At 48.4% G+C, this 52,508-nt stretch overlaps 2 protein-coding genes across 3 annotated transcripts; one reads left to right on the top strand and one right to left on the bottom strand.

Moving 5' to 3' along the window:
• Positions 1–7,448: 7,448 nt before the first annotated feature.
• Positions 7,449–28,135, top strand: LOC119978953 (MAPK regulated corepressor interacting protein 2-like). Its single transcript, XM_038820902.1, has 6 exons — positions 7,449–7,517; positions 9,245–9,369; positions 12,577–12,636; positions 13,259–13,386; positions 23,723–23,833; positions 24,910–28,135. The coding sequence occupies exons 1-6, from the start codon at positions 7,449–7,451 to the stop codon at positions 24,978–24,980; spliced, it is 564 nt and encodes a 187-aa protein (XP_038676830.1). The 3' UTR covers positions 24,981–28,135.
• Positions 28,136–34,742: 6,607 nt separating this feature from the next.
• On the bottom strand, positions 34,743–47,545 carry c15h8orf33 (chromosome 15 C8orf33 homolog). 2 transcript variants are annotated; one of them, XM_038820280.1, is made up of 7 exons: positions 47,473–47,545; positions 42,368–42,452; positions 40,866–40,956; positions 39,372–39,970; positions 37,197–37,287; positions 35,930–36,076; positions 34,743–35,682 (listed from the first exon to the last, which is right to left on the bottom strand). In XM_038820280.1, exons 2-7 carry the CDS (start codon positions 42,374–42,376, stop codon positions 35,513–35,515), a joined length of 1,107 nt encoding a protein of 368 aa, XP_038676208.1. In that variant the 5' UTR covers positions 42,377–42,452; positions 47,473–47,545; the 3' UTR covers positions 34,743–35,512. The 2 variants fall into 2 exon arrangements, with proteins under 2 accessions (XP_038676208.1, XP_038676209.1); XM_038820281.1 differs by lacking the exon at positions 47,473–47,545 and adding an exon at positions 47,397–47,419.
• Positions 47,546–52,508: the final 4,963 nt, after the last annotated feature.

Here is a 52,508-nt window from a genome sequence, read left to right on the forward strand (position 1 = left end):
AGTGTGTGTAACTGGGCAGTGAGCTCAGTGTGTAACTGGGCAGTGAGCTCAGTGTGTAACTGGGCAGTGAGCTCAGTGTGTAACTGGGCAGTGAGCTCAGTGTGTAACTGGGCAGTGAGCTCAGTGTGTGTAACTGGGCAGTGAGCTCAGTGTGTAACTGGGCAGTGAGCTCAGTGTGTAACTGGGCAGTGAGCTCAGTGTGTAACTGGGCAGTGAGCTCAGTGTGTAACTGGGCAGTGAGCTCAGTGTGTAACTGGGCAGTGAGCTCAGTGTGTAACTGGGCAGTGAGCTCAGTGTGTAACTGGGCAGTGAGCTCAGTGTGTAACTGGGCAGTGAGCTCAGTGTGTAACTGGGCAGTGAGCTCAGTGTGTAACTGGGCAGTGAGCTCAGTGTGTAACTGGGCAGTGAGCTCAGTGTGTAACTGGGCAGTGAGCTCAGTGTGTAACTGGGCAGTGAGCTCAGTGTGTAACTGGGCAGTGAGCTCAGTGTGTAACTGGGCAGTGAGCTCAGTGTGTAACTGGGCAGTGAGCTCAGTGTGTAACTGGGCAGTGAGCTCAGTGTGTAACTGGGCAGTGAGCTCAGTGTGTAACTGGGCAGTGAGCTCAGTGTGTAACTGGGCAGTGAGCTCAGTGTGTAACTGGGCAGTGAGCTCAGTGTGTAACTGGGCAGTGAGCTCAGTGTGTAACTGGGCAGTGAGCTCAGTGTGTAACTGGGCAGTGAGCTCAGTGTGTAACTGGGCAGTGAGCTCAGTGTGTAACTGGGCAGTGAGCTCAGTGTGTAACTGGGCAGTGAGCTCAGTGTGTGTGTAACTGGGCAGTGAGCTCAGTGTGTAACTGGGCAGTGAGCTCAGTGTGTAACTGGGCAGTGAGCTCAGTGTGTAACTGGGCAGTGAGCTCAGTGTGTAACTGGGCAGTGAGCTCAGTGTGTAACTGGGCAGTGAGCTCAGTGTGTAACTGGGCAGTGAGCTCAGTGTGTAACTGGGCAGTGAGCTCAGTGTGTAACTGGGCAGTGAGCTCAGTGTGTAACTGGGCAGTGAGCTCAGTGTGTAACTGGGCAGTGAGCTCAGTGTGTAACTGGGCAGTGAGCTCAGTGTGTAACTGGGCAGTGAGCTCAGTGTGTAACTGGGCAGTGAGCTCAGTGTGTAACTGGGCAGTGAGCTCAGTGTGTAACTGGGCAGTGAGCTCAGTGGTGTAACTGGGCAGTGAGCTCAGTGTGTAACTGGGCAGTGAGCTCAGTGTGTAACTGGGCAGTGAGCTCAGTGTGTAACTGGGCAGTGAGCTCAGTGTGTAACTGGGCAGTGAGCTCAGTGTGTGTAACTGGGCAGTGAGCTCAGTGTGTAACTGGGCAGTGAGCTCAGTGTGTAACTGGGCAGTGAGCTCAGTGTGTAACTGGGCAGTGAGCTCAGTGTGGGTAACTGGGCAGTGAGCTCAGTGTGTAACTGGGCAGTGAGCTCAGTGGGTAACTGGGCAGTGAGCTCAGTGTGTAACTGGGCAGTGAGCTCAGTGTGTAACTGGGCAGTGAGCTCAGTGTGTAACTGGGCAGTGAGCTCAGTGTGTAACTGGGCAGTGAGCTCAGTGTGTAACTGGGCAGTGAGCCTCAGTGTGTAACTGGGCAGTGAGCTCAGTGTGTAACTGGGCAGTGAGCTCAGTGTGTAACTGGGCAGTGAGCTCAGTGTGTATGGCTCAGTGTGTAACTGGGCAGTGAGCTCAGTGTGTAACTGGGCAGTGAGCTCAGTGTGTAACTGGGCAGTGAGCTCAGTGTGTAACTGGGCAGTGAGCTCAGTGTGTAACTGGGCAGTGAGCTCAGTGTGTAACTGGGCAGTGAGCTCAGTGTGTAACTGGGCAGTGAGCTCAGTGTGTGTAACTGGGCAGTGAGCTCAGTGTGTAACTGGGCAGTGAGCTCAGTGTGTAACTGGGCAGTGAGCTCAGTGTGTGTGTAACTGGGCAGTGAGCTCAGTGTGTAACTGGGCAGTGAGCTCAGTGTGTGTGTAACTGGGCAGTGAGCTCAGTGTGTAACTGGGCAGTGAGCTCAGTGTGTAACTGGGCAGTGAGCTCAGTGTGTGTGTAACTGGGCAGTGAGCTCAGTGTGTAACTGGGCAGTGAGCTCAGTGGGTAACTGGGCGGTGAGCTCAGTGTGTAACTGGGCAGTGAGCTCAGTGTGTAACTGGGCAGTGAGCTCAGTGTGTAACTGGGCAGTGAGCTCAGTGTGTAACTGGGCAGTGAGCTCAGTGTGTAACTGGGCAGTGAGCTCAGTGGGTAACTGGGCAGTGAGCTCAGTGTGTAACTGGGCAGTGAGCTCAGTGTGTAACTGGGCAGTGAGCTCAGTGTGTAACTGGGCAGTGAGCTCAGTGTGTAACTGGGCAGTGAGCTCAGTGTGTAACTGGGCAGTGAGCTCAGTGTGTAACTGGGCAGTGAGCTCAGTGTTGTAACTGGGCAGTGAGCTCAGTGTGTGTAACTGGGCAGTGAGCTCAGTGTGTAACTGGGCAGTGAGCTCAGTGTGTAACTGGGCAGTGAGCTCAGTGTGTAACTGGGCAGTGAGCTCAGTGTGTAACTGGGCAGTGAGCTCAGTGTGTAACTGGGCAGTGAGCTCAGTGTGTAACTGGGCAGTGAGCTCAGTGTGTAACTGGGCAGTGAGCTCAGTGTGTAACTGGGCAGTGAGCTCAGTGTGTAACTGGGCAGTGAGCTCAGTGTGTAACTGGGCAGTGAGCTCAGTGTGTAACTGGGCAGTGAGCTCAGTGTGTAACTGGGCAGTGAGCTCAGTGTGTAACTGGGCAGTGAGCTCAGTGTGTAACTGGGCAGTGAGCTCAGTGTGTAACTGGGCAGTGAGCTCAGTGTGTAACTGGGCAGTGAGCTCAGTGTGTAACTGGGCAGTGAGCTCAGTGTGTAACTGGGCAGTGAGCTCAGTGTGTAACTGGGCAGTGAGCTCAGTGTGTGTGTAACTGGGCAGTGAGCTCAGTGTGTAACTGGGCAGTGAGCTCAGTGTGTAACTGAGCAGTGAGCTCAGTGTGTGTGTAACTGAGCAGTGAGCTCAGTGTGTGTGTAACTGAGCAGTGAGCTCAGTGTGTGTGTAACTGAGCAGTGTGTGTGTGTGTAACTGAGCAGTGTGTGTGTGTGTAACTGAGCAGTGTGTGTGTGTGTAACTGAGCAGTGTGTGTGTGTGTAACTGAGCAGTGTGTGTGTGTGTAACTGAACAGTGTGTGTGTGTGTAACTGAACAGTGTGTGTGTGTGTGTGTAACTGAACAGTGTGTGTGTGTAACTGAGCAGTGTGTGTGTGTAACTGAACAGTGTGTGTGTGTGTAACTGAGCAGTGTGTGTGTGTAAACTGAAACAGTGTGTGTGTGTGTAACTGAACAGTGTGTGTGTGTGTGTGTAACTGAGCAGAGTGTGTGTAATATGCTGCAACTCCATCTTTAACCCACTTTCTATAATGTCTGGCAATGTGCATTGTATTGTGCGTAATATGGAATAACATACTCACTCTCTGGGGCGTACATGCTCAGTTTCTGGGTCGTATATGCCCAGTGTCTTGGTCGTACATGCTCACTCTCTGAGTCGTACATGCTCACTCTGAGTCGTACATGCACTGTGACTGGGTCGCACATTCTCAGTGTCTGGGCCATACGTGCGCATGTCTGGGCCATACATGCTGCTCATGTCGTACGTGCTCAATGTCTGGGTCGTCATAGTCATGTCTGGGTCGGACAGCGCAGTGTCTGGGTCGACATGCGCAGTGTCTGGGTCGGACATGCGCAGTGTCTGGGTCTACATGTGAGTGTCTGGGTCGTACATAAATACAAAGAAATACAGCACAGAACAGGCCCTTCGGCCCACGATGTTTGCCGACGTTTTGTTCTAGGTTAATCATAGATTATCATAGAACTTTGGACACTAAGGGCAATTTATCATGGCCAATCCACCCAACCTGCACATCTTTGGACTGTGGGAGGAAACCTAACAAGTATCTCCTTGAGCTTACCAGTCTGTTTCACACTGTCCTCTCCAACAATATGGCCCCTCTCGTTTGTAAGTACTGAAGAAAAGTACTCGTTCAAGACCTACCCTATCTCTTCAGACTCAATACACAATCTCCTGCTACTGTCCTTGAACGGACCTACCCTCGCTCTAGTCATTCTCATATTTCTCACATATGTGTAAAAGGCCTTGGGGTTTTCCTTGATCCTACCTGCCAAAGATTTTTCATGCCATCTCTTAGCTCTCCTAATCCCTTTCTTCAGTTCCCTCCTGGCTATCTTGTATCCCTCCAGCGCCTGTCTGAACCTTGTTTCCTCAGCCTTACATAAGACACTCAACCTATCTTGTCAACCATGGTTCCCTCACTTGACCATCTCTTCCCTGCCTGACATGGACATACATATCAAAGACACGTAGTACCAGTTCCTTGAACAAGTTCTACATTTCACTTGTGTCCTCCCCTGACAGCCTATGTTCCCAACTTATGCAATTCAATTCCTGTCTGACTGCATTGTATTTACCCTTCCCCCAATTAAACCTTGCTCTGTTGCACGCACCTATCCCTCTCCATTACTAAAGTAAAAGTCACAGAATTGTGGTCACTACCTCCAAAATGCTCCCCACTAACTAAACCACCTGCCCTGGTTCGTTACCAAGTACCAAATCCAATATGGCCTCCCTTTTGGAAGGACAATCTACATACTGTGTTAGAAAAGCTTCCTGGACACACTGCACAAACACTACCCCATCCAAACTATTTGATCTAAAGAGTTTCCACTCAATATTTGGGAAGTTGAAGTCACCCATGACTACTACCCTGTGACTTCTGCACCTTTCCAAAATCTGTTCCCCAATCTGTTCTTCCACATCTCTGCTGCTATTGGAGGGGACTATAGAAAACTACACCTTATTCCTGATGCTTCTTGCGTTGAAGTATACACACGTCAACCCATCTCCTTGCCTGCAAGTACTCTCCTTTGTCAGTGTTACCTTCCCCACTGCGTCACTACACGCTATGGCGTCCTGAATATCGGCTTCCTTAGTTGCTGGACGACAAATCCGGTTCCCATTCCCCTGCCAAATTAGTTTAAACCCTCCCGAAGAGTACTCGAAAACCTCCCTCCCAGGATATTGGTGCCCCTCTGGTTCAGATGCAACCCGTCCTGCTTGTACAGGTCCCACCTTCCCCAGAATGCGCTCCAATTATCCAAATACCTGAAGCCCTCACTCCTACACCATTCCTGCAGCCACACGTTCAACTGCACTCTCTCCCTATTCCTAGCCTCGCTATCACGTGGCACCGGCAACAAACCAGAGATGACAACTCTGTCTGTCCTGGCCTTTAACTTCCAGCCTAACTCCCTAAAGTTGTTTATTACCTCCACACCCCTTTTCCTACCTACGTCGTTGGTACCAATATGCAACTCGACTTCTGGCTGCTCACCAGACACCAGACATGTCCAGTGTCTGGGTCGTACATGCGGAGTGTCTGGGTCGTACATGCGGAGTGTCTGGGTCGTACATGCGGAGTGCCTGGGTCGTACATGCGGAGTGCCTGGGTCGTACATGCGGAGTGCCTGGGTCGTACATGCGGAGTGCCTGGGTCGTACATGCGGAGTGCCTGGGTCGTACATGCGGAGTGCCTGGGTCGTACATGCGGAGTGCCTGGGTCGTACATGCGGAGTGCCTGGGTCGTACATGCGGAGTGCCTGGGTCGTACATGCGGAGTGCCTGGGTCGTACATGCGGAGTGCCTGGGTCGTACATGCGGAGTGCCTGGGTCGTACATGCGGAGTGCCTGGGTCGTACATGCGGAGTGCCTGGGTCGTACATGCGGAGTGCCTGGGTCGTACATGCGGAGTGCCTGGGTCGTACATGCGGAGTGCCTGGGTCGTACATGCGGAGTGCCTGGGTCGTACATGCGGAGTGCCTGGGTCGTACATGCGGAGTGCCTGGGTCGTACATGCGGAGTGCCTGGGTCGTACATGCGGAGTGCCTGGGTCGTACATGCGGAGTGCCTGGGTCGTACATGCCCAGTGCCTGGGTCGTACATGCCCAGTGCCTGGGTCGTACATGCCCAGTGCCTGGGTCGTACATGCCCAGTGCCTGGGTCGTACATGCCCAGTGCCTGGGTCGTACATGCCCAGTGCCTGGGTCGTACATGCCCAGTGCCTGGGTCGTACATGCCCAGTGCCTGGGTCGTACATGCCCAGTGCCTGGGTCGTACATGCCCAGTGCCTGGGTCGCACATGCCCAGTGCCTGGGTCGCACATGCCCAGTGCCTGGGCCGTACATGCTCCTTGTCGGGGCCGTACATGCTCCTTGTCTGGGTTGTAAAATGTGAACGGTTTAATCTTCACAATTGCTGTTGCTCACGGGCAAACCTTTGCTTGCCGGAGAATGGGAGATTGCTCCATGTTAATTCATGCAGTACCCTTCCAAGTGAGGGAGTGAGTAGAGGCGAGAGAGCTATGCCTAGCTGAAGATTTTTTTTTTTTTGTCAGCCAAACATGGTTCTAAAGAAATGGATAATTTGGAAAGATTTGAAAACATCAGAATACACACAAGGTTCCATTATAATATTTATTTATTTATTTTAAATTTAGATTACCCAATTATTTTTTTTTCCAATTAAGTCCCAATTTAGCATGGCCAATCCACCTACCCTGCACATCTTTGAGTTGTGTGGGTGAAACCCACACAGACATGTGGCGAATGTGCAAACTCCACACGGACAGTGACCCAGAGCCGAGATTCGTACCTGGGTCCTCAGCGCCATAACCACTGTGCCACCGTGCAGCCCTACTATTATAATATTTAAGGTACTTCCCGATCTTATTTTTTACACTGAGTCCTTATGATTGAGGTGTTGGTGCAGCAAGTGGTAAAGAATAACTTGCGTTCATGCTGCTGATTTCTCACTGTTCCTATGTCGGGACAGGGACAACTGTGGTCGCCCCGTGTTCTTTTCCTTTTACACTCATGCTGGTTATGTTGTACTTCCCAAGGTTAACCAAATTCAAAATTCAGATGCTGATTGGCTGTCTGCTGCCAACTGTGCTGTGTTCCTACAAAGGCCCCTGTCGGCCTGCCTCAGACTCGGGACCTTGGTCCAGGCAGCTGCAGCTCACATTCCTGACATTGTAAAGTGTGGAGCTCTCTGCCTGCTGCTCGCCCATACGGCTGCCTCTGGTCTGACTTCAAGTCAGGCAGCCAGGCTGCTGTTGGTCTGCCGGGCTCAAAGTTTGGACTTCACTGATCCGTGCACACTGAGCAGGAAAATAGTCAGCATCTGATTTTCTATAAAATTAATTAGAAATTACCACCCCAATCAAAACACAGAGGGAATGGGGTACACGGGGACTGTTTTGCTTTTAAGAAATATACGCATCGAGAAGTCACTAATGAAACAAGAGTGCACGAGTTACACGGTGGGTCAGTGTATAACTGAAACACAGCTCAATGGTTTAGGGAGGTATGACTAATGCACTTCATCTGAAAGACAAACCAACTGTTCCCTTTAAGATGCTGACAGCTGAGGCCTTGGTCTGATGCTGAGTTCAGCCAGGCGTGTGTGGTGACTCAGACCACAGCTACCCCCTCACCTTCAGCATGCTCTCCTTAACGGGCGGGCACATCCTCTTCTTGCTGGGGAAGTATCTGTTTTACCCTCTTAATCCCGAGGATAGTTTTAAAAGGGAATTTGACATTGCCCTGCCACTAAAATATCTTGAGACTAGTAGAGAGGTTAAGTGAGAAGAGTTTAGTTCACAGTGGTGTCAGTATTCAGGTCACTTCATTCCCTTTGCCAGCAGTGTGAGATGGGGGGCCTTTTAGCTAAGATCAAACTTCAGACCGAGTGCAAGACGAGTTGCAATGTTTTTGCTTGTCAGCTTTGATCGTGTGGAGACCTTGGGCTGGATTCTCCGTTCGCCGACGCCAAAATCTCCTGTGACCAGCCGGAGAATTCAAGTTTCCGACATAATCGGGGGCCGCTTTTGCAATGTTCCGCCCCCTCCAAAGCGGCGTACTTGGAGAATACGGCGTGCCGCGTATCGATGGCCTCAGGACATTGCCTGAGGCCCGCCCCCTGATGCTCCGCCTCCAACCGGCCTGGTTCCCGACGGCGTGGGTCTCTCGTCATCTGACCCGTCGGGAACTCGACGTGACGGCTGCGGACACAGTCGTGGGAGGGACGATCCGTGGGCTGGGGCACTGCGGGCTGGGGGCACTGCGGGGGGGGGGGGGGGGGGGGGTGTGTGGTCTGGGGCCGCGCGAGCTTGCTAAAGCCGGGGGGGGGGGGGGGGGGGGGGGGCCGGGACTATTTTGTTGGCCGGGTCCGCGAGTGGCGGCCGCCATATAGCACGGCTGTGCGCATGCGTGGCCACGGAACCGGCAATCCTCCTGGGTTTATCGGCAGCTAGAGCTGGGTGCTGCTATCCTGCTAGCCTCCAGCAAACGGGGAATTGGTGGCTATTTTGCACCATGTTTTCTGGAGTAAAACGCCACCATTCCCACTCCGGGAATAGCCCCAGAATCCCCCAGAAGAGACATAGCCCCAGAATCGGAGAATCCAGCCCCATGAATTGAGTTTGATTTGAATTGCTTTTGTTTCGAGCAAGCAATGAAATAGATTAAGTTGTGTTCATAAGTTGGGGGGGGGGGGGGGGGGGGGGGGGGGGGGGTGCAGTGCACACATTAGTAATTTGGGTATTCCCGAAGCCTCAGGCACTTCTCTTCTCAGACACTGAAATGTGTGAGACAGGGGTAGAATCTGACCCAATAGTTGTGAAGTTAAGAATCGAAAGAGCCCAGTAAAAAGTCATAATAATAAACATTACTTCTAATGATTCCAGAACTAGGAAGCATCTGACAGAAACGTGGCTGCCCCCCGGGAGTGTTTGATGGGAGTGCGAAGAGCTTTACTCTGTTTCTAACCTCCTGTGTCTGCTTTGGCAGTGTTTCTTGGGAACACGCAGAGTATTTCCTCTGAATAATTGTTTTGCGCATCATGTCTCTTGTTAAAAAGGGCAATTTAAAAAAATAATTATTGACTGCTAGTGCATATTGCTCAAAAGCGGATTCCGAGTTGAGGAACCAAAATTAACAGTCATTTGGACAACTGTGGATTAGTGAAATAAAATCAGCTTAGATTTGTTAAAACCCAGCGAGGGGAAGAAAAACCAGGGAAACAAGAATACTGATCCGAACTGTTTTTCCTATTGAGAGGCAAATTGTGTTTAACTAACTTGATTTGAATTTTTAAAATTTAGGTAACAGAGAGGGTTGATTTGGTGAACAGGAACTTCCAAAAAGCATGTGATGAAGTTCCACACAACAGGCTTGTTGCCAATATTGAAGCCCATGGAATAAAAGGGACAGTGCAGGCAGCATGGAAGTTGGTTGAGTGACTGGAAACAGTGTCCTGGTGAACGGTTGTTTCTCAGATGGAGGAAGTTACATAAGGGGAGGTATTAGGATACATTTTGCGACATGCACCAATGACTTAAATTTAGGTGTAGAGAGCACAATTTCAACATTTGCAAATGATGCAAAACTTGGAAGTGCAGTGAACTGTGAGGAGGATGCTCGTTGACTTCAAGAGGACATTATTCGGCTGGTTGAATGAGTGGACACCTGGGTAGCTGAAGTCTGATGCAGAGAAGAGCAAAACAATACATTTTGGTGGAAAGAAAGAATGAGGCAATATAAACTAAAAGGCACATTCTAAAGAAAGGAATGAAAGAACAAAGAAACACGGGGGAATATGTTTAATAATCGTTGAAGGTGACAGAGCGGACGAGAAAATAGTAATAAAAAGGGCATTGCATTTTTAATTTGAATAGATACAGACATAGAATACAAAAGCAAAGAAGTCAAGTTGAACCTTTATAAAGCACTGTTTCAGCTACAACTAGAGTATTGCATCCAATACTGGGCACCATATTTTCGGAAAGATTCAGGACTTCCCAAATGATTTTCCAATGTGATCCCATTTTCATGCTTGGCTCCAGATGTTAACAAAACAGCTTTGCTGCACAGTGTTCTTTGAGAGGTGTACAGTTTAATTATCCCCCCCCCCCTTACAGTTACATAGAACATAGAACAATACAGCACAGAACAGGCCCTTCGGCCCTCGATGTTGTGCCGAGCAATGATCACCCTACTTAAACCCACGTAACCCGTATACCCGTAACCCAACAATCCCCCCATTAACCTTACACTACGGGCAATTTAGCATGGCCAATCCACCTAACCCGCACATCTTTGGACTGTGGGAGGAAACCGGAGCACCCGGAGGAAACCCACGCACACACTTCTGCCATATCAATGTAAAATCTGTAGCTTGGTTAACCAGAGTTAAGTCAAAGTGTCAGAGACTTATTACTGAATCATCGAAGGATCCCATTCAGCCCATGTTTAAATCCTTTCATTCAGGAACTTAATATTCTGTAGTTTATTACTTTATGACCCTATACAATAGTGATAGTGCCGCGCTCTTTGAACTGCTGGCTTCCGCTTTGATTTTTGTTTTATGTCAGGGTCTTCTTTCACAATGGTCCATGATCTCTCCAGTTTGATACTATTTTGAGTTCCACTACAACACAACAATATTAGAACTGGTGGGATAAAGGTGACAAACTGACCAGAACCAGCCCATTCTAAATTGCAGGTGGCATCAATCAAGAGGATCAGCCGAGTAATGCCGGCTGCAGCTGGAATTTTCAACAACAGGAATGGCCTTCATACCAGTAAATATAGGAAGGTCGCGGAGGGGGGACAGAGAGCCCTCCATAAATCTGGAGTAACAATCTAATTGCTGAGTGTCAGCTGGTATTTGGCTGTTCCTATTGCCTGTCAGCATATTGCTGCCTCGGTGCCACTATTCCAGCCGTTTCACTCAATCACCTCTGCTCCTTGACTTTGTGATTAATCAGTAATTCTTCGCTTGGCACTGGTAGCTTTCTTATTTCTTTTAAAATGTCATTGCATCTGCTGCCAAATGCTTGTGGAAAATGATTAATTCATAAGAGTGTAGGAATTCAGAGGCCAAGTTTAGCTTTACCCGCCGTCTTTAGCAGAATATTTTGATTTACTAACTTGAATCTTCAGCTGTTACAAAGCGTAATGTGCCAGTTTGGGACAAGACGTGGTCCCATCTAACGTTCCCAGGACAGGATCAGCGTGGGGTTAGATACAGAGTAAAATTCCCTCTACACTGTCCCGTCAAACATTCACAGGACAGGTACAGTACAGATTTAGATGGAGTAAAACTCCCTCTCAACTGACCCCATCCAACACACCCAGGGCAGGTTCAACACGGGTTTTAAATACAGAGTAAAGCTCAGTCTACACAGTCCCCTGCAAATACTCTCAGGGAAGGTTCAGCGTGGGTTTAGATACAGAGCAGAGCTCCCTCTACATTGTTTCTCCTCCCATGGCCAGTGCACTGACTGGTTGGCTAAGTGTTTGTGTCGTTTGCTCACTCTGATTTGCTGGCTCAGTTTACTCCTCAATTCACCCGTGTCTCATTTGGTGACTGATTAGTTGCTTGGTGGTGTTGATACTTAATAGCCCCATTTTGTTTTCAGATCAATGTGACTGCTGGTGGATCTTTAGCCAGAGCAGCGTGTGATTAGGGACATTTCTGGGAAATTGGATAACTGAGTCTTTGGGGGTGGCTGGATATGTAAACATATATTTTTATCTGGGTCCAGCAGCATGTGGGGTTGGAGTATGTGTTTATGCAAAGGCTCTGTAAACAGCTGTGACAAATAACTGAACTGTCAAGTTCAACTGATTTATTCAGATCACCTTGAAGAGCCGTGTCCTAGGCCCAGTGTGTGTGTGTAGTTCAATCCCTCTGCTTTCCGAGGGGCTGCTGCTAGAATTTTTCATTAAACAATCAGTAGTTTGGGTAATTGGGCAATGAGAGTGTGCATTTGCCCCACTCCTCAGTGTTTGTCAGGTCTAAAGATGTGGAGATTAGGTTACGGAGTTTAGGGGCGTAGGTGTGGTGTGCTCTTTGAGGGTCAGTGCAGACTTGATGGGCTGAATGGCCTCCTTCACTATTCTTCTCTCGGTACGCGTTGACTCCGAGGCCCAGCTTTTCTGACAGGTAGCCTTCTGCCTCCTGATGGATTCCCTACTTGTAGCCTGAATGATTAACTAGTGGTCGAGGGTTGCTGGTGGCTTACTCCCTCTGATATCACAACTGTACTGGCCCGTTCAAAGTCCAATAAGATATGACAGTGAATGGGATCAAAAGGAGGCTTGACATCGGGTGGGCTTCTCCAGCTGTGTTGATTTGACGTCTCTCCCTGGGCTTGGGCAGGTTTTTCTATTCACGGGTACACTTTAATGCTGAGCCTGTGCGAGCAGCTGGAAATCAATGAAAATGTCCTTTCTCGGCAGCGCGGTGGTACAGTGGTTAGCATTGCTAACCGAGGTCCCAGGTTCGATCCCGGCTCTGGGTCACTGCCTGTGCGGAGTCTCCACGTTCTCCTTGTGTCTGCGTGGGTTTCCTCCGGGTGCTCCGGTTTCCTCCCACAAGACCCGAAAGTCGTGCTATTAGGTAATTTGGACATTCTGAATTCTCCCTCAGTGTACCCGAGCAGGTGCCGGTGACTGGGGCGTTTTACAGTAAAGTCATTGCAGTGTTAATGTAAGCCTTCTCGTGACAATAAAGATTATTATTATTATTGAGGGGCAATTTAGCAAGGCCAATTCACCTACCTTGCACATCTTTGAGGGATGGTGTGACAGCCTCACAGACACGGGGAGAATGTGCAAACTCCACACACAGTGACCCGGGGCCAGGATCGTACCTGGGTTGTCGACGCCGTGAAGCAGCAGTGCTAACCACTGCACCACCGTGCCGCCCCTTTACTTGGCAAATCTAAAATCCTCGTTAATTTGAGAAATTTGGCAGACTCTCTAATCTGCCCTCCAATTACTGCCTCATTTCTAGTCTCTCTATCTCCCCAGGGCAACCTCCATATTCCTGGAGCACTCCATAGTGTTCACTCCTTGTCCAGCTCTCCCGTTACCTCCAGTATGAATTCCTTCAGCCTGCTACATGGAATCTGCCTGGGTCACGATTAGAGATGTTGCTCTACTAGCCTGGATCATTCCCTCTGGCCTCTGATGAAGTTGATTACTCTGTCCTCCATTCCTCCCTGTCTGTGACACATTGCTATGGCAATGCTCTCTAAACCTGGTGTGGAGGCCCAGTATTTGCCCGATCTCACACACATTTGGTACAGTCTTGTCTTCCTTTTTTTCAGTTCTCCAGCACCGAAGCTGGTGTTTAACCGAGTGAATGGGAAGCGCTGTCCGACATCTGGAATTACTGACACTTGGGAAGAGGAGCACACGCCGGCTCATGAGGAGAATGTTCGGTTTGTTTACGAAGGTAAGAGAGGTCGATCCAAGCCGGCACCAAGGGCCTCAAATGCTGAGCAGATGAGAGGACATTTCTGTCTCTCCCTCTCTAACACTGCCTCACCTCTCATCTCCAACAATATCCCACCCACCCTCACCCCTCCGCCTCTCCCACCCTCACTCCTCCCACCCTCATCCTTCCACCTCTCCCACCCTCACCTCTCCACCTATCCACCCTCACCCCTCCCAGCCTCACCCTTCCGCCTCTCCCACCCTCACCCCTCCCGCCCTCACCCACCCTCACCCCTCCCGCCCTCACCCACCCTCACCCCTCCCACCCTCACCCACCCTCACCCCTCCCACCCTCACCTACCCTCACCCCTCCGCCTCTCCCACCCTCACCCCTCCGCCTCCCCCACCCTCACCACTCCGCCTCTCCCACCCTCACCCCTCCGCCTCTCCCACCCTCACCCCTCCGCCTCTCCCACCCTCACCCCTCCGCCTCTCCCACCCTCACCCCTCCGCCTCTCCCACCCTCACCCCTCCGCCTCTCCCACCCTCACCCCTCCGCCTCTCCCACCCCCACCTCCCGCCTCTCCCACCCCCACCTCCCGCCTCTCCCACCCCCACCTCCCGCCTCTCCCACCCCCACCTCCCGCCTCTCCCACCCCCACCCCTCCGCCTCTCCCACCCTCACCCCTCCGCCTCTCCCCCCTCACCCCCTCCGCCTCTCCCACCCGCACCCCTCCGCCTCTCCCACCCTCACCCCTCCGCCTCTCCCACCCTCACCCTCGCCCTCCAGCACCCTCACTCCCTCCGCCTCTCCCACCCTCACCCCCCCCTCTCCACCCTCACCCTCCGCCTCTCCCACCCTCACCCCTCCGCCTCTCCCACCCTCACCCCTCCGCCTCTCCCACCCTCACCCCTCCGCCTCTCCCCCCTCACCCCTCCGCCTCTCCCACCCTCACCCCTCCGCCTCTCCCACCCTCACCCCTCCCACCCTCACCTACCCTCACCCCTCCGCCTCTCCCACCCTCCACCGCCTCTCCCACCCTCACCCCTAAACCTCACCCACCCTCACCCCTCCCACCCTCTCCCACCCTCACCTCTCCACCTATCCACCTTCTCCCCTCCACCCCTCCCACTCTCACCCACCCTCACCCCTCCCACCCTTACCCCTCCGCCTCTCCCACCCTCACCCCTCCGCCTCTCCCACCCTCACCCCTCCGCCTCTCCCACCCTCACCCCTCTGCCTCTCCCACCCTCACCCCTCCCACCTTCACTTACCCTCACCCCTCCCACCCTCACTTACCCTCACCCCTCCCACCCTCACTTACCCTCACCCCTCCGCCTCTCCCACCCTCACCCCTCCCACCCTCACCCCTCCGCCTCACCCACCCTCACCGCCTCTCCCACCCTCGCCCCTAAACCTCTCCCACCCTCACCCCTCCCACCCTCAACCCTCACCCCTCTCACCCTCACCCCTCCCACCCTCACCTACCCTCACCCCTTGGCCTCTCCCACCCTCACCCCTCCTGTTCCCTCTGTCTGTCTCTCTCTCTGTGCTCATGTGTGTCTGTCTCTGCCGCCCATCTACAAACCCCTACAAAATGCTGAGGAGTATTTGAGTGGTGCTCGCAGCCACCTCTGATCAGCCTGTCAGTCCTGCAGAAAGCAAATCTGCAGACTGCTTTATTCCGACAGAAATGCTGGAAATACTCCGGTTTAAACCTGCACCAGGCTGTTTCCCCTCAGCCCGCCACCTTTGTGCTCATCTCTGCTGAAGTGTGGGCCCTGGATGGATTAGCGTTGCACACACACCAGGACCCCCCACCCCCGCCAGCTGCCAGCACATTCTCTCTCACACACACACACACACACACACACACACACACACACACACACACACATGTTGGTTTTGAATGTGAAGGCTCCAGTACTTGAGGAAAGAGAACCATTTAGAACGTCAGCCCCTCTGGTAACTAAGAAGGAAAGTAGTCTGACCAGCAGGTTAGTGGGCTTAGAGTTGAGAGAACACTAGGTGGGTCTCATGAATGAGATATTCCACTCCCAATCCTGTACCGACGGGCAGCACGGTGGCGCAGTGGGTTAGCCCTGCTGCCTCACGGCGCCAAGGTCCCAGGTTCGATCCCGGCTCTGGGTCACTGTCCGTGTGGAGTTTGCACATTCTCCCCGTGTTTGCGTGGGTTTCGCCCTCACAACCCAAAGATGTGCAAGGTAGATGGATTGGCCACACTAAATTGCCCCTTAATTGGGAAAAAAAATGATTGGGTACTCTAAATTTAAAAAAAAAAAATCCTGTACTGAGAATTGTGACCGCTCCTCTGACTGGTACTGGTTCTGTCAGGGAGCTGAGAATATCCGTTTGTCCCTTGAATGCTTGTTAATTCACAAGGACCGGCTGTTCAATGATTTTCAGTGAGATTCTGTGCAGGGTGTACATGAGTCTGTCCCTCTACTGATGTCTAATGTGGTTGTTTCTCTGGGCAGACGCCAGTTCTGTCTAGTTGAATGTGTTTTTGAGGTTGTATTGGAGGGTGGATCTTGTGTTCCAGTGATATGTGAGAGAGTGTAAGCATTTTGCCCTTTCTGACTTTCAAAGTTGTTTTATACTTGTGGTTGTTATAGTATTTTAATCATTAACCACTTTGACTGTGTCTTATCAGTTAGAGCTGATTTATTGTAAAAGTTTTGCCAGTTGTTTTATCCGTTTAATCTTCACAGACCTTTCAACTCTCCCTCATTTCACAAGATGAAGGTCATTCAGTCCGTCGTGATTTACATGTCTGTTTTCATTCCTGTGCACTTTCCTGCATTAAATCCAACTTGCCATTGTTAAGTTGCTTGCATATTCTGTCCAACTCGCTCTGTGATTTGAGTTGTCTCTGCCGATTCAACTCCCTACACTAGTTAGGCATCATTAGCAAACTCGATCACATTACTTGGGTTCAGACACTCAATTCAATGTATGGAAAGTAAAAACAACAGTGGTTCCAAAATGAGTACCCCATTTGGTACATCTCCCCACTCCGATGTAATTGCTTTATTTTTTTAGAGTACCCAATTCTTTTTCTTTCCAATTAAGGGGCAATTTAGCATGGCCAATCCGCCTACCCTGCACATCTTTTTGGGTTGTGAGGGTGAGACCCACTCGGACATGGGGAGAATATGCAAACTTCACACGGATAATAACCCGGGCCGGGATCGAACCCGGGTTTTTGGTGCTGTGAGGCAGCGGTGCTAACCACTGCGCCACCCTCCGATGTAACTACTTTACGAGTACTTGCTGTTTCTTACCATTCAACCAGTTTCTCATCATTCCCATTGTTCAATCTGAATCCTCCACAAGTTTGAGTTTAATGAATCACCTTTCATATGGAATTTATGAAAATTCTTTTGGAAATCGAGATGCATCATATCATGGGTTTACAACATGGGGTTGTCACTTCCTCGAAGAAACCAAGAGCAAGGTCAGACATGTTTATTTCCCCCATATAAATTCTGCGTTGACTGCTCTTAATTTAGATTATTGTTGTACAGATAATCTATAAACCTGACGATTGGTTCCAATATTTTACATGGAGTGGAAGTCCGAGTGATGGGTCTGAAGTTGATCAAGTTCAATAAGTGAGAGGGAAGTCCTTGACCTTCAGCAGCACCTGATCCTCCTCCCTGCCCCAGCCCATACTACCTCATCTAAGAAAATGTCCCAGTGTGTTGCAGTCAGTGTTGGCAAGTCTGAAGGTTAGCTGCTGTTTGAACATTGATGCTAAAGGGTCAGGCCTCACTTCAGGCTGCAGTATATGCACAGGGTTAAGGTCCAGTTATTACCAGCTATTCTCTGCAACATGGCTCCGGCTAATATTTGCACCAAGGCCAAAACACGTACAGGCATAGGTCTTAGCAGCAACAACTTGTATTTATAAAGTGCCTTTAACGTAGTAAAATGTCCCATTTAACAGGCGCATTATAAAACAAGATTTAACACTGGAAGGAACAAAGGGAGGTGGGTTGCAGTACTGATTAAGGAAGGACATTGTAGAGTCGGAAAGGGAGGATGTCCTTGAGGGGCAAGGATAACATTTATTCGCTTATTTGAAGAGCAAAAATGGTATAATTAAACTACTGGGGATATTCAAGGATCTCTACATATTGAGAGATATAGAGGAGCACATTTGCAGAGAAATCGCTATAAAGTGGTGATATTAGGGACTTTACCAAAATATTGATTGGAATTGTTTGAGGAAAGGGTACCGAGGAATTTCTGAAATGTGTTCAGGAGAACTTCCTTGACTAGTATAGTCTCAGTCCAACTGCATAGGATCTGGTGCTGGCCAATGAAGTGGGCCCAGTGTCTGTGCGGGGGAACACTTCGGTAAGAGTGATCATCGTACAATAATGTTTAGACAAGTAATGCAAAAGAGCAAGGAACATGCTCAAATAGAATGTTTAAATTAGCAGAGGAGATGTTTCGGGTACAGGAAGTTTCCATCTCAACAAGGGTGCGAGGTAGGGAGATAAAATATATGATGTCTGTTGGATGAATTCTTCAAGTGAGAACCAGGTTTTGGATTGGATTGGATTATTATCAAGCGTACCGAGGTTCTGCGTGTAGCTCAAACAGATCATTCTGTACATGAAAAGAAAATACATAATTGGGCAAACATAAAATACACAATGTAAATACATAAACACAGGCATCGGGTAAAGCATACAGGAGTATAGTACTATTCAGTAGAGAAGATGTGTGAAGAGATCACATCAGTCCATAAGAGGGTTGTTTAGGAGTTTGGTAACACCGGGAAAGAAGTTGTTTTTTAATCTGTTAGTGCGTGTTCTCAGACTTTTGATCTCCTGCCCAATGGGAAAAATTGGAAGAGTGAGTAAATATGTCCTCACGCATGATGCAGGGGTCTCAAGCAACAGGTCTTAGATGCACATCCATGATGTAAAGAAAACTGTTTCTAATTAGTACCCTGCACAAACTATTAAAATTAAGGACTACGTCTAGACCTAGTCTATTTATATACTTATTTGTTTACTTACTGTTATGCGAGCTCTGATTGAATATTTTAAATTTCCTAACACCTAATTTTAATGAATACTGTAGATTAGAAAGTGAAAAGGGAAATATACTTACTACCTTATTATTAACCTATTTAGAATAATATAATAATAATCGCTTATTGTCACAAGTATGCTTCAATGAAGTTACTGTGAAAAGCCCCTAGTCGCCACATTCTGGCACCTGTTTGGGGAGGCCGGTATGGGAATTGAACCCGCGCTGCTAGCCTCATTCTGCATTACAAGCCAGCTGTTTAGCCCACTGTGCTAAACCAGCCCCTATCTATTAGTGCGTGTTTTTGACATTACCCTAAAATTATTTGCGAACATGGCCATTGGGCTCTGAACCCACAGACCTGGTGTTCCTGCTCTCTTTTCATTCCCACTAGTCCATCGCTGTCACTGCTGCCACCACTTTTATCTGCTGGTTAAAGTTTTAGTAACGAAAATAATCAAGAGGCTCTTGGAGAAGTTTTATTAATTAAGGGTGGCCAGTGCAGGTTTGTAAAAGACGGATTTGTCAAGCACAATCTTTTTTTTTTTAAAGTATTTTTATTCCAGAAATTTTCCAATATTTTTTACAATTTGCAACAACCCCACAAATCCCCTAACCCACCAAGCCCCCCCATCTCCCCTTCCCTCAGCAATCAATGGTAACCAACCCCCAAAAATGCAAAATAAGCAAAACCCTAACAATTGTAGAACCCATCCCTCGCCCCCCACCCCCTCCACCCGAGAGCAAATTTCACCCTTTCCAGGGCCAAGAACTCTACGCCAAGGCACAGGGTGGCGAAGCTGGCCTCCACCCCAACAAGACCCGCCTGCGAGCAATCAGCGAGTCAAAGGCTAAGACATCTGCCCCCGCTCCCGTCTGCAACACTGGCCGGTCTGACACCCCGAATATGGCTTCCAGTGAACCAGGCTCCACATCCACATGTGGAACCCCTGAGACACTGACCTCCAAAACCTTTCCAGCTTTGGGCAGGCCCAAAATATATGGTTTGCAGGGCTTCATAAATAGAGGTGTTGAGTATAAAAGCAGGTAAGTTGTGCTGGTTAGGCCACAATGTTCTGGACACCGCACTTTAGGATGAATGTGAGAATCCTTGAGAGCATGAAGAAGAGATTTACCAGAATGGTTCAGGGATGAGAGATATTTAGCTATAAAGGTAGGTTGAAGAAGCTGGGTTTATTCTCCTTTGAGCAAGGAGGTTGAAGGAAGGTTTGAGAAGAGGTGTACAAGTTTGTAACAGGTCTGGATAAGGTAGACAAAGAAAAAACTGTTCCCATTAGCCTATGGTACAAGAACTAAAGGGTCAGCGATTTGGGGTTCTGAGGAAGAACATTGTATGGAATGAGCGGTAGTGAGCTAGAACTTGCTGCACACCAGGGTGTTGGGAGCAGAGATTATCAATGATTTCAAAAGTAAATTGAATGGACACTTGAAAGAAATGAACTTGCATGGTTACCGGAATAGAATGGTGGAATGGGAATGACTGACTAGCTGTACGGAGAGCTGATGGGCCGAAAAGCCGCCTCCTATGCCGTATATGCCGCTTGAGCCACACACAGATATTAGGACAGGTAACAAAAAGCTTGATCAGAGAGGATGGTTTTGAAGAGCGTGTCAAAAGAGATAGAGTCCGAGGGGTTTAGGAAAGCAATTCCAAGGCCTTAGGGCTGTTGTTTAGTTGTTGCTTTTTCTCCTCCTTTAAATCACTTTTTAAAACCGGACACTTTGACCAGATTTTCATCAACTGCCCAAGATCATCTTATGTGGCTTGGTGTCAATTTTTGTTTGATTATCCTCCTAAGAAGCACCTTGGGACATTGTTAGTAGGTGCTATATAAATGGAAGGTTTTGCTGCTGTTGTATGTGGATGGGGTCCCATCAGAAAACTCTGTGTGAATCCAGCCACCCCATTGAAGCATCCTATGCAGTTAACAGAATGGCTATCCATTTAGTTTAGAATGCAGTGTTTTTGTCGATGAACTTTTGTTTCACCTTTAAAAAGGATTTAAAATGCTACAGCAGTGATTCAATTTACTTTGTTAATCAGCCTCAAGCCAGTGAAGATGTTGGGCTGGTTTCACCTAGTGGAGGATTTTTTGAAATTTAGAGTACCCAACTTTTCTAATTAAGGGGCAATTTAGCGTGGCCAATCCACCCACCCTGCACGTCTTTGGGTTGTGGGCGCGAAACCCACGCAGACACGGGAGAATGTGCAAACTCCACACAGACAGTGACCCAGAGCCATGAGGCTGTAGTGGAGTTTTATTGCTAAAGGAAATAAACATATTTTTAACGTTCAATGCGTGATGAGAGAGAGAGCTCAGGAAGCAGTGTCGAGATGTATTGTGAAGAACAATCTTATTTGTATTGACTGTAAATTTCTAATTTGTATTGAGCTGTGTTAATTTACCTGTTCAACGTTACATAATTTTGTCAGTTGGTTTTCATCCTGATGTGTTGATGCTGTGGGATATGATATATTCCAGTAAACCAGAGGACAGAGACAAGGTTACTCTGTTGGATTCCTAGGTTTCAATAATTGGATATTGGGCACATTTGTAGGGGATGTGAGGCCTACTTATGTGAGTGGTCAGTGACGCTGGACTCGAGGTGAACATCGGGGCGGGACTCTCCAATCCCGCGGCAAATGTCCACTCCATCGTAAATGCCGTCGCGTTTTATGACGGCATCCACGGGCCGCTCCCACGACTAATTCTGGCCCCTACAGGGGGCCAACACGGCGCTGGAGCGGTTCGCGCGCTCCAGCTGCAGATCCCGGCGCGAACTGTACGCTGCGGGATCCGTGCATGCGCAGATGTGCCGACGCCAACGAGGACATGCGCAGTGGCGCCAGCGCCAATGCGTACATGCACAGTGGCCTCCTTCAACGCACTGGCCCCGACGCAACATCGCGCAGGACTACAGGGGCCGGTGTGTAGGAAAGGAGCCCCCAGCCACAGAGGCCGGCCTGCCGATTGGTGGGCCCCTGATTGTGGGCCAGGCCCTCCCTCACAGGCCGCCACCCGGCCCTTACATGCCAAAGTCCCGCCGACCCAGAGCAGGTTAGAACAGCACCGGCTCTTTTCTTACGGCCGCTCGGTCTATCCAGGCCAGAGAATCGGCTGGCCAGTAGCGTAGAGTGGCCTGCGGCCGGCGGCACGCAAACCACGCTGGCGTCAATGGCGCTGATTCTCCGCGTGCCGACGTTGGGGCGGCGTGGCCTGTTTGCGGGGATTGTCCGGCCCGGCCCAAGGCTGAGAGAATCCCGCCCTTGATTTAAGAAGAAAAATAGTTACAGTCAAGCAACTGAACTAGAGCAACTGTATCATTAATTACAGACTCTCAGTTTAATTATTAAACCTTGAGCAATAAATAATTTTATTTGGAGGTTTAATAGGTCACTAGTAATCACTGGTAATCCCGAAGCTTTACTGGTAGAGGAAATTTGTGTGTTTTTGTTTTGGTTCTCTGCTTACTGTTTTGTACTGGAAAATTGACTTAGATTATAGTCTATCTATCCTGAGGGCTCATATCCTGATAGCCCATTGATGGGGGGGGGGGGGGGGGGGGGGGGTCCATGTATTTGGAAACATCTCTGGTTATTGCAACCAGAGCAGCAAATTCCGAACAGACTATGACACAGGAACAGGAAGAGGTCAATTAACCTCTCGAGCCTCTCTGCCATTTGGTGAGATACTTGATCATACTTTACGTGGCCATCTTTGCCTCATACCTTTTTAATACCTTTGTTAAATGTGTGATTGATAGATTTTTGTTATTCGTTTACAGTTGATTGTGCGCCCACTGCCATTTGAAGAACAGAGTTCCAAACTTCTGTAACCCTTTGTGTGTAGAGGTGTTTCCAAATTTGACTCTTGAATGATCTGGCTCTAATTCTTAGACCTATGCACCCTGGTCTTGGACTCCCAAACCAGAATTTGTTTCTATCCGGCCTAACCGTTCCCCTTCACTAATTTGAAAACTTGGGCCAAATTACCTCTTAACTTTCTAAATTCCAAGGAATATAACTCCACATTGTATAAAATCTCATCATAATTTAACCCATACAATCTGGTAAACAGGTGATGCACAACCCTTGGACGTCTGTCTCTCAGAGATCCCGGTGTCATGTGAGAGTACCTTTAAGAAATGGATGTTTAAGCAATGTACCTTTAAGAAATAGAGCAGCTCATATTACTGAAGTGATGTCAGAGGGTGGGGGGAGCTGAGCTGAGCTCACTTCTGCTTTTTGGGAGTTTTAGTTTCAGTTTTGAGAAAAGGAGTTTGGGTGTGTCTGTGTTTGCAGTAAGCTTGGTCTGCTGTGATCTCTGCCAGGAAAGACTATCTCTGAATCGTTTGGGTGATTTAAATTCATAATAGTAAAGTATTTAACCTGATGTGTTTCTGTTTAAAGGTGTTAAGTCTTTTAGAGGTTTGAAGGAACATTTTGAGGGATTATCTTGTGTTGTATTATTTTCGGGGTTATCTTTGAAGTAAGGGGTGTTAAGGGATCCAATGTTTATTTAAAAAGGCTAAGTTGAATTCATGGAATAAACATTGTTTTGTGTTTAAAAACACACGTGTCCATAATTGTAATACACACCTGGAGACCAAGCCGTGTGCTTCAAAACCAATAATACATTAAAGGGCGAGGTTGGTTGAACGCCATTATACATTTTGGGGTTCAGAAAAAGCCGCTCCCATAATACTGGAAACTGGGTGTCCTTGAAGAGCCTTTCACAATGTTGGAAAGTTCCAGATATCACTAAAAGATATTACTGTTGAGGGACTTGGAGGCTTGAGTGAGAAATAAACAGAGTCCAAAGATGTGCAGGTTAGGTGGATTGGCCATGCTAAATTGCCCCTTAGTGTTCAAAAGGTTAGGTGGGGTTACTGAGTTAAGGGGATAGGGTGGAGGCATGGGCTTAAGTAGGATGCTCTTTCCAAGGGCCGGTGCAAACCCGATGGGCCGAATGGCCGCCTTCTCCACTATAAATTCTATGATTCTATGAAATTTGCAGGATTATCAGTAGAGTGGAGCTAGTTGAATAGATCTACCTGCACCTCAAGTTCTTAATTATGGCTGGAAGTGGTGAAGGGCACTATTTAAATTCAAGTTTCCCTCCCCCTTCCTTTATTTTCCTGTGAATCACAGCCATGTCATGTACCCTGGGTATATAGATATCTCATTTCTGTTTCCAGCAATGTTGTCCCCTTCCATTTGTGTGCAATTCTCAATGATTGGAATTCTGTCTTTTCTCTCCCCCAGCATGGCAGCAGGTGGAAGAAGCGCTTGGAGCTAACCAGCAGCTGGAGAATGGGCAGTGCGCTCAGGGGCCGGTGAAGTACGTGGAGAAAACGCCAAACCAGAACTTGAAGAGTAGGTTCCAAGAATAACTTTGAATATATAGACCTGATAGAGGGGTGGGTGTTGTCTAGACTTTGCCAACCGTCCATGATTGTCCTGGAATAGCCAGGATTTTTAAAAAAAAATTGTTTTTATATTGTCAGCATTATTTGCAAGGCTCAGCATTTATCACAGATCCTTAATTTCCCCTGAGAAGGTGATGGTGAGCTGCCACCTTGAACCTATGTGGTGCAGGTACACCCACAGTGCTGTTAGGGTGGGAGTTCCAAGGTTTTGACCCAGTGACTGTGAAGAAATGGGGTGTGACTTGGAGGGAAACTCACAGGTGATGGTGCATTAAAGATTCATCTCCTGGTCACTAACATCTGATCCAAAGACAGCACCCCCAACAGTGCAGGACTCCCGTGGTACTGCACTGGAAATGTCAGTCTGGGCCATGAGCTCAAATGTCGAGAGGACGTGGGTCTTGAACACAGCCTTCTGACTGAGATGAAAGTGCGACCCACAATTGGCACAAGAATTAAAACGGGTTGCATTGTATTCCAATTTCTTTTAATATTTATTAGTTCTAAATCTTTTGGAGACAGCTTAAATAAAAAGATGAGGTCATGTGATAAAATGCCGGAGTAAATCCATTGAGATTTGGTGGCCCCTTAGCTAAGACACGGATCAGAGCCTTTCCCATTTGAGATCTGAAGTCTGTGCTGAATTAGCTGATCTGAGATGAGGGTGCAAGAGTGGTTTAATTGCTGCTGGAGTGGAGGGGAAATATTGTCAGTGGCCCTGGCTGGGAGTGTGCATCCACCGCAGGCCATTGAATGAGGTGTGGCTTTGCTGCCCCCTGTGGGCAATCTGCTGAATTTAAAACCCATGGAGTTCACAGGGGAAGAATGGTGATTGTAAAGGATTGTTACTAACAAGGGCACTGATTTATATAATATAAACCTCTGCTGTACCTGCCTTGGGAGTCTTGATGTAAATAATGCCATGCAAATGTGAGGAGTTACGTATGCACACCAGTCTCTTGGGATCCCCGCACTGTTTCAGCAGGTGCTGTGCATTAAAATGTTACCCACTTTGTTCCCTAGACTTTGTCCCGATCGATCTCGAAGAGTGGTGGGCAAAGCAGTTCTTGGCCAATATCCAGAACACGTCCTAAAGTCAGACAGGAACAGCCTCCTTTTACAGGGCAGAGCGTCAGCAGCCAGTTAACACTTGGACTTCTTCAGATCTCTCCCTACTCTGTGATTCAAACACAGCGAAGACATTTTTTGTGAAACCTGGATCGACTAGGACTCTCTACAATGACCGTTGACTTCAGCTTCGACTGGGTGAAATTCTCTCGCCAATGAGCAATAAAGCAGCAAGTCTGTGGGCAAGACCATCCGAAATGTCTAATGTTTCAAAAGATATTTCTCTTTATTTTGTTTTTGAAGGGTTATTATGTGCTCTGTCTGCACCAGCATACATCTGATGATATTGCTGTGGAGTATCTAGGCCCAAGCTACAGCTGCACACACCTCGTGCCTTGAAAAGCACCACAAAATGTGCCTGGGGCCATGAATATCACACAGGGACTGAGAATGTATGCACCCATCCCAATCAAGGAACAGCAGTTACTTAAAAACTAACCCCGCCCTCCAAGGAGACAACACTGTTCTAAAGTTCATCCGGTCCTTTGCAGGAATTTAGTTTTCATTGTCCAACCTGTTTTGTGCCATCTCACGATCAGCAGCAGCCTCGGCTGGCAAGCAAGAAATTCCAGTCTTGCTTATACAGTATATTGTGGTGTTGAATAAATCATGTTTACTTCTTCCATCACCCCTTCCCCCAACACACATCAAGCGAGCATTAGTGTATTTTCGGTACACTGCCGGTGTTGCTACAGACGTGACCGATTTGCAGCCTACCCGTGCTATGGTAATAGCTTCCTCTGTGCCAGTGAGTGTGACACTCCTCCCACTACTATCCTGATTTCAAGGTGTGAGGATTGGGATTGAAGTAATGGGAACTGGTCACCCTTCATCCCTCCTCTCGCAGAACAGCCTCTTATCATCTCACCCCCTCAGAGGGGGAAGGACGAACATTTGGACCTGTCCATCTCCCAGGGTGGGGGTGGTAAAGCTAACCTCTGTAATCCAGTCCATACAGAAGTAGCTGTTGATCAGTTAATAGTCACCCTTGAATGCGAGTGATAGCAGCATTTGTAGATCTGATACACTCAACATATCCTTGTGCTTCACAGGGATCTGTATTCAAACAAGGTACCAGCTTGGGACAAGGGTGGGACCACATTATTCCTGACAATACAGGAAGAGCATTATCAGATAGAGGGGTGTGGTGCTACAACTTGTTATATAGAGAAAGGGTGACACTGAGGAAGGGCTGTTTAAAAGCACATCCATTAGCATTGCTGGCCTTTGCCAAAACTACAAATGTTAGAACTCTTGAAGACTCCGTTAATGAGGCAGTGTCAGTTTGTTGCTGATTTGCAGGGCTTTGTAAACAGGCAGATCATCAATTTGCTAATGCAATCTGAGTTTAATCAAATTTCAGTCTCCCTCGGGTCTTGCTCGTACTCCATTTTAATTTACAGATTTAAGTTGCTCGTTCAGTTCTCTGAATTCCTGTTCTCGAGAATAGGGTTCAGTTGCTCCACACACTCAAGCTATCTTTGGGAGATGTTTACAGTATTCTGGGAGTTTCAATGTTATCAACTGAGGGTGGTACATGTGATTTAAAAGCGCTTGCGGTGGCAATGTACAAACACCGTCTGATGTACTGAAACTACCTTGTTCACCCGTCTTAATGCCCAGAATAGTGAAGGAGCCAATGACTGCAGAATGGGTAAACAGCTAAACCATCACTACAAACTACCAATCACAACATGGCCTTCTGATAGCATTCACAATGGTGGCTTAGCCGACCTGTGGGGGTTTGAGGAGGGGTGTTTTTAGATGTGAAAGTTCATCTGGACATATGCCTGATGAGCTGTTTAGCGTGTGGTACTTAAATAGAATATTTAAACAGCCCATTTACTTCCGTTCATGCCATTTCCTCAGGCTGTTTCTTGCTTTCCCTCCATTATCCTCCTGATTTATTTCTGTAGTCTTCCTGATTGCTTGCAGTTACTTTCAATCCAGATCTCTGGTTAGATAACATCACTATGCAACATCTGCCCTACTCCGCTTTTCATTTTCTAAAATTGTGGGGTGCTTGGGGAATGAGTGAGATTTTATTTAGAATCCCTGTCATGCTATTTCATTTCTTTGCCTTGTTTCCAGCCCTGCAGCTTTGCCTTTAAAGCCTGGGCTTTATGCACAGCCCCCATTCCACACTGGTTATTCTAGTCCACTTCAGCTAGGGTTAGTTTGGAATTTTGTCCCATCATCCACTGTCCTATAAGATGGTGACTAGATGTATTGGCTATGCTAAATTCCCCCTTGGTGTCCAAAGGTGGGGTTAGAGAATAGGGGCAGGGGAGTGCTCTTTGAGGGTCAGCGCAGACTTGATGGCCTCCTATGAATTGAAATGTATGACCTGTTGCCTCTGGCATTCCTGGCACTGGGCTGTTTAACAGGAGGTATTCCCAGCTCTGAGCCAAAGGAGCTAAATTGTAGAAAGTGGTGCAGGTACACCATGGTGTGATGAGATAACTCTTCACAAAATAAACAGGACATAATTTTAATTGGGATTTTCGGTTGCTTAATAGATACTCTGTAAAAATACAGTACAGGATCCCTTGAATGTGTCTGTGGGAAGGATGGTGTGCCCTTAACCATGTTGAATTGGATAGACTTCTTTCGCCATAACATAATGTGGCAACAATGGGAGATTACATACAGTTTTAATTTGTCACTGAACAGAACATTAAAGTAATTCTAAATCTTCCACTGCCAGAGTAGGTGGGGGACTGACCTAATGCCTTTAAGAACTCCATTTGGTGTGCGGATTAGGCTGGGTGACTGAATCATCTTTATAGTGAGCTGAGCAATATATCATTAATGTTTTTCTAACTATGCAATGAGTTCTATTTTCTTACACCATAACTAAAGGTTGGAAAGGGGAAGAATTGCAGTGCTTAAATCAGAGAACTGAATGAGACAGGACTCTGGCGAGAGGTCCAGTGTTTGAAAGGCCATCCTGTCCTGACTGGAAGCCAGAGGGCAGAATGTGACCAAACCACAGTCCAGGTGTGACTCTTAAAAGTGAATTTGCATCTCTTCTGAGCCTGTGTATGTGTAAAAATAAATCAAGCTGGATGATTAATCTGAGAAGAAATTTTTAAAAATAAAATTAAGATTGTTTACCAAATCTATTCCTTCAAGAAGTTTTAGATGTGTGTGTGTGGAAATTAGCCCACATTTTCTGTGGGTGGATATTGGTCTGCATCGATCCTGTAAAGTACCTCTCCTGGGAATGTTCGAATGTTACTCTTTCTATCCTATGCTGTACTTGTCCTGGGAGTATTTGGTGGAGTTGGTGTAGAGCAAGTCTGGGCAAACAATAGCATGCGGGCCACTGTAGTTGCACTAGTGAAAGCACGGGCAGTTGCAGTGTGAGCTGAATGTACATGTCCAACTTCCTGAAACCTGGCTGATTGGCATCAGGAGTTATCCTGGAGAGTTTCAAGGGATGTCCTCAAGGAGAACAAAAGTATTTCAGGGTAAATTGGAGTTGACCAATGTTTCAGAGGCCAGAGGCAGACTTTTCTCTGGGAGCACGTGTGGCTGCCATGCCAAAATAGGTGAGGGTGCATGGAGCAGCAGATGGAACACCACCAAGGTAAGTGGCTATTTACATTACTATTACAGTATTGTAGCTTTTATTTTCATTTGGCTTTTGCAAGTATGTTCAAAGTAATTTCTGAACTTCAAATTATTTAATACCCATAGGAAAAGTCAATTCAACTCCCGTGTTTTTGTTTCCCATTTATTCTTATTCCCTCATTGAAAGAGCTGATCCTTGTTGAGGTCTGTGTTATGTGTGCTGACAGTCCTGGATTTGAACCTGGTAATCTTCAAGTGTGCATTGGCATAGTAATACATCAAAGAGTGCTTACACCCAGGAGCAGGATTATATCTAGAATATATTAAAAACTTGCCATCAGTGTGTGTCCTGCCAACTTTTTATTTTATGAATTCCTATAACCATATTTGTTTTTTTAAAAAATAATTTTTATTAAGATTTTCACAAAATATAAACAATAAAACAATATTAACAAACCAACCATGGTAAAAACCCAAGAACAACACCCACCCAACTACAAAAACAAAAAAAAAAGCAAACAACAAAAAGGAAGCGATAACAGCCGCCACATCCCACAAACCCATGTACACAATTCTCCCTCCCACCGAACCAACCCCCCCCCCCCCCCCCCCACCCCGGGTTGCTGCTGCTGCCGGCCTATTTCCCTACCGTTCCGCCAGGAAGTCCAGGAAAGGCTGCCACCGCCTAAAGAATCCCTGTACTGATCCCTTCAGGGCAAATTTCACCTTCTCCAGTTTGATGAACCCTGCCATATCATTGATCCAGGCTTCCACGCTTGGGGGCCTCACATCCTTCCACTGAAGAAGAATCCTCCGCCGGCAACTAGGGACGCAAAGGCCAGGACACCGGCCTCTTTCGCCTCCTGCACTCCCGGCTCCACTGCAACCCCAAAAATTGCGAGTCCCCAGCCTGGCTTGACGCTGGATCCCACCACCCTCGACACCGTCCTTGCTACCCCCTTCCAAAACTCCCCCAACGCTGGGCATGCCCAAAACATATGGGCGTGGTTTTCTGGGCTCCCCGAGCACCTAGCACACCTGTCTTCGCCCCTGAAAAACCTACTCATCCTCGTCCCAGTCATGTGGGCCCTATGCAGCACCTTGAACTGTATGAGGCTAAGCCTCACACAGGAAGAGGAAGAATTCACTCTCTCCAGGGCATCCGCCCACGTCCCCTCCTCAATCTCCTCACCCAGCTCCTCTTCCCATTTACCCTTCAGTTCCTCCACCGAGGCCTCGTCTATCTCCTGCATTACCCGGTATATGTCCGAAATCCTCCCTCCTCCAACCCACACCCCCGAGAGCACCCTGTCCCGTACCCCACGTGGGGGCAACAAGGGGAACCCCTCCACCTGCCGCCTGGCAAACACCCTAACCTGCATGTACCGAAACATGTTCCCCGAGGGGAGCCCAAACTTCCCCTCTAACTCCCCCAAGCTCGCGAACCTCCCCTCCACAAACAGGTCCCTCAACCTCCTAACCCCTACCCTGTGCCAGCCCAGAAATCCGCCATCAATGCTCCCTGGAACAAACCGATGGTTCCCCCGTATTGGGGCCTCCATCGAGCCCCCCCACTTCTCCCCTATGTCGTCTTCATTGCCCCCAGATTTTGAGGGTAGCCGCCACCACCCATGGTATACCTCGTTGGAGGGAGCGGCAACGGCGCCGTTACCAGCGCCTCCAGGCTCGTGCCAACACAGGACGCCATCTCCATCCTCTTCCATGCTGCCCCTTCCCTGTCCATTACCCACTTACGCACCATTGCTGCATTGGCAGCCCAATAGTACCCACAGAGGTTGGGCAGCGCCAGCCCCCCTATCCCTGCCCCACTCCAAGAACACCCTTCTCACCCTCAGAGTCACATGCGCCCACACAAATCCCATAATAATGTTCACTCTCCTAAAAAAGGCCTTCGGGATAAGGATTGGAAGGCACTGGAACAAAAACAAAAACCTCGGGAGCACTGTCACCTTAACGGACTGCACCCTCCCCGCCAGTGACAGCAGTAACATATCCCATCTTTTGAACTCCTCCTCCATCTGCTCCACCAACCTTGTGAGGTTGAGCTTGTGTAGGGCCCCCCCCAGCTCCCAGCCACCTAGACTTCTAGGTACCTGAAGCTCTTCCCTGCCTGCTTCAGTGGGAGCCTACCAATCCCCTCCTCCTGATCCCTCGGGTGCACCACGAACAACTCGCTCTTGCCCAGGTTCAGCTTATACCCAGAGAAGCCCCCAAATTCGCTGAGAATCCTCTTCACCTCCGGCATCCCCCCCACCGGGTCCGCCACATACAGCAACAGGTCGTCCGCATAAAGCGAAACTCGATGCTCCTCCCCACCCCGCACCAGGCCCCTCCAGTTCCCTGACACCCTCAACGCCGTGGCCAGAGGCACAGATACCCCCATTCAACTCTATCAAAGGCCTTATCCACATCTAATGCCACCACTATCTCCGCCTCCCCTTCCACAGCCGGCATCATAACGTTGAGGAGCCTTCGTACGTTAGTATTCAACTGCCTTCCCTTCACAAACCCCGTCTGGTCCTCGTGAATGACCCCCGGCACACAATCCTCTATTCTTGTGGCTAAGATCTTTGCCAGCAGCTTGGATTCTACGTTTAGCAGCGAGATCGGCCTATATGACCCACACTGCAGAGGGTCCTTGTCCCGCTTCAGGATCAAGGAAATCAGCGCCCGTGACATAGTTGGGGGCAAAGCCCCCCCCCCCCCCCCCCCCCCCCCGGCCTCGTTAAAGGTCCGGCCCAACAGGTCCGCATACCTTTTATAAAATTCGGCCGGGAACCCATCCCGCCCCGGCGCCTTCCCCGACTGCATGCTCCCTATCCCTTTAACCAGCTCCTCCAGCTCAATCGGCGCCCCCAGTCCCTCCACCTGCCCCTCCTCCACCCTCGGAAACCGCAGCTTGTCCAAGAAGCGCCCCATTTCCCCCTCCCCCCCCTCCTCCACCGGGGGTTCAGACCGGTACAGTTCCCCATAAAAGTCCCTAAAGACCCCATTAACGTCTACCCCCCTCTGCACCACCTTCCCAAATCTATCCGTCACTCCCCCAATCTCCCTGGCTGCGTCCCGCTTTCGGAGCTGGTGTGCCAGCATCCTGCTCGCCTTCTCCCCATATTCATGCACCACCCCCTGTGCTTTCCTCCACTGAGCTTCTGCCTTTCTGGTAATCAATAGGTCGAACCTGGCCTGAAGGCTACGCCTCTCCCCCGGCAATCCCTCCTCTGGAGCCTCCGCATATCTCCTATCCACCCTCACCAGGATCGCCACCCCCCCGATTCTTCTCATCGAGCCCTGAATGAAAGACTTGGCCCACCCATCCCTTCCTCAGCCGAACCTGGTCCGCCGCCACTTTCAGGTGTGTCTCTTGGAGCATGGCCACATCCGCCTTCAGCCCCTTCAAGTGCGCAAACACCCGGGCCCGTTTGACCAGCCCATTCAGCACCCTCACATTCCAGGTTATCAGCCGGATCAGAGGGCTCCCTGCCCCCCTCCTCTGCCGATTAGCCATAACCCATCCCCTGCCCACCACTGGCCAGCGTCCCCCGCTCGGCCTGTTCGCCACGGCGGCAACTCCCCCCCCCCCTCCCCCCTCCCTAGCTCCTTCCTGGCCATTTCAGCAGCAACTCGGTACCCCCCCCCCCGGCTAGGACCCCTCCTAGCCGCGCCTCTCCCTCCATAGCACTCCCGTGAGCCAGCTAACTTCCGCTGACCCCGGCGACTCCCGCCATATCTCCGACCCCGCCCCACGTGGGACTACTCCTCCTCCTTCGTGCCCATCAGCAGGCCCTCCTCACCCCCCCCTCCCCCCACTCTTGCGCGGGAAAATAACAGCCAGCAACGGCCTGCGCTTCTCAGCCCCAACCCCGCCCCCATCATCCCACAGTGCGGGAAACTAGAGAAAAGCCCGCACTTTCGCCCTGCCCAACCCCGCCTCCTCTAGGGCAACTCCCATTGGCAGTCCCCACCACCAGCTTCCCGCACTCCCAGTTTACCTCCCTGCCCGAACCCGTCCACCAGACCCATACAAAAAGACATAACGACATTACCCCACCCACCCTAAAGCCAACACACATCTTGCATTAAACAGAGAACCCCCCCCCCCCCCCCCCGAGCAAAAATTAAACACAATTACATTATCATACAAAATCCCCCATCTTTGACCCTCAGTTTGAGTCCAGTTTCTCGGCCTGCACAAAGGCCCACGCCTCCTCCGGGGACTCAAAATAATGGTGCCGGTCCTTGTAGGTGACCCACAGACGCACCGGCTGCAACATGCCAAACTTCACACTCCGTCTGTGGAGCACCGCCTTCGTCCGGTTGAACCCAGCCCTCCGCCTAGCCACCTCCGCACTCCAGTCCTGGAAGAACCGCACCTCCGTGTTCTCCCACTTGCTGCTCCGCTCCTTCTTGGCCCATCGGAGCACACACTCACGATCAACGAACTGGTGAAACCGCACCAACACCGCCCGCAGCGGCTCGTTCGGCTTGGGCCTCCTAGCCAGAATTCTGTGGGCCCCTGCAACTCCAGGGGCCCCTGGAAGGACCCAGCTCCCATCAACGAGTTCAGCATAATGACCACATAGGCCGCCAGGTCCGACCCCTCCAGCCCCTCCGTGAGGCCCAGGATCTGCAAACTTTTCCGCCTCGACCGGTTGTCCAGCTCCTCGAACCGCTCCTGCCACTTTTTATGGAGCACCTCGTGCATCTCCACCTTCCCCGCGACGGCCAAAGCCTCATTCTCCCTTTCGGAGGCCTGCTGCTGCAGCTCCCGGATCGCGGCCCCCTGGGCTGTCTGAGTCTCCATCAGCTCTCTGGTGGTAGCCTTCAGCAGCTCCACCTTAAGCTCCTGGAAGCAGCGCAGCAGAGTCTCCTGCTGCTCCTGCGCCCACTGCCCTCTCTGGTGGTAGCCTTCAGCAACTCCAGCAGCTCCACCGTAAGCTCCTGGAAGCAGCGCAGCAGAGTCTCCTGCTGCTCCTGCGCCCACTGCCTCAGCTCCTCGAGGGCTCCGCCGGCCGCCATTTTGTTTCTCTTCCCCCGCTTTTCCAGGGGCGCTTCCACTGTTTTTCCTCTCACCCCACTTCTGGTCCGGACCATAGGACCTTAGGGATCTACTCCAGACCCTTTCCCACGTCAGGATTCGTCGTCGAAGTTCCGTTGGGGGCCCTGAAAAGAGCCCCAAAGTCTGTTTTTAGCAGGAGCTGCCGAACGTGCGGCTTAGCTCCACATTGCCGCCACCGGAAGTCGATAACCATATTTGTAATGATACCAGGGAGGTGGAACTTCAATTAAGGGGGTTCAGTGGGGAGATGAGAAAAGCTGGTTTTATTTACCTCTAACAAAGGATAGATTTAATAGGTGTTCAAAATCATGAAGGATATTGACTGGGTAAATAAAGAAGCTTTGCTAATCAGAGAATACAGCTAGCTTTAGGATGATTGACAAGAACCACCAGACGGTAGCACATTTGTAAGCCAGCAAAAACATGATGTACAATTCTACTGGTGGACAAGGGATTTGGATATTGAAGGAAGTGAATAGTGCAGTGTTTAGGTTAGGATTTTGTGTTTTTGAGAGATCACAGTAAAGCAGCATTTATATGAGCAAGGCGAAAGTGAAATATTCCAGATACTGGAAATCTGAAAAAAAAACAATGCTGGAGGCACATGGTTAGGCAGCATCTATGGAGAGGGGAAAAGAGTACCGTTGGCACCATTTGTAAAGAGGGGTGCCAGCGTCATTGATCATATTAAGCCAAGAAAAGGTGCCAAAAATTTGGTTTCTTAACTGTATATCATTAGGATGGTATAATCATAATAAACGTACATGTTTATTTGTACCAAAATTTATCTTTGTAATTGTTTGAGTCTTTATGGCCACACTTCCCCATCCCAAACAACTTCCATATCCAGAAGTAGCCCTCAGGCAAAAGGTTTGCCCATTCTGATGTAGTGAGCTTCACTGTGCGTTTAATGCAACAGTACAGTGGGAGCTTTATTGTGTATTTAACCCATTCTGGAGATGTTTGATGGCCAACAGTAATAAGCATCTGACCACAAGGCTGCAGTGGTTTCGTTTTGGCTGCTCAGATTTGGGCCATGCAGAACATGGGAGTGCAGTGAATGCACCAGAATTAATTTGAGAGCAGAAAATGTTCATTTATTCAACTTAAGCACATGAATACAAAAAGGCAGAGGCTACTTGACTTCCATGGGAATGAACACACATTCAACTCAAAATAACCGAAAAATAAGGACTGCAGGGACAACATTCTTATGTGTCCTTATTACAGGTACAAGGTTAAAACAAGGTTCCAAATTGAGCCATAGAAATCACTTTCCTGCCTGTTAAACCCGTCCTTAACACTGCTAATGTGAAAATGTAGCTGATAATGGGACAAATGGAAATCCATAGCCATGGCAGCATGAGGACACAGTGATTAGTAAACCAGAATTCTGCAGCAGCCTTCTTCACATGCTCCCACCCTCACTAATTCTCTCTATATATCCGATGGTGACAGTAGCTTAGATTGGACAGCATTCGGAGCTTAAGGAGAGTGTGGAAAGACCAGCTCCCAAGTACATCTCCGAACTCTCATGTAAATGATTTGGCAGAAACTGAGGTAGAATCAATTCGCCAAAGATTTTAACGAAGCTTCTTTACTGGGAGAGTAACACGGTCCGAATACATCAATCTTTAACTGGCAAATGACCAGTTCAAATTTATAGCCCGGGAGCATCTGCCACCGGGGAAACAAGTGTGTCCGTTTGTGTGGAGAGTTCTGTGCACGAGGTTTGAGCGGAAATCTCCAAAAGGGATCCTCAGATGCAGGCTCCCTAGCCCAGGTCTGTAACGCAGAGATTGTCATCACAAACACTCCAATTACCGTACCATTATTCAGGAGAAATTAAACTGAAAGTTGTCTTTGGTCACACTCTCTCATACATTGAATTGTACTCCTCTCCGAATTCATGGACTCAGGATCAGTATCGTCCTTTGTCAATTTGCTCATTGATTTTCGGAATACTCTGCTCTTTGTCTGCAATCCAACTGGTTTGATGTTGGCAGATTTCGTAGCTGGAAATGAGAAAAGCAAATTACTATTAACCCAACATCCAGCCCATGGCCTACTCTTCCACAACCCTGTCACTCAATCTCAGTCAATATCATCACAATTTACTGCCCACGGCCAGTCTCACAAATACAACACATGCATTCAAACTCAACCACTGGCACCCACCCCAGCACAAAGCTTGTCACTTTACCCTTCCCACTGGAACTATGTGACCACATCCCTTGACTGTACCAGGGTAGCTCCTCTGACCTGCAATCATGAATTTGAACTGTTTCTGCCACTCCTCCTCCATCTTTTTCCTGTAGTCTCCAAAAATTGACCTCATCACCTGCCGCTTCTTCACAAGTGGTGCTTTCTCACTGCGAAGGGTTCTCAGTGCGTTAAGAGCCCTATCAGCTGTAATACAAAAAGCATCTCAGTATTCATTCTCTGCCCTTACACATCACCATTGCCTATTCTACCCAGTACAGTAAGGGGCCTGTGAAGCAGATTGTTAGCTGACAACGCATTAGTCTAATTTCCACTCTGCGCTGCAGCTTTGGAGAATGAGAGGAGTAGAAAGAAATGAAGTGACCAAGCTAACGGATGCTTGCATGAAACTGCTGTGTTCTTTTACTGGCCAACAGGAGAGGTGTCTGTGTATCTCTCCCCAAAGGGGAACCCTTGTTACCCGGGTTCAATTCTGACCTTGGGTGACTGTCTGGAGTTTGCATGTTCTCCCCGAGTCTGAGTGGGTTTCCTCCGGGTGCTCCGGTTTCCTTCCACAGTCCAAAGATGTGCAGATTAGGTGGATTGGCAATGCTAAATTGCTGGGGATTGGATTGGGCCTAGCTAGTGTGCTCCTTCAGAGGGTCAGTGCAGACTCGATGGGCCAAATAGCCTTCTTCTGCACTGTAGTGATTCTAATATTCTCTATGAAAAAAAAAAGAAATTGAAGGGGGCCTCACGGTAGCATGGTGGTTAGCATCAATGCTTCACAGCTCCAGGGTCCCAGGTTCGATTCCCGGCTGGGTCACTGTCTGTGTGGAGTCTGCACGTCCTCCCCGTGTGTGCGTGGGTTTCCTCCGGGTGCTCCGGTTTCCTCCCACAGTCCAAAGATGTGCGGGTTAGGTGGATTGGCCATGCTAAATTGCCCGTAGTGTAAGGTTAATGGGGGGATTGTTGGGTTACGGGTATGTGGGTTACGTGGGTTTAAGTGGGGTGATCATGGCTCGGCACAACATTGAGGGCCGAAGGGCCTGTTCTGTGCTGTACTGTTCTATGTTCTATGAAGGGGTATAAAGAAAGAGAGGGGTTGCTCTTTGAAATTCAGCACAAGCTCGATGGGCCAAATGGCCTTCTTCTAGGCTGTATCATTGATTTAAAGTATCTATCCTGCTGCATGACAGTAGCAGCCTGTACTGTTTGAGTAATGATACCTCACCCCTTAGAGGGCAGTTTACAGATGAGGAAAGAAATGGGAAAAGGCCACTGACACCACAATCGCATTCAGAGTACTGCAGCCCCTTGAACATACCTTGTTTCTGTTTGGCTTTCTGAGTGCGCAGCCCAAGTTCCAGCTGCTCAATACACCAGCCCACTTCCCTCCGCAGTTGCTCTTCTGAAGACTGGAAGAGAAAATATCAAGAAGTTACAGCAACACATTGAGATCAGGTTGAGACAGTCAAACAAGGAATGCTCCAATAAGCATGGACGTCACCATGAAAACAAATGCTTTAACCCACAATGGAGCAAAGTCAGTGTGTGCCAAAGGCTGCGAGAGACATTAAAATGCCCCTTTATCCAGACTGGCTCTGAGTCCATCTCTAGCATGAGGCGGATCCAGAGTAAAGAAACGGCTGAAAACACTGGATACAGCAAAGGCTCTGAGCTCTGGCAACATCCCAGCAATGGAATTAAAGACTTGTGCTTTAAAACTAGCTGCACACCTAACCAAGCCGCTCCCGTCTACATTTACCACAAAATGTGGAAAATTGCCTTGCCCAGGTAATCCTGCCCACAAAAAGGACAAATCCAATATGGCCAATTACCACACCATCAGTCTACTCTCGATGATCCAAGTGATGGAAGTCATCAACTGTGCCATCAAATGGTACTTACACAACAATAACCTGCTCACAGATGCTCAGTTTGGGTTCTGCCAGGCCACTTGGTTCCTGAACTCATTACAGCCTTGGTCCAAACATGGTCAAAGGAGCTGACGTTAAGAGGCGAGAGCAACTCCTCTTGACGTCAAGGTGGCATTTAACCAAGTGAGGCATCAAGGAGCCCCAGCAAAAGTGAAGCTAATGGGAGTTGGGGGGGGGGGGGGGGGGGGGGGGGGGGGGGAGACAATCTCTCCACTGGCTGGGATCATGCCTCATTGTTGGATGTCAATCATCTCAGTCCCAGGACATTGCTGCAGGAGCTCCTCAGGGTAGTATCCTAGGCCCAACCATCTTCAGCTGCTTCAATGACCACCCTCCATAAAGGTTAGAAGTGGGGATGTTTTCTTTTAATTAAAAAAAATAAAGGGTACCCAATTCTTTTTTTCCGATTAAGGGGCAATTTAGCGTAGCCAATCTACCTAACCGGCACATCTTTTTGGGTTGTGGGGTGAGACCCACGCAGATATGGGGAAAATGTGCAAACTCCACACGGACAGTGACCCGGGGCCGAGATTGGACCCGGGTTCACGGTGCCATGAGGCAGCAGTGCTAACCACGGCGCCATTGTGGGGATGTTTACTAATGATTGTATATGATGCGCAGTACCATTCAGAACTCCTCGGACTTGGGCTGATTAGTGGCAAGTAACGTTCACGTCACATAAGTGCCACGTAATGACCATTAATAAGGAGAGAGAATATAACCATCTTCCCTTGACATTCGATGGCATTAATATGGCTGAATCTCCCACAATCAACATTCTGGGGTTACCACTAAGCAGAAAATGAGCTTAACCAGCTATATAAATACTGTGGCTACAAGAGTAGATCAGAGACTAGGTAAATCTGTATTTTCTGCACCCTCTCCAAAGCCTCCACATCCTCCTGGTAGTGTGGCGACCCGAATTGAACACTATATTCCAAGTGCGGCCTATCTAAGGTTCTATACAGCTGCAACACAACTTGCCAATTTTTAAACTCAAATGCCCCGGCCGATGAAGGCAAGCATGCCGTATGCCTTCTCCACCTGCGTTGCTACTTTCAGTGACACGTAGGTTTCATCTTTCAGAGAATAATTTGTCTCTGGAATTCTCTTCCACAGAGAACAGAGGAGGCTGGATCATTGAATATATTCAAGGCTGAGAGTTCGAGATGTTTGAACTACAGGGAAGTCCAGGGTTACAGGGAGGGGGGCAGGAAAGTAGTTATGCCACGATGAGAATCAGATCAGCCGTGAACTTATCAAATGGCAGAGCAGGCAAATAAAGCTCTCTCTACACTGTCCCATCAATCCATCTGTAATCAAGAAGCGTCCCTTATTATACTTCTATTTCTCAGATCAAAATGAGATTGCCTGCTGAGCAGGAGCTGTTTTATGCTGTGAGGGATTCTGATCTATAAAACAGAAAGCTGAGACCATGCTTAACTAACTCTCTGATCTGGTTGTTCAATACATGATTTCAATCTAGAAATCAAAATTTGCCTCCCTCCCCATAACAAGCCAGGAGTCACAGGTCCCCCAGGGAGTAGCCTGTGTGTCCTTACCAAGCACTGTCCTTCTCTGTGAGCTGTGGAGTTCCTCTCTCTTCCATCACTCTCACCGCTCTGCCTCTCTCCACCTTTCATGGGTTCAGCTGTGAGTTTACTGCTCCGCGCTTTATTTTTATTTTTCTGTGAGGGTCTGGAAGCCACGAGCTGTTTGGCCTTTTGATGGCTTGGCAGCATGGGATCTGCCTTTGCCTCTATGTTCTGAACTGCAGGCACAGGTTGTCTTGTACACTCTCCCAGTTGCAGTTCAGCATCGGCCTCAGGGATTGCAAAATTAAACTTGAATTCGGAGTCTTGGCTTTTAGTCTTTGTAAAGATTATCAGCTTCTCCTCTTCTACAACCTGATCAGAATCTTCATTCACAGCATCACAACTCCCAGCTTGTGACTGTCTCCTGGTGTCGGCAGTCTCAAAATTCAGGCGGCCATAAGCTGGGTGTATTTCTGTGGGATCATCACTCACTCCCTTAGGCACAGCGAAACTGAACTGGAAGCCACTCTGTGGCTGGTCGAGTCTTCTGGAGCATTCCTCATGTGCTATGTGCCCACAGTCAGTGGAACTGGCTTGCGGAGTTGCTGCTGGGGTGTGGTTCAGAGCTGGTGCAATAAAAACAACTGGTCATTTAGTGACAAGACATTTTAAAAAGGAAACTACCAATTCGTCCCAGAAATGGTGCCACATTTATTCTGCTTTGATTTTCAACCGTCTCCAAATATAATTTTCTGGTAAATTACTCAATTTGTCTAATGCATTTATTGTGGAATTATTTTCCGAGTTCCTGATTTCTTCAAATCCGCCCTGCATTTAGACCATCCAGCAGCTTGAACATTCCCCATTCTCTCAATGAGCTTTTCAATTCCCTTCAGTATTTTTTTAAAAGGAAGAGTAGGTGTTTGGAATTCTGTTCCACAGAGAGCATGGAAGGCTACATCATTAAATATATTCAAAGTTGAGTTAAACAGAATTTTGATTGACAAGGGAGTCAAGGGTTATTGGGGGGGGGGGGGGCAGAAAAAGTTGTGTTACAGCCAATATCAGATCAACCATGAAGTAATTGAATGGCAGTGCAGGCTTGATGGGCCTACGGGCTGTTACTGTTTCTTCTGACACCTGCAAGACTTTGTTTTTCAAGAACAAACAACTTTATTCACAACACCGAGACAGAGAGAGGGGGGAATGTGCCCAAGAGGCAGATGGGGGAGGGGGAAATAGAAACCAGCGTGTGCGAGGGAGACGGGGGGGGAGAGGGAGAGAGAGAGAGAGAGAGAACAGAGAGCCCACGAGGGGGACAGGTAAGAGAAAATAAAGTGTGCAAGGGGGACGGGGGGGGGGGGGGGGGGGGGTGGGGGGGGGGGGGGGGGGGGGGGGGGGGGGGTTTAATCAGTGACACACCTCATAAACAGGTCCTGTTACTGAAATATGTGACCCAGGCCCTCTTACCACCCATTAGCACTGGGCTGTGGGACAGGCTCCACGCTCCTGATTGCTTACCTTGTTCTGGTGACAATTTAAGCTGAAGGACACCAGTGTGCATCTGCTGGACATCCCAATCCAGTTCTTCCTGGATGGTCCTGTTGAGGGCCTGCAACAGAAAGAAAGCTTTATCACACCAACCTGTGGGCAACAAGTAGAATGGAGCCGGGAGGAGAGACTGTTTACCTCAAGTTCCTCACTCCAACTTGAGAACAGCTTAATGGTGCCCATGGAACAGCTGGCAAGAGAGCTAGTCTCATGCAATAGACATTTGACTGCACAAACCCATTTCACAAAGGATCATTACAGCTCGGGAGATTTCCTCCCATCAGACTGGGCTAGATATGGATGAAATGTCTAACCCGCTGCACTGTCCAGTTCTTCATAGGTGGTCAGTATTGAGTAGTGAATGTGTAAATTCAGAGTGACATCACATGGGGAGACAGTAGTGTTGTGGTAATGTCACTGGACTAGTAGCCCAGATATTAAAAGGAAACACACAGCAGGTCTGGCAGCATCTGTGGAAAATAGAAACCAGTCCATTGGACAGTTAAAGAGAAGTAGAAATATGATGGGTTTTATACTGTTGAAGAGGGGCTGGAGCAGGTGACCAAAATAGAAGGTCAGGGAAGGAAGATCTTCCCTCCACAGCTTCCAACTTCACAGTCCCCCAATTCCACGGAGTCCGCTTCTGCTTCCTTTCCAAAATCCACCAACAGGAACTGTACGGGTAGGCCCACTGACTCTTTGTCACTTCTCTCCTGTACTACTCCTGACATTCTATTATGCTGCACCCCCTTGCTTCAACAGTATAAAACCCATTACATTTCTACTTCTCTTCAGCCATGAAGAGTCAGACGGACTTGAAACATTAACTCTGTTTCTCGCAGGGGCAGCATTGTGGCGCTGGGGTTAGCACTACTGGCTCACGGCGCCGAGGTCTCAATCCCGGCTCTGGGTCACTCCGTGTGGAGTTTGCACATTTTCCCTGTGTTTGCGGGAGTTTCGCCCCCACAACCCAAAGATATGCAGGGTAGGTGGATCGACGACGCTAAATTGCCCCTTAATTGGAAAAAATTAATTGGGTACTCTAAAAATTTGCTCCACAGATGCTGCCAGACCTGCAGCATTTTCTGTTTTGATTTCAAATTTCCAGAATCTGCAGTATTTTGCTTTTATTTTAGTGATCCAGAGATTATAGACTAATGTCCTGGAACGTGGCACCTGATGGAATTTAAATTCAATTCATGAAATCTGGGATTGAAAGCTAGTCTCAGTAATGGTTATTAGACCAGTGAATATCCATTCATCCATTAGGAAACAGGAAACGTCCACTGATTCACATTAGTTTTATTGCGATTGCACTGGTTTCTACTCTCCGTTCTGGGACCTTTCCCTCCAGAAGCCACCCCAACTGGGGAAAAAGCCAGCTTGGGAAGAGCAGTAATCAATTAACATGCAATAATGCCAGACGGGTAGAGAGAGACATCAATAATGGTCATTCGCAATATATCACTCACCTCCTCCATCTAGCAAACCGTTGGCACTTTATCAAATCAGTGGTCAGCCTGGGCACCTCCCCAGACCAGCAGTCAGCTTGGGCACCTGTAGGAAAAGAAAAGACTCCGGGTTTAATTCCGCCATCTCTGTGCTGTTAGTGCACCTGTTAACTTAGTGCTGCCACTAAGCTGTTGGTCAAGGGTGAATGAGTCAGTGTAGCATTTTATTCTTGTTGTTTCTGCTCAGGAGGATGTGGCGTAATAGCAAGTGCACAACCCAGCAAGTTCTTGATGTGACTGTATTTGTTGGCACGCAATATTAGTTTCAGATCACTAAATCATGTCATTACACTCATACGGACATCCTCCTGAAGGCAGCGTTTTGTTTGAGAATTTTAAGACATGGGGTGGCTGCCTCTTCAATACGCAGTTGTGTGATCAGGAGCTTTGGACTGCAAGCCAGTGCCCTGCTCACCTGTATATCGACATGGCTCGAATTGAGTGTGTGTATGTGCTTGAGATTAAACCAGAAGAATATAAAATAATAGAAGTAGGCATGCAGTCACTCTAGTCAGCTTCACCATTTAATAATTTCAATTCCACTTTTCTGCCTTCTTCATAACTCTTGACTCCGTTATAGTTGATAAACAGTGTCCATCTCAGACAGGAACATATTTAATGACCCAACCGTCACAGCTCGCAGGGGTAGAAAATTCCAAAGAAATTCAAGAATTCCAAAGGGGTAGAAAATTCCATAGGTAACTATGAAGGTATGAGGAATGAGTTGGCTATGATGGACTGGGAAACATGACTGAAAGGAAGGACAGTGGATGGACAAAGGCAGACTTTAAAGGAATGAATAGTGAACTCCAAAAGTTGTTTATTTCTCATGGCGCTGAGGTCCTAGGTTCGATCCTGGGCCTAGGTCAGTCCGTGTAGAGTTTGTACATTCTCCCCGTGTTTGCGTGTGTTTCGCCCCACAACCCAATGATGTGCAGGGTAGGTGGATTGGCCACGCTAAATTGCCCCTTAATTGGAAAAAATGAATTGGGTACTCCAAATATATATTTTTTAAGTTGTTTATTCCTATTTGGCACAAGAGTAGAAAGGGAACTGTGGCCAAACCATGGCTTACAAGGGAAATTAGAGATAGTACTAGATTCAAAGAAGTAGACAAATTGGGGGGAAAAAGCCACGGACCTGAGGATTGGGAACAGTTTACAATTCAGCAAAGGCGACCTATGCACTGACGGTAGGGTCACAACACTGGACGAATTGACGCAGAGATTCCAACTAGCTAAAGGCAACAAACTCATACCTGCAGCTTAAAAACTTCCTACGGCAGAATCCGAGGACATGCCCGTGACCACCACAACAGACACTATTAGAAGAGCTACTGGACGCAGACATCCTAGGCAGAGGGAACGGGAGTGACATAGACGAACAACTGCTAGAGAGCCGACACCGAACTGGACACAAGGACGAAATGGAAGGAAAACAGGGGTTCGAAATAGGGTGGGAATTCTGGAGCAAAGTACTTCACAGGGTCAACTCTACCTCCACATGCACGAGGCTCAACCTAACGCAGCTAAAAGTGGTACATAGAGCCCACTTGACCAGAACCCGAATGAGCAGGATCTTTCCGGAGGTGGATGCTAGAACGGTGCCAAGGAGACCTGGCCAACCAGAGCCACATGTTCTGGTCCTGCCCCAGACTTGCTGGGTACTGGACAGTCTTCTTCGAGGCAATGCCCAAGTTGGTGGGGATGAAGGTGGAGCCATGCCGGAAAGCGGTGGTTCTTAGGTTTCAGACCAGTAAGATCTTTGTAGGGAGGAGGGCTGACGTCCTTGCCTTTGCCTCGCTGATCGTCTGCCGTAGAATCCTGTTCGGTTGGAGGTCACCCCCTAAAGCTTCAGACTGGCTGTCTGACCTATTGGAATTTCTCCAAATAGAGAAAATCAAATTTGCCATCAGAGTCGGAATAGGGCTTCCACAAAACATGGGAGCCATTCACCCGACTGTTCTGGGACAGAAATAAATAAGTAGCTAGCAGCCAGGGAGAAATAGCCAGGACAAGACAGAAAGAGGAAAGCGAGGGAGGACCTAGGGGGAAGCAAGGTGAGGTCTCAAAATTAAGCAAGAAAGAATGGGGGGCAGCAGTGAAGAAGGGGGTAGAACAAAAAAGGGGAACCAGAAAGGGGAACAGATAAGAGAACAAAAAACAAAAACGTGGGAAGAACACAGGGGAAGACAACAGTGGCAGCAACCAGAGCACATCGAGAAAATGCGAAGTAAAACGGAAGGGGAATCGAGCAATGGCCGATGCCGAAGCAATTGCACAAAAGAATGTAAAGCATTAGGAGGTACCACTCAGGTGCCCCCTCCACCCTAGTCAGATGATCTGTAAAAAGAGGAGAATAAAAGAGAGGGGAGGAAAGACCCCTCCCATCTGGTTATATTTCCTACAGCCTATGTGTTTTCCTTTGCAAGGCATACCTGGATCTATAACTTGTACAAAATCCAATCAAAAACATTTATATTTTTAAAAATTCAGCAAAGGCAGCCAAGGGATTGATTAAGAAGGAGAAAATACAACATGAAAGTAAGCTAGCGGGGAACATAAAAACTGGGTTTCTATAGGTATGTAAAGAGTAAATGATTGACAAAAACGAACGTAGGCCCCATATAGTCAGAATGGGGGAGTGAAGGCAGCTAAATCTCCAAGGCCTGATAATCTTCATCCCACAGTACATAAGGAAATGGCCCTAGAAATAGTAGATCCATTTGTGGTCATTTTCCAAAATTCTTTGGACTCTGGATGGTTCCTACAGATTGGAGGGTAGCTCATTTTTAAAAACTGTTTCCAATTAAGGGGCAATTTAGCGTGGCCAATCCACCTACCCTGCACATCTTTGGGTTATGGGGGTGAGGCCCAAGCAGACACAAGGAGAATGTGCGAACTCCACATGGACAGTGACCAAGGACCGTGATCAAACCCAAGAATCTCGGCACCATGAGGCAGCAGTGCTATCACTGCGCCGTCGTGCCGCCGGAGGGTAGCTAATGTAAGCCCGCTATTCAAAAAGGGAGCTAGAGAGAAAACAGAGAACATCGGTGATAGGAAAGTTGCTAGAGTTGCTATCAAGGATTTTATAACGCAGCATTTGGAAAGCAGAGGTATAATCAGACAAAGTCAGCATGGATTTATGAAAGGGAAATCATGCTTAACAAAGCTACTGTAATTCTTTGAAGATATAACTGGTAGAGTGACCAGGGAGAACCTGTGGATATGGTTTATTTAGACTTTAAGACTTTTGACAAGGTCTCGCATAGAAGATTACTATGTAAAATTATAGCGCATGGGATTGCAGGTGGCGGCTTGAGATGAATAGAAAGCTGGTTAGCAGACAGGAAGCAAAGAGTTGGAATAAATGGGTCTTTTCTGATTGCCAGGCAGTGACTAATGGGGTATCGCAGGGATCGGTGCTAGGACCCCAACTGTTCACATTATATATTAATGATTTGGATGAGGAAACTAAATGTATTATCTCCAAATTTTCAGATGATACAAAGGTGGGTGGGAGGGTGAGCTGTGAAGAGAATGCAGAGATGCTTCAGCGGGATTTGGACAGGCTGAGTGAGTGGGCATATGCATGGCAGATGCAGTATAATGTGGATAAATGATTATCCACCTTGGTAGCTAAAAATAGGAAGACATTATTTCAATGGGTGTAAATTGAGAGAGGTGGATACTCAGCGAGACTTTGGTGTCCTTGTGCGTCAGTCGCTGAAAGTAAGCGCACAGGTACAGCAGGCAGTAAAGAAGGCAAATGATATATGTATATATATATATTTTTTAATAAACAATTTTATTGAGGTCGTTTTTGGCTTTATAAACAGTTACAGACATCAGAAAGGAAGCAAAAAAGGCAAAAATGTGCAAACATCCACGTACTTTCAATACTTCCATTGTAACATATTGCACAAGCCCGCTCCCCTCCCACCGGTACTACCCGCCATATTTTCCCTCCTACTCTACTCTACCTGGCAAATGATATATTGGCTTTCATAGTGAGAAGATTGGAGTACAGGAACGTTTTACTGTGATTGTCTCAGGCATTAGTGAGTTCATTGGAGTTTAGAAGAGGGAGAGGGGATATCGTAGTAACTTATAATATTCTGACAGGATTGACAGGGTCGACTCAGAAAGAATGATCTGGATGGTGGGAGAGTCCAGAACTAGGGGTCATAGTTTGAGGATAAGGGGTAAACCTTTTAGAACTGAGGAGAGGAGAAATTTCTTCACCCAGAGTGGTGAAGCTGTGGAATTCACTACCAGATAGTTGAGGCAAAAATGTGTGATTTCTAGAAGAAATTAAGATAATGCACTTGGGCCTAAAGGGATATTGGGACATTTTCTATGTATGTTTCTATGTATTTGACAACCCTGAGAGATGAAGTTCCTCATCTCCATCTTAAATGGGTGCCCTTTATTCTGAAACTAGTTCTAGATTCCCTCACAAGCAGAAAACAATCTCCCCCTTTTCTCTTAGTGGTGAGACAGTGGCATAGTGATAATGTTGGACTAGTAATCCAGAGGGTCTGGCTAATACCAAGGGGACACCAGTTCAAATGCCAGCTGGTGGATTTTGAGTAAAAACTTGGGACTTGAAAGCAGGCCCGTCAGTGCTGGTACCATGAAATAAATTATCCTTAATTGCCAGTTGGCTATGGATGCTTCATCCTTCTTATTGGCCTGGGTTTTACAGCCTGTCTTGCCTGGCGGGATATTACAATCCCGCCAAAGTTTTAAATGGCTTTATACTTCCCACACTTTCCCTCCCCTCACATTTGTCTCAATGTCTTGCTCGCTCAGTCGTCTCCCATCCTTTCCTCCATCTATCCACCTTCCCCATCTCTACCCTTCCCCCAACCCCTCGCTTTCCCACCAAACTCCCTTCTCTGTTCCCTTCCCCTCTCCTTCTCTGTTCCCTTCCCCCTCTTCTTCTCCCCCTTCCCCCTCTTCTTCTCCCCCACTCCCTTTCCTACCGTTCTCCCCTCTCCTTCCACAAAGAGCCCCTCTTTGAAAATCAGGAGGTTTCCTGATTCCAAGCAGATCCCTCACCTGTTCTCACGCAGTCACCACCGGAAATAGCTCCGCGTCAACGATTGATAACCCCGCCCCCGATGACGTAAATGACATACTTCCGGAGAAAGCGAGTTTCAAATAAAATCAGAAAATGTCGGAAATACTCAGCAGCTCCACTTACCCCTGTCTCTGCCTCCTGACTGGAAATACTCAGCAGCTCCACTTACCCCTGTCTCTGCCTCCTGACTGGAAATACTCAGCAGCTCCACATACCCCTGTCTCTGCCTCCTGACTACAGCCTGGAAATATCCAGCAGCTCCACATAATAAGAATCTTCATTAGTGTCACAAGTAGGCTTACATCAACACTGCAATGATGTTAATGTGAAAATCCCCTAGTCGGCACACTCCAGCATCTGTTCGTGTTCAATGAGGGAGATTGCAGATCTACTTCCATGGTCATGATCCACTTGGAGCCATAAACTTAATTGGATAGCTTTTTTAAGAAGTGGCTACTGCCTCCGGATTTTCTTTCCATGTGCTCATCGAGGTTCTACTGACTGCCTTCGGGTCCTCTTTTCGCCCGTGCTTCAGGGTAGTGAAAATGAAAATGAAAAATGAAAATCGCTTATTGTCACGAGTAGGCTTCAATGAAGTTACTGTGAAAAGCCCCTAGTCGCCACATTCCGGCGCCTGTCCGGGGAGGCTGGTACGGGAATCGAACCGTGCTGCTGGCCTGCTTGGTCTGCTTTAAAAGCCAGCGATTTAGCCTGGTGAGCTAAACCAGCCCCTGGTTACTGCCTCAGAGTCCTTTGGTTGCTCTTGATTGCCCCACACTGTCACAGCTTTCACCTTGCTCAAGATAGCTTACTGGCAGCTGAATACAGTATCACTGGAAGTGTACTCCAGTTCCCTGGGGGTGGCTCAATGTGGACACAGACAGCAGCCAGGTTGGGCCTGGTGAGAGGCTGAATGATGGCTTCCCCAGGCCTGACTTGGCCCAATTACTGGCAGAAATTCCCTCCTCTTCTTTCATTTTCTGCTTCTTTACCTCAGCTCCTGGAGGATGTTGAACAATATCTGGTGCAGCTGAGTCTCCTGCTCTCACTGACTGACAGCAGAGTTGTTTTTTTTTTCAACTTCTATACCATTGTTCTATTCAGGTTTACAAGAACCTCCTTGTTTTTGTATTGTAGCCACCTGGGGTGGCCACTGCCCAACACAAAATGGAAGATTGCAAGGAATGCAGGGAAAATGGACATGTTGTAAAGCAAGCAGCTTGCAAAGCACTTGCATATTGGGACGGCTGCAGAAACCAGAGAGCACCGTGAAAAGAAACCAGTTAACATACTAATGAGGCGATACCGGGCGATCCCCAGATACAATGAAACAAGTTAAACACAGATCGATACATTGAATGGAAGGCCAGACCTTTCGGTGCCAGAGAAGCCCAAAACAATAAGTCCCAAGAACCGCCCCAGTGACCGAGGAACTGCCCCATGATTGGGGGGTTCAAACATATCGATTGGGAAGAGACCCAATCGATTCCAAGCAGGTAAGGGAGTCCGCCCAAAGAGGCGCGGATCCCCTGGGACCTATAAAAGACAGGTCCCACACATGGTTCAGTCTTCTGATCCAGCCCTTCTCTTTGACCAACACTCTTCCGTGGACCAGCTTTTGCCAAGAAGATCTTGAACGAGAGGGAGGAGAGGGTTCAAACAGCAGCCGCCAACAAGTAAGTGCCTCACGACGATCGCTACCAGAGATAGGCACTCCTGACCCCTTTTAACTGATACCAACCTGAAGTCTGCAGACCAGAGCAGAGCAAGAGGCCTTGTTCCCTGACCCAGCAGTTCCTTCGAGATAAGTATTAGTTTATTTAGCGGTAGGAATAAGTTTAATCCTTTTAGCGTGTGCATGGGTAACTCAGTTGTTTGGACTTACTAATTGGTGTATGGTTTTATTGCTTTGAACTTCACCTTGAAGCTTGTGGCGGTGTCTTAATGACACCTGGCGACTCCAGAGCTTAGAAAAGAAACAGAGCCAAATTGAGTGTTAAGCACACTCACCCAGAACGACCAACAGTATTCTGAAAAGTGAAAATCACCATTGTCCTAGAAGACCATAGGCTGCTCAAACCAGCCACCTAACCAACCTCTCGAAATGTAAATGTTACCATAATCCCAGAGGGCCATCAGTTGCTCGAGTGAGTGAGAGAGTAAGAGATTATTGGTGATGATTTAACCTACGGGTCACCACACCTCAGGTGTGGGACAAGGTTGAGAAGGTGGGGCCGTCACAAATAACCTCAGCCAGTATAGGAACCAAACCCATGCTGTTGGCTTTGCTCTGCATTACAATGCAGCCGTCCAGCCAACTGAGCTAACCAGCCCTCTATATTTGTATTCCACACTCCATCACTATAACCTAGAATGATGCATGCTTTATTAAACCTGCCTTACCACCTTCATTGATTTATGCACATGTTCATGCAAGTCCCCTCTGCTCCTGCACCCATTTTAGAATTGTAGCCTTTCTTTTATATTGTTCTTCCAACCAAAATTAATCAATTCACACTTTTCTGCATTAATCTGCCATTGGTCCCCGCTTCCATCAACCTGTTTATGTCCTTTTGGAAGTCCTACACTATCCTCCTCACAGTTCACAATAATTCCGAAGTTTTGCATCATTTGCAAATTTAGAAATTGTGCCCTGCATCCAAGGTCTAGGTTATTCATATATAGCACCAAGGTTTTCAGGATCATCATAAGGTGAGTGCAGGCAGCTCCCTCTTGAGCTCTTAATTAAAAAAATTAATTAAATTAAAATCGCTTATTGTCACGAGTAGGCTTCAATGAAGTTACTGTGAAAAGCCCCTTTTCTCTCCTTACAGATGCTGCCAGATCTGCTGAGATTTTCCAGCAGTTTCTCTTTTGGAGTCAGATTCCAGCATCTGCAGTAATTTGCTTTTATCGCTCTTGACTTGATTTACACCAACTCCTATAGTCTCTACTGAGATAGTTAATTTTTTTTTTTAGAAAATATTTTATTGAAGCATTTGTAATTTTCAGTCTAACACATTAACATTTCTTAAACAACCGCATGGGCCGACACACGCAAAAAACCTAAAAACAATGCCCCCTACTACCACCACCCTATTCCCTAAATACCCATATACTGAGTTCCCTGTCCTTATCTAAAACTGCTATGCCTGCTATTTTCTTTCCTCCTTGCTCTCTCCCCACCTCCCCCTGCTGACGTTCAATTTTCTTTGAAGAAGTCGATGAACGGTTGCCATCTCTGGGCAAACCCGTAAGTTGATCCTCTCAAGTTGAACTTGATTTTTTTCCAGGCTGAGAAACCTTGCCATATAGCTGACCCACACACCTTTTTTTAAAAAAATTTTTAGATTACGCAATAATTGTTTCCAATTAAGGGGCAATTTAGCGTGGCCAATCCACCTACTCTGCACATTTTAGGGTTGTGGGGGCGAAACCCACGCAGACACGGGGAGAATGTGCAAACTCCACACGGACAGTGACCCAGAGCCGGGATCGAACCTGGGACCTCAGCGCCGTGATCGAACCTGGGACCTCAGCACCGTGAGGCGGTTGTGCTAACCACTAGGCCACCGTGCTGCCCTCTGACCCACACACCTGACTTCGGGGGCTCAGAGTCCCTCCATCCCAGAAAAATCCATCTCCGGGCCACCAGGGAGGAGAAGGCTAGGACACCCCCCCCCCCCCCCGGGATCATCCGATACCCCAATATTGCCAGTTCGGGACTCGGAGTTACCCTCCCTTCCAGGACTTCTGACATAACATCCACAAATCCCTGCCAGAACCCCCTCAACTTCAGACATGCCCAAAACATACGAACATGGTTAGCCAGGCTACTCCCACACCGCCCACATCTGTCCTCCACTTCGTCAAAGAACTTGCTCATCCGGGCTACTGTCATGTGGGCCCGGTGGACCACTTTGAACTGGATCAGGCAAAGTCTGGCACAGGACGAGGATGAATTGACTCTCCAAGACATTTCTCACTTTTCCATTTCCAGCTCTCTTCCCAGCTCACCTCCCTGATCGGGGCCCCCAACCACTTCATCAACTCCTTGTATATCTCCGAAATCCTCCCCTTTCCAACCCCAGTCTTTGACATCACCTTATCCTGTAGTCCCCTCAGTTTGGAACCTGCCTTCGTACAAAGTCCCGGATCTGAAGTTATTGAAACCCATTCCCGCCCAGTAGCTCAAACTCCTCCTCTAATGTCTTCAAGGTCAGAAAGCCCTCCTGGATAAATAAATCCCCAAATCTCTCAATCCCTGCCTGCTGCCACCTCCTGAAGCCCCCATCCAGCCTCCCCAGGACAAACCAGTGATTATTACAAATCGGAGACCACACTGACACCCCCCTCCAATCCCATCTGATGCCTCCATTGCCCCCACACCCTTTGGGCTGCCACAACCACAGGGCTTGTAGAGTACCGAGCCGGCGAAAACGGCAGGGGCGGTTAGTAAAGCCTCTAAACTCGTACCCTTGCAGGATGCCGCTTCCACTCGCTCCCAGGCCGACCCCTCCCCCACTACCTGACCATCAATATGTTGGCCGCCCAGTAATAATTAATGAAGCTCGGGAGGGCTAGGGCCCCCCCCCCCCCCCCCTCTCCGTGACCCCGCTCCAGGAGTACCTTCTTTACTCGCGGGGTTTCCCCCGCCCACACAAAACCTGTAATTGCCACGTTTATTTTTCTAAAAAAAGCCTTTGGGACAAAAATCGGAAGGCATTGAAAAAAAAGAAAAGCAGTCTTAGGAGGACGGTCACCTTCACCATCTGGGCCCTTCCCACTAGAGTCCTATCTGTGGAAGTCCCTTTTCATTTGGTTGACTGCTTTGCCCAGATTTAATCCCTAAATATCTAAAACTCCCCACCACCACTTTGAAAGGTAATTCCCTCAGTCACCTTTCCTGCCCCCATGCCTGGATCACAAACCTTTCGATCTTTTCCAGATTTAACTTGTAGCCTGAAAATCGCCCAAATTCTCCTAGTACCTCCGTGATTTTGGTCATCCCCCA

This window comes from Scyliorhinus canicula, chromosome 15 (genome assembly GCF_902713615.1).
Source record: "Scyliorhinus canicula chromosome 15, sScyCan1.1, whole genome shotgun sequence".
In the NCBI taxonomy this organism is placed as follows: domain Eukaryota; kingdom Metazoa; phylum Chordata; class Chondrichthyes; order Carcharhiniformes; family Scyliorhinidae; genus Scyliorhinus; species Scyliorhinus canicula.

What these genes read in the sequence shown, in the direction of transcription:
- LOC119978953 (XM_038820902.1), top strand. Translation starts at nt 7,449, where the DNA reads ATGACTAATGCACTTCATCTGAAAGACAAACCAACTGTTCCCTTTAAG. An exon ending in AAAGTCATTGCAGTGTTAAT is followed by an intron (nt 12,637 to 13,258) that starts GTAAGCCTTCTC and finishes CCTTTTTTTCAG; the next exon opens with TTCTCCAGCACCGAAGCTGG. An exon ending in GCCAAACCAGAACTTGAAGA is followed by an intron (nt 23,834 to 24,909) that starts GTAGGTTCCAAG and finishes TTTGTTCCCTAG; the next exon opens with ACTTTGTCCCGATCGATCTC.
- c15h8orf33 (XM_038820280.1), bottom strand. An exon ending in TAAATTGTCACCAGAACAAG is followed by an intron (nt 39,971 to 40,865) that starts GTAAGCAATCAG and finishes TTATTGCACCAG; the next exon opens with CTCTGAACCACACCCCAGCA. An exon ending in GTTCAAATTCATGATTGCAG is followed by an intron (nt 35,683 to 35,929) that starts GTCAGAGGAGCT and finishes TCTCATTTCCAG; the next exon opens with CTACGAAATCTGCCAACATC.